Here is a 72,089-nt window from a genome sequence, read left to right as displayed (position 1 = left end):
AGGTAAAAAATGAGACAATATGTTATAATGCAAAATGCTCCTGAATAGAGCTGAGTACCTGGGTTCAAATCCCAGCTTTTTACATGCTACCTTTCTTACATTAGCCAAGTTACTTAATCTCTCTAGGCTTCATCTGTCCTCTATTCTACCCTCATCTGCGAAGAGCATTGAACAAGAGGACTTCTAAGGTTCCTGCCAACTCTAAAGCCATGAGTCCTCTGAGTGTGGGTGGATAGATTTGAACCTTCATCACAAATACTCTTTCTATGATACTACATGACCCATGACAGAATTTAATAAGGCAGAGAAAATAATGGGTATATACCTGGTAAGAGTAACAGCTTTACCAAAGGCAGATGAATGTGCCCCAGGGTTGGAAGTATCATGATGGATTCTTAAGAAATATTTAGGTTGGGATTTTTTAACCTTTATTTTTTAACAGTATGATTTCTTTCCATCCAAGGACAATTACTTCCAAGTTCTTCCTCCTTTGAGTTTTTTTTCTTTTTTCTTTTCCTTTTTTTTACTAAACCCTCACCTTCCATCTTGGAATTAATATTGGGTATTGGTTCTAAGGCAGAAGAGTGGTAAGGGCTAGGCAATGGGAGTTAAGTGACTTGTCCAGGGTCACACAGCTGGGAAGTGGCTGAAGCCAGATTTGAACCTAGGACCTCCCATCTCTAGGCTTGGCTCTCAATCCACTGAGCTAACAGTTAGGAAGTATCTGAGACCAAATTTGAACCCAGGATCTCCCATCTCTGAGCCAAACTCTCAATCCACTGAGCCACCCAGCTGCCCCCATTTCAGGTTTTTCTGAAAGCATCCCAATTGTCATTTGTTACATGTAGCACAATAACATGACATTGTGACAATCTATTCCACAACTTGTTCAACCATTCCACAAGTAAATGAGTTCAATTGTTGGATTGGTTCACACCACCACCAATACATTAGTGTCCCAATTTTCCCACATCACCTACAACATATCTTATTTTATTTTCCTGTCACATTAGACAATATGAAAGGTGTGAGGGGGTAAGTCAGAGATGTTTAAATTAATATTCTTCATAAGAATTTAGTGAAATTTTATGTGGCTATAGACAGTTTTGATTTATTTTTCTGAAAACTAGTTATTCTTGAAAACTAGTAACTTGAGAATGACATACTTATAAGTATACTTATAAGACTTAATCTTATACTGTTGATTAAGTTTTCTTTATTTTTGAGAAATGAGGCCTTTATCAGAGAAAGTTATAAAAATTTTTTCCCAGTTTTTTGCTTTCCTTCTAATCTTGGCTATCTCCATCTTGTTTGTGTGAAAACTTTTAAATGTAATCAAAAGGATCCATTTTATTTCCTATAATGTCTGGTCTTTTCTTTACAAATTCTTGGAATTCTTCTATTTTGTTGAATGACCATACTTCCCCTGTAAGAACATAGTCAGTTTTGCTGGGAAGTTGATTCTTGGTTGTAGACCTAGTTCCCTTGCTTTCCGGAATATCATATTCCATGCCTTTCGGTTCTTAAGTGTAGATGCAGTAAGAACTTGTGCTATCCTCATTGTGCTTCTATGGTATCTGAATGACTTTTTCTTGGCAGCTTGTAATATTTTTTCTTTGGGCTGGTAGTTCTTGAATTTCGCTATAACATTCCTGGGTGTTGTCAGTTGAGGATTAAGTACAGGAGGTGATCTATGGATTCTTTTCAATCTCCACTTTTCCCTCTTGTTCTAGAATATTGGGGCAGTTTTCTTGAATAATTTCCTGTAGCATTATGTCTAGGCTTTTTCTTTTGTCATGGTCTTCTGGTAGACCAATGATTTTTAAATTGGGTCTCCTCAACCGATTTTCTAAATCTTCTGTTTTGTGAATGAGATATTTCATATTTTCCTCAATTTTTTCATTCTTTTGGTTTTGTTTTATAGTGTCCTGCTGCCTTGTTAGGTCATTTAATTCTAATTGTTGTATTCTGGTTCTTAAAGACTGGATATCATCCCTGGCTTTTTGGTCATCCTTCTCCTTCTGGTCTGATTTTCTTTGGGGATCATCTTTCATCCTCTTTGTTTCATCTTTCATGTCCTTTGCCTCATTTTCAAGCTGGTTGATTTTGTCTTTCAATACACTATTTTCTGTTTCCAAATGACTTATCTTAGTTATTAAGTTCTTTTCTCAATTGTTGTCAGCCTCTATTAATTGTGTTTTGAATTGCATTTTTACTTCTTCCAAGTCCTGTATCCAATTCTCTGGGATTTCTGATTTTTCCTTTGCTGATCCCTCTCTGCACTGTTTCATTCGCTCTTTGTTCATTACCTGTACAGAAGCTGTCTATTGTAATTCCATTCTTCTTTTTCTGTTGTTTGCTCATATTTACCCCTTCTTTGCTCTCCATATATGCCTGTGCTCTTGCTCCTCTCATTTTTTGACTTTCGGAGTTTCTGTCAGTCTCCCCTCTTGAACTCTGACAGAAGGTCTCTCCATGCATTCTGTGGGGGAGAGGTGTTGTAGTTTGAGCTTCCCTGTCCTCTGAAGGCTTTTGATTAGATTAAAGTCCAGAAGTCTGTGAGGAAGGGATCTTGGAGTTTGGACTTCCCTGACCTCTGAAGGCTTTTGATGGGATTAAGTTCAGCTGGGTTGGGCTTGATGTGTCCTGAGGCCAAAACCTCCTAGAAGGCTAGAGGAATATGTAGAGTCTTCGTAGCTCTGTCCAAGCTGCTAGCTCGGTGCTGTGAACCTTAGAAACTCTAAGACCCTACTTCATAAGGTTAGGATTGTAAACCTTAAAAAATTCCCAGACCTTACTTCATTTAAATGTTATATTGTCCGAGTTTATTTGAGCAAATTTTGAGCCAAGACACAGACAATATAACATTTAAAAATAGTAAATTAATCAAATATGTAGATAATCTACTCTTGGCTTCAACAGACACAGAAACATGTCAAGAAGATAGTAAACACCTTCTTTTGGAATTGCACAAAAGAGGACATAAAATCTCTAAGGATAAAGTTCAGTGGTGTCTCCCTAAAGTAGAATATTTGGGATTCATCCTGACTGTGGGTGCTCATTATATTTCTCCAAAACAAATTGAGAATATTCAAAATTTAAGGGCTCCTACTACTAAGAAACAGTTGAGAGCAATTTTAGGAGCAACAGGATTTTGCAGACAATGGATTCCTTGCTATGGGAAAATTACTAAACCCCTTATAGCATTAACAAAAGATTTGGTCCCTGAACCCCTCAAATTAGAACCTGAACTCTTGTCACCTCTATCAGATCTAAAAAAGCTATCATGTTTGCCCCTGCTCTAGGCATCCCAGATTACAACAAGCCATTTACTTTGTATGTGCATGAGTGAAGAGGAGTAGCTTCTGGCGTTTTAACTCAGACTTTAGGACCTTCTCAGCACCCAATTGCTTATTATTCTGCTCAACTGGACCCAGTAGCAGCAGGAACACCACCATGTCTTAGAGGAGTAGCTGCTACAGCCTTACTAGTGACAAAAACTGTTGATCTAGTATTGGGATGTCCATTAACAATTATGTGCCTACATGAGGTAGAAGCATTGTTGATAATACATAGAACACAGACTTTCTCGGATCAGAGAATTACAAGGTATGAAATAACTTATTAAATAGCAAAAACATTACCTTAAAATATTGTTCTACTCTTAACCCTGCCACCTACCTTCCAGATTTACAAACTTCAGGAGAACCATTACACAATTATGAAACATTAGTGTCCATGGCAGAAAAGCCTCGAGATAATCTATTGGACACTCCCTTAGACAATGCAGATCTGATTTCATTTACCAATGGTTCCTCTTTTATGAGGGATGGCATACGCTACACTGGAGCTGCCGTAGTCTCAGAATTTGCCACTGAATGGTCAGCTTCACTACCTTCTAACATTAGCACTCAAGGAGCAGAATTCATAGCTCTGAAGCATGCTTGTATAATTGCCAAGGATAAAAAGACAACAATTTATATGGATTCTCGATATGCTTTTGGCATTTGTCATTCAATCAGAATGTTATGGCTCCAGAGAGGATTTTTAACCTCAGCTGGAAAATCCAAAGCTAATGCAGAAATTATTAATGATGTTCTTTCTGCTCTACAGCTTCCTGAAGCCCTAGCTATAGTTCATTTTTCTGCCCATACAGGTGTCACTTACCCTGTCTCTAGAGGAAATGATTGAGCAGATGCCACTACAAAGCTAACAGCCATAGAAGGACCTGAATTAATTTTAACATTAACAACCACTGATGATTTAAATTTATCACTTTTGTATAATGAAAAGGAAGTGGAAAAGTGGAAACAGAAATTTAAAGCATAACATATTAATGGAGTATGGGTGTCATCTGAAGGAAAACCCCTGCTCCCTAGAAGTTTCTATCACCAAATTTGCCAATCTATTCATAAAAAATGGTTCCTTTAGCACCCAGGGCATCATGGACTCTGTCAAGAGAGTATGTATAGCCCCTGGTATAACTACTATAGCCTCTAAAGTATGTTCAGCCTGCTTTACCTAACAGGCATATAACCAACATGCATATAATGTAAAAGCCTTTGGTGGACGTCCTCTGACTTACACACCTTTTGAATATCTATAGATAGATTTCATAACAATGCCAAAGGCTGGACATTATAAATTTCATCTAGTAATTGTAGATCAACTAACCAGATGGCCGGAAACATTTCCTGCGACCAGAGCCACAGGGTATTTTGTTGCTAAGATACTTTTAAAAGAAATTATTCCTCACTTTGGACTACCAGCACATATTGATTCAGATAGAGGAAGCCATTTTACTGATCCTGTCTTAAATCAAATATATTCTTGCTTGGGGATAACTCCCAAATTCCATGTTCCATATCATCCCCAGAGCTCAAAACAAGTTGAGAGGATGAACAAAGAACTTAAAACTATGATTGGAAAACTATGTACTGAGACACATTTAAAATGGCCTGAAATTATCCCCCTGGCCCTATTTTATCTCAGAAGCAGGCCTAGAGGAGACCTACACATCTCACCATTTGAGATGCTTTTTGGACATCCGCGTATACAGGCTGAACCTTCTTCCCCTGCATATACCTCACTATTAGGGGGAGATACTACTATTGCTTCCTATATACAGGAGTTACAGCACAAACTATGTGAACTTCATGAATCTGAAGCTGCAGTACAAGCTGGACCACTAGATTTTTCTCTTCATGACCTGAACCCAAGAGACAAAGTGTATATTAAAAATTGTAAGCATACTGGAGCAACTCAGCCTTCATGGGAAGGACCATTCCAAATATTGTTAACTACTCCAACGAACCTTAGAAATTCTCAGACCCTACTTCATAAGGTTAGGATTGTAAACCTTAAAAAATTCCCAGACCCTACTTCATAAAGCTGGGTTTAAGACCATTCCCCATTTAAACAATGAAGGAACTTAGATTAGGAATGTGAGAACTCTAGTTAGATCAGGAATGTGAAGACCTCTACTCCACCCATACTTAAGCCTGCTTTAGGGGGAGAAACTCCTTGCTGAACAATGAAAGAAACATAAACCCATACTTATAGTAGGACAGAAATTCTTAAGCTATGCGTATTTTTGGATATAATACAAAGGGTGTGAACTTACAAGGAGCAAAGAGGTGAGAAACTTACTTAGAGGCTTTCTGGTGTGAACTTAATCAAAAATTTAAAGCCTTCTTAGGTGTGAACTAAGAATGGTCTGTCCTTTGAAAAATGTCTACTGTGATTGGTAGATATACAGACTTAGGAGAGGTGACATAGGAGAAAATACCCTTTAAATAGGAGCTCAGATTCATTCAGATGGTCATTTTCAGATTGAGGATTAAGCTGGTGGAGGCAGCTGAGATGATGCTAGCCTGGTGTCACTAGAATCCTTGCTTGGACAGATCTTGTGGTGAGTGATTAAGGACTGACTGACCTTTCTCTTAAGGCCTTAGGCCTGGGTTGGCCAGGGCTGCCCTGGGCTGGCCTATTCTTTTTCTCATTATTCCCCTTTTTCTCTCTTTCTCTCCTTTTCTTTAATTCCTCATTTGTATTAATTAAAATATCTATAAAACCCAGCTAACTTGGGTATATTTGAAAAATTGGGAATATTTCCCTGGTGACCACCTTATATTTGATTTAAAAACATAACAATGTAGTGAAAACATATTTCCTGAGGTCACAATTTACTCATCCACTCATATCTACTACAATTTATATCTTCCACTATTTTAACTTCTTACAGTTTATAGCATCCAACCATTTTAATTATAACAGTGCTGCCTCTCCAGCTCCTTCCCTGCCTCCTGTGTTCGATGCTCTGAGCCTGGCACAGCCCTGCCGTCAAGGTACACCCTCCAGACCAGTGCCTTTGCCTGCCCAGAGGTTCCCACTGCCACTGGAGGCTTAGCACTCAAGGTGTGTGTGTGGGAGGAGTCCTGGGACCTTCCTTCTGCCTTCCCCTTAAACCCAAGTGTTCTTGGATTCTGTCTTTCTTTTCTGTGGGTGTATCTTTTGGATTGAGCCCAATGGAAGGGTTCCTTGGCTCTGTCTTGTTGTTAGGTTTGATTTTCAGTCTCCTAGAGCAGTCAGTTTGTGATGGGTAAGGAAGGGTTTTCTAGAGGTCTGAACTTCTGCTGCTTCTAAGCTGCAATCTTCTCTTATATCTGTTCTTAACCATTTTTGTATGATAGATTTCTTTAAACTAACTTATGTGCTATTTTTCTGAATTTTTAAAAATTGTTATTGAAATGTTAAATTTCATTTAAAGGTTATTGTTATTGAAAATGAACATGCACTTTTTTTTTTCCTCCCAAGGTTAAAGAACTCCTAAAGTTGCTCCATAGATAATTTCTGTGTTCATGTATGCCTAGTTAAAGACAACTTGTACAAAAACTCATCTCCATCCATTCTCTATTTTCCATCATTTAAATAAATAGTAATTCCTGATTTTGGTATTCTTAGGACTTTGAATTTTTATCAAACAGTAGCATACAAGATCCATTTGATTCTGCATGTTGTACACCTAAACTGTTCCATAGTTAATCATTGATCTTTATTTTTATTTTTTGTTGATTAGTTGTATCTGACTCTATGATCTGATTTCAAATTTTCTTAGCAAAAAAAAAAAAATAATAGTAGTTTTCCATTTCCTTCTCTATCTTATTTTACAGAAGAAACAGAGACAAACAGGGTTATGTGATGTTGCCAGAATCACACAACTATTAAGAGATAGAGATCTATTTCTTAAACTACATAAAAAAATTTAGACAATGTCTGCTTTGTAGAGGACTTTGAGATGTGGAATACATACTACCTTTACTTCATTTTATTAATTTTTTTTCATTATGTCTCATGACATACTTAACCTTTTTATTACTGTATTGTTTTCTTACTTTCTTAACCTCTATTGTAAGGCAATCTTTTCATAGTTTATTAAGTATGGCAGCAAAGTCTATTAACTTAGATACTCTTTGTATTTCATGATATTGATTTAGACTTCAGAGGATTTATTTAACATTTATTTCTAATTATTTAGGTCTTTATGTAAAGAGAATTTTGAGAATGATTATGTATAGTCCCAATGTGTATGCATTTTTCTCCAATTACATTTAAAATATTTACAACATTTAAAAAATAATTTTGAATCTTGAATTCTCTCCTTCCCTCACCCCATCCCTCAGCCAATAAAATAGTAAATAAGCTCCTTTACATTTTACATATGTAATCATTTAAAAGGTTTCCCCATGTCAATACTTTTTTGAAGGATATTTGAACAAAAAAAAATTTTTAAAACTCTTTTCTTTCTTCTAGATTTAGACTCAATCTTTTTTTCTTCTAAGCAGATGGCTTTTTTTTTAAATCAGTAGCCATTTGGGATTGTTTTGGATCATTGTATTGTTTAGAATAGCTATGTTATTCACAGTTTTTTACATTGTGCCTGTCACTTTATACAATGTTGTTCTGCTAATTTCATTGTTTCAATTTTTTCTGATTTCCTTTTGTCACTCTGTCAACAAAATAGTATTCCATTATGATCATATACCACAGCTTACTCACTCATTCCTAATTTGATGGATATCACTTTACTTTCAAATTCTTTGTCCCTCCCCAAAAAGCTGCTTCAAATATTTTTAATGTGTATTCCTTACCCATTTGGGTTTTTATCTCTTTGGAATACATAGTCTAGTACTGATATTGTTACATCAAAGGGTAGGTATAGCTTTATACCTCTTTGGGCATAGGATTCAAATTGCATTCCAGAATGATTCAATCACTTCACAACTCCAACAATAATGCTTTAGCGTCTCAATCTTTCCACATCCTCTAGAGTTTTGTTATTTTCCTTTTCAGTAATAACTGCTAATCTGATAGATGTGGGGTGGTATCTCAGATAATTTAATTTGCATTTTGTGCATTTTGTGCATAAATTGGATGCACAATAATGCATAAAATGCATTAATTTGCATTAAATTGCAGTGATTTAGAGCAGTTTTTGCAAAACCATAGCTTTAATTAGTCTTGACTGAGAATTTCCTGTTCATATCCTTTGATCATTTATTAATTTCAGAATCACTTATATTCTTATATAGTTATCTCATTTCTCTGTATATTTTAGAAATATGGCCTTTATGAGAGAATTGCAAAAAATTTTGCACCATTATGATTACTATATTACTCTTCATCTTATTTCCAGCTAGTTTCAGACCACTTCTTCCTCTGATTTGCCCTCTTTTCTGGAATTTGGCTATAATTTTCCTGGGAGTTATTATTTTAGAATCTCTTTTAAACAATTGATGGATTCTTATTATGAATTATCAGAGTCCCATGGAGTTATTGGTTTCCATTTGCTTATCTTTAAGGCATGATTTTCTTGAGTAAGCTTTTGTAATTGCTTTTCAATTTCTCTAATTCTGTTTTTGTATAAAGTTCTTTTCCTCAGTGAATTTTTATATATTTCCAAAGGCCAATTCTACCTTTTGAGAAGTTCTTTTCTTCAATGCATTTTTCCATATCTTTTTTCCATTTGGTCAATTCTGCTTTTTAAATAGTTTTTCTCTACATTGGATTTCTGTGCCCCTTTTCCAATTGGCCTATAAGATATTAATTTCTTCAATGCTTTTGGTGCCTCCTTTACACCAAGGCATTTATTTTTTTTTCATGATTTTCCTGTATCATTCTCATTTTCCCCCTCAATTTGTCTTCTACCTCTCTACCTGCCTGGATCTATGTACTGGCAATGCATCAAAAATCTTGCCCTCAAATTTGGAACTATGCCCAAAGGGCACTAAAAGTCTGTCTGCCCTTTTATCCAGCTGTAGCACCTTTTGGGTTTATACCCCAAAGAAAAAAAATACTAATAAAAAAATATTTATAGCCCACTCTTTGAGGTGGCAAAAACCTGGAAAATAAGGGGATGCCCTTCAATTGGTGAATGGCTGAACACATTGTGGTATCTTTTGGTGATGGAATACTATTTGCTCAAAGAAACAATGAACTGGAGGAATTCCATGTGAACTGGAAGGACCTCCAGGAATTGATGCAGAGTGAGAGGAGCAGAACCAGGAGAACACTGTACACAGAGACTGATACACTGTGGTACAACTGAATGTAATAGACTTCTCTACTAGCAGAAATGCAATGATCCGGGGCAATTAAGATGGATCCATGAGAAAGAACACTATCCACATCCAAAGGAAAAACTCTGGGAGCAGAAACACAAAAGAAAAACAATTACTTGGTTATATGGGTTGATGGGGAAGTGATTGGGGATGTAGACTCTAACTAATCACCCTCGTGCAAACATCAACAATTTGGAAATTGGATTTGATCAAGGACACATGTAAAACCCAGTAGAATTGCGTGTGGGCTACTGGGGGCAGGGGGAGGGATGGAACATGATTCTTGTAACCAAGGAAAAATATTCTAAATTTACTAATTAAATAAAATTTTCAAATTAAAATCTTGCCCTCAAGTCAGCAAAGGGACCCAGGTAACCTCCTTATGATCAATTTTCTGACTCTTTTTACAATTTGTATTTGAGAGCTCTGGAAGCCCTTGCTGTGGATTCAGGTGTCTCCAAGGTCTCTTTCCTCATTGGGGCCTGCCTTGTTCTACTCTTTTTGCACTACTTCCACTACATTGTTGCAGATCTTTCCTCTTGGCCTAAGTATTTTTAGGATGAAAATGTTTTCACCCCATCTTTGTATTATGCTCCTCCTATAATATTTGTTTTAAGGCATTATGTCATAATTTAATTTGGTAGAAATCAAATTGGTCTCTGTAGCAACTTCACCACTGTCTTGGCTCAACCCCCACTCCCACCCCCATTATTGCTTTACCTTGATAGATAGTCTTACAACTATTTTACAGTCTCTGTCATATTAAATTTTAATTTCTCCATTTGTTTCTGCTATGCGGTTTGTGGATAATATATACAAATGCCAATACTTTTATGGATTTATTTATTATCCTGAATGTTTTTGGAGTTGTTATTTTAATTCCTTATATTTGGCTCTCTAGGGAATTTTATTCTCACTGTGCTTTTATAATTCTCTCAATTTTTTTCTTTCCTTATTGCTATAACTCACATATTTCTGACACCATTCGCAAATAGTTGTGATGATAACAAAATCTTTACTAGTTATAATTGTATACCTTTATCTTCATTTGTGTTATTCCTAATATTTTATTTTTAAAAATATTCTCCATATTCAACCTTTATTGTTATAATAAAAGATTCTTTACAAAAATAGAAAAATGCTTAAAGAATACTATACATATGAAATAAGCAATCATAAAGTTAATGCTTACCTTTGTCTATTTGACAAGAAAATAAATCTAATTGTTGGACTCTTCTTTGCATCATTTTTTTCAGAGAAGTTTAAAAGATATCAAGCTCCTTGCACAAGAATAATTTTCTCTTCTTCAAGTATCACATGTGTTCATATTTGCTTCTTCCTTTTAAATTTGTGATAAAAAAATCAGTAGTGTGTCTAATGTAAGGGGGAGGAATTCTAAAGGAATATTCTATGTAGATATACCCCAAGTAATGTTTATGCTAGGAGGTATGAGGCACAATGGATGGAGTTTTTCCAGCGTTAAGTCTATCCTTTGTATTGTCCAAAAATAAAATAATTTTCAGACCTGGATATCATCTGACAGTCTTCCTCAACCTAGCTATGTTCTTTTATCATCCTCAACATCTTATTTCCTTTTCCAATTTCTGCAAGGCAAGAGAATTCCAGTGTGGTAGAATCTTATTGTCCTTTATCCTTCTCTGTTATATTAGAGATCAAAACCAACTAAAAATATTGACTATATTCTAATTATTCACACACAACCTACCAAAAAACAAAAAACCTTGTTGCCTTTGTATCATTTTGCTTCAACTGCCCTATGGGAGCCAGAGGAAATTGCTGTAGCAATGCCACATGTCCTATGTACTTCTCACAGGAATACCAGGGTCCTTACTCTACTGAAAGTATTCATACTCTAGGCACTTAGACATGTTAAGCCATAAGTTTTATTCATTTCAAAAAATTTCTTACTTCTTAGTTTATCACCAGAAAATGCAGTACTTCTTTATTGCTTTGCTTCTTCTGATTTTGAAATTGCTCCATTTGTTCTTTCATTTGATGAACATACAGTCAATTCACAATAGATCTATCACATGCTTTCATCTTGTATTCCTTGTTCTCTACTTTATCACTATAGAAAGAGTAAAGGCTGAAGTTGGCCAACTTTTCAGATATAATAATGTAGTATAAAGTATTTATTATAATATGTAATATTATAGAGTAACAATAGTAAGTATGTAATATGTAAAGAAAAAGGTAGACATGGAAAATATATTCCGTTAATGTGCCTATGAAATCAGAAAAAAATTATAGCAGCATAGATCAAGAAATTTATAGTTTGGAAGAACCTTAGTGATCTTTTATTCCAGAAACTCTTAACCTATTTTGTGTCATCAACTCCTTTAGTAATATGGTGAAGACCTTTTCCAAGAAAAAAAATTTAGATGCATAAAACAAAATAGAAAGAATTACAAAGGAATTAATTATATTGAAATACAGGCATAGAAATTTAAAAAGAAAGCAAACTCACTGACCACAGGTATTAATAAACCCTTTTCTGGTCTGACTTATTCATTAGACTTAGGAACAAATTAAGGAACAGAATAGTTAAGTGAAAGAATTAATGATCCAGAAATTTAGTAAATAAAAAGGCACTTGCTTGGTGACATTAAAATCATCTCTAACAAAATTCCCTGGGAACAGTTTCTGTGTGTGCGCACGTTATGTGTGTATAGACATAGACATCAGCATAGATAGGGACATAGAAAGAAATATGAATGTATGCATAAATGTAGGATGGCTAGATGATATAATGGATAGAGCTTCAGACATTAGCTATGTGACCTGCATTTATATGTAGTATATTAATTACATAAATATATAGATGCATTTATGTTTATAACTATTTATACAGAAAAAAGAGAAATTTCCATTATGTATCCAAACCCTTCATTCCCCAATGACATTATTATATTTGTTCATTAGATAAATTACTAACGTAGTGAAAATCGTATGAAACTGAAAACACATTAGAAGATATTGGTCATGACATATTTTCTTTCCCTAGAACCTACTATAGCATCTAATAATATTTTTAAATTCCTCAATAAAGTTAAATCTCTTGAAACTGGACAAAACCTCAGTGATCCCCTTTAGAATTTTATAATCTTGAGCCAACATTGCAAATTATCATGAGTTTTTTTAAGAGTTTTAAGAAAAATTTCTATAGCAATTTCATAGTAAACCATTCCAACACAAAAAAAAAAATCCATGGCAAACTTCTATATAATACAAAATTCCACAATTTATCAACTGTCATCCTCTAAATCATAACACATCCTACCTCATCTTTTTCTTTTCAGAAATGATCTCCCCAGGCTCCGCCCTTTGTTTATCTCCATCCCTCCAGTTACCTTGGTGATGTGACATATCATAAGTGCTCTGTGATGTAATCATCTTTTATTGGCTGAGTGTTTGGCCCTATGAGGAAACAACAGATTCTTTATCCTGAATAAACTTTTCATTTGCTTTAAAACTTATAATCGTTAGCCAGCACTCAAAAAGCAGCAGCAAAAATTGACAGATACCTCAGCCCAGATCTACCTAGTCTTTCCATTTTACTACCTTTGTTACATTTGATATGCAGACTTCTTTTTCTTTCATTTGAGACTTATGTAATTTCATTCCCTACGTTTCATAACAAGCTTCCCTAGCAATAACAAGGATGTACCCAATTGTACCTATCAATCCAGTCAACCAACAAGTATTTATTAGTGCAAACAGTTCCTGCCCTCAAGGGGAATAATATGGTTTAGTCCAGAGGTGTGAAACAGTGTCACACACCAAAGAGCGGCATGGTAGACAGGATTAAAATGTAATTGGTAACTAGTTAACAGAATATAAAAAATGAAATATAGGTAATATGACTAGAGGATTCTCTAAGTCAACATGATGTCTACAGATTCTAATGTACTGTTTCATGGTTTCCATTTCCATTTGCATTTCAAACCACTAAACAAAAAATAACGTATATATGCTAAGATGAACTAAAAAATAAATACAGGGTAATTCTAGGAAAGAAGTTACTAGGGAAGAAGTTGAGGAATGAAGAAACATTTGGTAGTGTGCTCTTGGTGCCTAAGATGAGCCATTAAAGAACCAAGGAATCTAAGTGAGAATTACCAGGCACTCTTAGCTATTATTTTCTTTTATTTGACGGCAACACTTTGCCTGATGGAACAATATGCTCATTCCCATACTAAGTGGGATCATGGCTCACAGTAGAAAGACAGTTAGCCTAGAAAGAATCTGGATTCCTGATGAATCCTGAAAGGACAATAAAATAAGTGATGAGGAATAAGAGGCTTGAACCCTTTCCCAAGGTTATGGAATATTTGCATTCAATATCACTTTCTGTCTACATATTGCCCATTTGCCAGATGTTAGCAAATGAGGAGGAGTCAAAGACCAATAAAAATCTTTGCAATTGAAAAGGAAGTTACCTAGGTTGAGCAGGGATGTGCAGGTGTACCCTGGATTTCTTTGACTTGGAAAATTGTAATAGGAGCTCCTGTTGAAGTCATAAGAACCCAACACCTTCCTTGTTGCCCCAGAAATTTCTACTATTAACAACCCTTTGATTCAACTCCTGACCTTATCCTGGGGACATTAAAAAAATAGATTCACAACCATGGATGACAGAAGTGACAAAAGTATGGGGAAAATATGCCCAAAGTAAGCCTTGTTTTAGATTCAGAAATCCAATTTGGATGAGAAAAACCACTATCCACATCCAGAGGAAATACTGTGGGAGTAAAAACCCAGGAGAAAATCAACTGCTTGAATCCATGGGTCAAAGGGATATGGTTGGGGATGTAGACTCTAAATGAACATCCTAGTGCAAACAACAGTATTGAAATAGGTTCTGATCAAGGACACAAGTAATACCCAATGAAATTGCGCCTTGGCTGTGGGAAGTGTGGGTGGAGAGGAGGGAGGGAAATGAAGTGAGTATTGTAACCAAAAAAATAAAATAAAATTTAATTTAATTGAAAAAAAAAAAAGAAATCCAAATTGGACAGGAACGAAAAGAGAGAAAATGCATTTGAGTATAGATCTGAAGTCAGGCTTCACTCTCCAAACCACCAATAAGAAAACAAGCAGATAATGGAATTCTTACTGAGCCTGAGAGCCACAGAGCTCAGGATCTGAAATAGTTGAAATGGTCCACATGGCAATGGAACTGGAATCTGTCCCCACACTCTGACTTATTCTCAGTCTCTGTCTGCTGACTCCTTCCCTACTGCCTGCAAAGAAACATATTTCAGGCTTATCCTCAAAACCCCCTGACTTATTTCTTCCATCCCCTGTCATCCTACATCTTTTCTGTGTTTGTGGCTACCTATCTAAAATGCTGTCTGAATCATTGTATCACTGAGAGCAGCTAAGTCTATCAAATTTGATCATTCCACACTATTGCTGTTACTGTTTATAATGTTTTCCTGGTTCTGTTCATTTCAGTGCATCAATTAATATAGGTCTTTCCAACTCTTTCTGAGATCATCCTGTTAATGTCAGAGCACAATAGTATTCTGTCACCATCATCTGCCACAATTTGTTCAGCCATTCCCAAATTGAGGGATGTCCCTTTAGTTTCCATTTCTTTGCCACCACAAAAAGGGCAGCTTTAACTATTTTTGTACAACCATGTCCTTTCCCATTTTTTTAAGTCTCTTTGGATTTCAGACCTAGTAGTGGTATTACTGGGCATAATTCCAAATTGCCCTGCAGAATGGTTGGATCAGTTCGCAACCCCCCCAGCAATACATTAGTGTCCCAATTATGCCAGTCTGTACATTATTTATTATTTTCCTTTACTTCATATTTGCTAATCTAACAGATGTGTAGTGGGTACCTCAGAGTTGTTTTAATTCGCATTTTGTGGTGAAAAATTATCACACCAATACAGTCTCCAAGAAAATAATAGGTTTACTGGAAGCAGGGTGACTGTGGTCAAGATCAAGACTAAAGACCCCAAGTCTTAGGAAAATCTGATGACATAGTACCATATTAAAGAGAGAAAATACAATAAAAATTAAAGTAGGGTGAAAATAAATCTTTCGCATGGGCAGTTCTTAATTAATGCTGCAAGTGCAGAATAAGCTAGAAAGTACAGAAATCATCACTATGTGAGGTAACTAATATCAGTTATATGACTGACCTTTCTAAGTTATCTCAATAAAAGGTCAGAGGTTAATTGTTTTTGCTGACAATTTCCTATTAATGTTAGGAGTCAGCAGCCCCAAGACTGATATAGTCATTGCACCTTGCCAGTCACCCCAAGAGCAGACCTCCGCCTTCTGTCTTATAAGATACCCCAAAGGCAGACCTCCACCTCGTGATTGTCGTATGCTTACATGCAGCAGGGTGTGGTGGGCTTGGTAGAAACTTTTGGGTTACAGGCTTAAAGTCAAAGTGGCCTGTCAGCAGATTTAATACCCTCCAAGTTGTATTTTTCTTAGCAAACTGTATTATTTGACTATTAACTCAAAAACTGGTGATTGTGCCCAACTCTAATCTAAGGTACAGTCAAGAAATATGCTAAAAAATGAGCAAACCAAAAGAATCTAATCATAAATATAACTACTAAGGTGACAGAGAAGTTCAAGATACAAATTCAGAAAAAGACAATGACTACAAAAAGCCTCCAAGAAAAGTGGAGATTGGACAGAAATCCAACAATAACTCCTAAAAGAGCTAAAGAAACATTTTAAAAAGAAACAAAAATTGTATTTCAAAAATAAAATAAGACTAGAAAACAAAAAACTGAGAAAATTAATGAGAAAAATCCAAGAACATAATGAAAAGAAATTCAACAACGTGGTAATAGAGGCACAAAATATTTGAGAAAGAAGTCAATTCTTTTAAAAAATCAGAATTGGCAAAAAGAAAAAAGTAGTGAACAATATTTCTGAAGAAAATAATTCCTGGAAAATGAGAATTGACCCAGGGAAAGGATAATAAGCTACCCATCAAAGCAGACTATTTCAGGGGAAAGAAAGGCTAATTAATAAAATAGAAGGTTTCCACACATTCCTGAAAAAAATACCTAACAGAAAATTTGATGTTTAGACTCAAAATTCAAGAACATAAAAAAGTAAATAAGAGAAAACATTTAAGGGCTTCAATATGGTCAAATTTTTCATATTCCTATATGGAAAGATATCTGTAACTCTTTAAAATTATCATCATAATAGAAATATATATATAGACAGAGATTGTTGTAAGCTATTTAGAATATTTTTAAAAACTAGGAGTGATAAAGAAGATTGTACTGAGTAATGGGACAAGAGAAGTGGAAATGGGGTAAATTATATCATCTAACATGGCACAGGAGGTAAGTAATACTATTACTATGGAGGGAAGGATGAGGGTGGTGACAAGTATTACTTGAACCTTACTCTAATTGGAATTGGATCAGAGAGGGAAGAACAGCCTGATTCATTGGGGTATAGAATCTATCTTGCTTTAATGTGAAGTAGTAGAAGGAGAATAAGAAAGGTGTGGTGGGGATGGGAGTAATTTAAGGGTAGAAGTATCTGTTTTCAATGAAGAGAGTCCTCTTTGTCTCCTGCTACTGAAAAGGGATAGAAAAATGTGACTTAAGAAAATTTCCTTATCTGGGTTTTAGATAATGTTCTAGTTCTATTTGGATGAATTTCATGGGGAAACTCCCTGCTGTGTTTCCTCCATCTTGGCTGCACTTGCCCAATTTACTTTCAAAGTGGAATGAGCAGCCTCAGGAATAGTGGGTTCCCATTCACTGGTTTTTCTTTTTTCTTTTTTTTCTTTTCTTTTTTATTTTTTTTAAATATATTTTATTTGATCATTTCCAAGCATTATTCGTTAAAGACATAGATCATTTTCTTTTCCTCCCCCCAGCCCCCATAGCCGACGCATAAATCCACTGGGCATTACATGTTTTCTTGATTTGAACCCAATGCTTTGTTGATAATATTTGCATTAGAGTGTTCATTTAGAGGCTCTCCTCTGTCATGTCCCCTCAACCACTGTATTCTGGCAGTTGCTTTTCCTCGGTGTTTCCACTCCCATAGTTTATCCTTTGCTTATGAATAGTGTTTTTTTCTCCTGGATCCCTACAAATTGTTCAGGGACATTACATCACCATTAATGGAGAAGTCCATTACCTTCGATTATACCACAGTGTATTAGTCTCTGTGTACAATGTTCTCCTGGTTCTGCTCCTCTCTCTCTGCATCACTTCCTGGAGGTTGTTCCAGTCTCCATGGAACTCCTCCACTTTATTATTCCTTTGAGCACAATAGTATTCCATCACCAACATATACCACAATTTGCTCAGCCATTCCCCAATTGATGGGCATCCCCTCGATTTCCAGTTTTTGGCCACCACAAAGAGCGCAGCTAAGAATATTTTTGTACAAGTCTTTGTGTCCATTATCTCTTTGGGGTACAGACCCAGCAGTGCTATGGCTGGATCAAAGGGTAGATATTCTTTTGTCGCCCTTTGGACATAGTTCCAAATTGCCCTCCAGAATGGTTGGATCAGTTCACAACTCCACCAGCAATGAATTAATGTCCCTACTTTGCCACATCCCCTCCAGCATTCATTACTTTCCTTTGCTGTTATGTTAGCCAATCTGCTAGGTGTGAGGTGATACCTCAGAGTTGTTTTTATTTGCATCTCTCTGATTATAAGAGATTTAGAACACTTCTTCATGTGCTTGTTAATAGTTTTGATTTCTTTATCTGAGAACTGCCTATCCATGTCCCTTGCCCATTTATCAATTGGAGAATGGCTTGATTTTTTGTACAATTAATTTAGCTCTTTATAAATATGAGTAATTAAACCTTTGTCAGAGGTTTCTATAAAGATTTTTTCCCAATTTGTTGTTTCCCTTCTGATTTCAGTTACATTGGTTTTGTTTGTACAAAAGCTTTTTAGTTTGATGTAGTCAAAAATATTTATTTTACATTTTGTGACTCTTTCTATGTCTTGCTTGGTTTTAAAGCCTTTCCCCTCCCAAAGGTCTGACATGTATACTATTCTGTGTTTACCCAATTTACTTATGGTTTCCTTCTTTATGTTTAAGTCACTCACCCATTTTGAATTTATCTTGGTGTAGGGTGTGAGGTGTTGATCTATTCCTAGTCTCTCCCACACTGTCTTCCAATTTTCCCAGCAGTTTTTGTCGAATAATGGATTTTTGTCCCAAAAGCTGGGATCTTTGGGTTTATCGTATTCTGTCTTGCTGAGGTCGCTTTCCCCCAGTCTATTCCACTGATCTTCCTTTCTGTTTCTTAGCCAGTACCAAATTGTTTTGATGACTCCTGCTTTGTAATATAGTTTAAGGTCAGGGACTGCAAGGCCCCCATCATATGTGTTTTTTTTTTCATTATTTCCCTGGATATCCTTGATCTTTTGTTCTTCCAAATGAACTTTGTTATGGTTTTTCTAAATCAGTGAAGAAGTATTTTGTAGTTCAATGGGTATGGCACTAAATAGATAAATAAGTTTGGGTAGGATGGTCATTTTTATTATATTGGCTCGTCCTATCCATGAGCAGTTAATGTTTTTCCATTTGCTCAAGTCTAGTTTTAGTTGTGTGGCGAATGTTTTGTAGTTGTGTTCATATAGTTCCTGTGTTTGTCTTGGGAGGTAGATTCCTAGGTATTTTATTTTGTCTAAGGTGATTTTGAATGGGATTTCTCTTTCTCATTCTTGCTGCTGAGCTGTGTTGGAGATATATAGAAAAGCTGATGATTTATGTGGGTTTATTTTGTATCCTGCAAGTTTGCTAAAGTTGTTGATGATTTCAATTAGCTTTTTGATTGAATCTCTAGGATTCTCTAGTCTCTAGTAGACCATCATGTCATCTGCAAAGAGTGATAACTTGGTCTCCTCCTTGCCTATTTTAATGCCTTCGATTCCTTTATCTTCTCTAATTGCTATTGCTAGTGTTTCTAGTACAATGTCAAATAGTAGAGGTGATAATGGGCATCCTTGTTTCACTCCTGATCTTATTGGGAATGCATCTAGTTTATCCCCATTGCAGATGATATTAGCTGATGGTTTTAGATATATACTGTTTATTATTTTTAGGAATGACCCTTCTATTCCTATGCTTTCTAGTGTTTTTAATAGGAATGGGTGCTGTATTTTATCAAATGCTTTTTCTGCATCTCTTGAGATAATCATGTGGTTCTTGCTAGTTTGCTTCTTGATGTGGTCATTTATGTGGATGGTTTTCCTAATGTTGAACCAGCCCTGCATACCTGGTATGAATCCTACTTGATCATGGTGAATGATCCTTCTGATCACTTGCTGGAGTCTTTTTGCTAGTATCCTATTTAAGATTTTTGCATCTATATTCATTAGGGAGATTGGCCTATAGTTTTCTTTCTCTGTTTTTGACCTGCCTGGTTTTGGAATCAGTACCATGTTTGTGTCGTAAAAGGAGTTTGGTAGAACTCCCTCTTTGCTTATTATGTCAAATAGTTTGTATAGTATTGGGATTAACTGTTCTCTGAATGTTTGATAGAATTCACTGGTGAATCCATCAGGCCCTGGGGATTTTTTCTTAGGAAGTTCTTTGATGGCTTGTTGGATTTCCATTTCTGATATGGGATTATTTAAGAATTCTATTTCCTCTTCTGTTAGTCTAGGCAGTTTGTATTTTTGTATATATTCATCCATTTCTCCTAAATTGGTGTATTTATTGCCATATAATTGGGCAAAGTAATTTCTAATGATTGCCTTAATTTCCTCTTCATCGGAGGTGCTGTCCCCCTTTTCATCTTTAATGCTGTTAATTTGCTTTTCTTCCTTCCTTTTTTTAATTAGATTGACCAGTACTTTGACTATTTTGTTTGTTTTTTCAAAGTACCAGCTTCTTGTCTTATTTATTAAATCAATAGTTCTATCACTTTCGATTTTATTAATTTCTCCCTTAATTTTTAGGATTTCTAGTTTGGTTTTCTGCTGGGGGGTTTTAATTTGATCGCTTTCAAGTTTTTTCATTTACATTTCCAATTGATTGATCTCTGCTCTCCCTTGTTTGTTAATATAAGCATTCAGGGATATAAATTTACCTCTGATTACCACTTTGGATGCATCCCAAAAGGTTTGAAAGGATGTTTCGCCATTGTCATTTTCCTCGAGGAAATTATTAATTGTTTCTATGATTTCTTCTTTAAGTAAACGGTTTTGGAGTATCATATTGTTTAATTTCCAATTGGTTTTAGATTTGGTTTTCCATGTACCATTACTAATCATTATTTTTATTGCCTTGTGATCTGAGAAGGCTGCATTCATTATTTCTGCTTTTCTGCATTTGTGTGCCATGTTTCTGTGACCTAATGTATGGTCAATCTTTGTGAATGTGCCATGTGGTGCTGAGAAGAAGGTGTATTCCTTTTTATCCCTATTTATTTTTCTCCATATGTCTACTAATTCTAATTTTTCTAAGATTTCATTCACTTCTTTTACCTCTTTATTTTTTGATTTATCTAAATTTGATAATGGTTGGTTTACGTCTCCCACTAATATGGTTTTACTGTCTATTTCTTCCTTCAATTCTCCTAGTTTCTCCATTAGAAATTTGGGTGCTATATTATTTGGTGCATACATGTTGATTAATGATATTTCCTCATTGTCTAGAGTCCCTTTTAACAAAATATAATTACCTTCCCTATCCCTTTTGATCAGGTCTATTTTTGCATTGGCTTTATCAGATATCATGATTACCACTCCTGCCTTCTTTCTATCAGTTGAGGCCCAGAAGGTCTTACTCCATCCTTTAATTCTGACCTTGTGGGTGTCAATCCACCTCATGTGTGTTTCTTGAAGAAAACATATGGTAGGGTTTTGGATTCTAATCCATTCTGCTATTCGTCTACGTTTTATGGGTGAGTTCATCCCATTCACGTTCAAAGTTATGATTGTCATTTGTGGACTCCCTGGCATTTTGATATCCTTCCCTAATTCTAACCTTTTCTTCTTCGGCTCTACCTTTTAGTCCAGTGATTTACTTTGAATCAGTCCCCCTTGTCCCCTCCCTTGATGTTTCCCTTTTTATTCCCTCCCTTTTGGTTCCCTCCCCCTCCCCCGTCTCTTTCCCTCCCTTTTTGTTCTCCCTCTCCCCCTCCCCCCCTTGGTTTTCCCTTCTCCCTACCCTTGTTGGGTAAGATAGAATTCATGATCCCAATTGATCTGGATGTTTTTCCCTCTCAGAGTTGATTTCCCTGAGATTAAGGTTTAAGTAAAAAAAAAAAAAACCCTCTCTTCTTCTTCTTATAGGAGTTTTCTTCCCCTCCCCTTCCCATGTGAATCTTTGTGTGAGAAAGATTATTCTATTTGGTCTTTCTTTACCCCCATTTATACATTACATTTCCCCCACATATTAGTATACATGGGGAAACATTTCCCCCACATATTAGTATACTATGGGAAAATGGGGTAATTAGAGGGAGGCCAGAGGAAGGGAGTGATAGTCATATACATAAATATATTTATATATCACATATATGTATTTGCATACATATTTTAAAATATATTATATACCTTTTTAATGTGGCTAGGGATAGAAATTTGAAGGCAAGCCCACAAATTGAGGAATGGCTGAAAGTTATGTGATGTAAATATGATATATGATAGAATGTTATTGTATTTCAATAAATAATGGAAGAAGGTTTGAGAAAATAATGGGAAGACTTGTAAAGTGTGAAGGAGAGACAAGTAAACAGAGCCAAGGAGAACAATATGGTAATGACAAAAACATTGAACAAATTAGGAATTCTAATCAGTGTAATGACCAACCATGATTCAAGACGCTTAATGAAAAAGCATACTATTTGCCTCCTGATAAATCAAAGACTCAAGAGTACAGAATAAGACATTCGTATTTTTTCAACATGGCCGATATAGAAATTTGATTGACAATATAAATTCATAAAAGAGTTTATTATTCATTTCCCACATTTTGTAGGAAAAAGAAAAGACAATTTAAAAAATTTGAAATAACATAAAACAATTTTAAGAGACATAACTTGGAAAACCAACATGACTTTTTAATTGATAAACTTTTAGGTAAAACAGGAAATGCAATTGGAAATTATAAGGATGAAATAACATACTAAAATATCTGAAATGCAGCTAATAAATAGAAAATATAGAAAAATGAACTATGAAAAATTAGAGAAAACTAAATGAAAAATCCACTTTGCAAATGATGAAAATAATGAATAAAACTACAAGTTGATTTTTTTAAAAAGATGAACAAATTTGACAAATCATCAACATGATTAGAAAGATGGAAGAAAATCCAATTAAGAATCTAGAAAATATAATAAAACACAAAACTGGAATCAAATAATTTCCAACTTTATATGATTTTATGATGATAAAACTGAAAATACAAAATAGAGAAAAATCTTCGAGCATATTAAATATCCAAACTAACAGAATCCCATATAAAGTTCTTTAATAATCCAATTGAGAGAAAGAAATCAAAGTATAAATGAAATGCCATGCCAAAGTGGGAATTCAGGGGATATTGGTGAAAAATTCCTAGTCCTGAATTGAGTCAAACTTTCAAAGAATAATTATAGTATTACTATACACATAAAATATTTTCAAAACATTGAGAAAGCACTATTAAATTTCACTGAATAATTATAATCCTAACACCTAAACAAGGGAAGGAAAAATTACAGAAGTCCAGACTTTTAATGAAACTTAATTTAACAATTTTTAGTAAAATTCTGTCAACAAAATACAGTGATTGAGCCAAAAACCAATCTGTGGTTAAAAAAATTAGATTTATTCGAGGAATACAAAAGATAGTTTAACATAAGGAAAAGAGTAAAGACAATCATATAGAAAAGAAAAACGGCCTAAACCACATAATTTTTTGATTTAGAAAAAAGCCTTTGTCACAATACAACAAACATTTATGCTAAACCACCCTTCACTGACTATATATACAAAATTTAATTTTCAATTTTTTAATCATTAGAGTATGGCTTTGGTGATTGCTTCCTTATAACAGTATGAAGTCTGGACTCAGTATTTAATTTACAGACTTTATATTTCCCAGTCTTCATTCATTATTTCCCTTTATATATATATTTTTAAATTGAGTTGTTAGAATTCTATTGAATTTCATAATGTAACCTTTAAAAATCTGATTGCCATAGCACTAGAAATTGGTTAAGTAGAGTAGCACTGACACTTGCCCTAAATTATGATCACCAGTCATGAATAATGAATATTCCCTCCAGCTATTTATAGTTTTCTTTTCTTCCTCAAGGATCACTTTATAATGTTGTTTATACAATTAGTTTGTATATTTCAGTAGTTTGAGCCTAACATGTTATTTGAAGCTATTTATAGTTATTTACAATGTGAATTTTATCTCTATTACTACCCATTGAATCTTTGTGGCTATTATATAGAAATAGTATTGATTTTTGAGGGTTTACTTTGTAGAATGTAAATTTGCTATAAATTCTCATCTCAGTTACAATATCTCCTGATTTTTTAGGATTTTCTAAGACATCTGTCAGTTATAAGCAAATAAGAATAACTAGATATACTCCTGTTTTCATCCCTTTAGGTCCTGGATTTGTCTTTCTTATTACTATTGTATTTCCAGAAAAATTTCAAATAGTATTGGGGAGAGTTGGTATTTTTTCGTTACTCTTATATTTATTGGGATAGCTGCTAGTGTTTCTCAGTTTCATATGATGCTTATTTTTTAGTATAGATTATTGTATATATGTGTATACACACTTAAATGGAAATACATATGTGTGTGCAAGTATCCATATTAAAATATTCCCTATCAGGAGGAAGGGTCCTGTCCAGTCAGTTTTATGATTACATCTAGGCTGCTCACTTAACATCAATGGATGCCTTACATGTTACAATGTCCTTAATGAGGATAGTTTTGGGATATCTCTTAGCTCTAATTTCATTGCCCTCCAACGTGTTCTGTTCACCCATGTCCCAAAGCATAAGTGCTGCCTGTGCCTATGTATGAATCCTAAAGAGGTATCCTTATTCCACTGAGCTTTTATACCTTTATGAGAGAATGAACTGAAATTTTAAGGGGGAAAGTTTTATGAAGTTATTTTCATTGTTATTTAAAATACTTTGATAGAAATTTAAACTAAATTCTATAAGAGAGTGATGAATATAAAACTATACTTTGTAGCTCTTAAAATATGATTTGGAGAGGAATATGACCAAAAAAGTAAGGTAATAAGGAGATTCTCATGAACAATATGTATCCTTACAGGAAATCTATAATATGTACAGATTTTTATATGCATTTCTTTTGTTTATATATAGATTCTGAAACAAAAGTAACAGAGCATCATGAGGGCTTGACTAAAGCCTATTGAGTTCTCTGGAATTATGAACTAATAAATAGTACTTGAGACAGATTCTTTAAAGCTGGTGGCAGTGGCAATGAAAAGTTGAAAAGGAAAAATAACTAAAAATTTTGTTAGATTAGAATGATTGCTTTTTACAGTATGGTCATATGGAGGAAATTCCATATTGGTTTTTATAAAAAAGTATACATGCATATGATAACCATTTTTTCATATGTTATATGTATGATACTAACAATTATTAACCTGTGCAATAATTATCCTCTATCAAAATAATACTTACTTAAAAATGAAATAATTAAAAGTTAATAATGAAACAAAAGAAACATAGAAGTGAAATGATTAAAAGTTAATAATAACAAAAGTAACAGTAATAAAATATTTAAAAGTTCATATAACAAAAGTAACATGGAAGTAAAATCCGTTAAAAGTTTATATAACAAAAGTTACATGGAAGTAAAATCCATTAAAAGTTCATATAACAAAAGTAACATAGAAGTAAATCCCTTAAAAGTTCATATAACAAAAGTAACCTGGAAGTGAAATGATTAAAAGTTAATAATAACAAAAGTAACATGCATATAACAAAAGTAACATGGAAGTAAAATCCCTAAATGTTCATATAACAAAAGTAACATGAAAGTGAAATGATTAAAAGTAAATAATAGCAAAAGTAACACTAATAAAATGATTAAAAGTTCATATAACAAAAGTAACATGGATATAAAATCCCTTAAAAGTTCATATAACAAGAGTAACATGGAAGTAAATCCCTTAAAAGTTCATATAACAAAAGTAACATGGAAAGAAATGACTAAAAGTTAATAATAACAAAAGTAATAGTAATAAAATGATTAAAAGTTGATATAACAAAATTAACATGGAAGTAAAATCCCTTAAAAGTTAATATAACAAAAGTAACATGGAAGTAAAATCCCTTAAAGGTTCATATAACAAATGTAACATGAAAGTGAAATGATTAAAAGTTAATAATAACAAAATAACAGTAATAAAATGATTAAAGGTTCATATAACAAAAGTATTATGGAAGTAAAATCCCTTAAAAGTTCATATAACAAAAGTAACAAGGAAGTAAAATCCCTTAAAATTAAATATAACAAAAGTAACATAGAAGTGAAATGATTAAAAGTTAATAATAACAAAAGTAACACTAATAAAATGATTAAAAGTTCATATAACAAAAGTAACATGGATATAAAATCCCTTAAAAGTTCATATAACAAGAGTAACATGGAAGTAAATCCCTTAAAAGTTCATATAACAAAAGAAACATGGAAGTAAAATCCCTTAAAAGTTCATATACCTAAAGTAACATGGAAGTGAAATGATTAAAAGTTAATAACAAAAGTAACAGTAATAAAATGATTAAAAGTTCATATAACAAATGTAACATGGAAGTAAAATCCATTAAAAGTTCATATAACAAAAGTACCATAGAAGTGAAATGATTAAAAGTTAATAATAACAAAAATAACATGGAAGTAAATCCCTTAAAAGTTCATATAACAAAAGTAACATGGATGTAAAATCCATTAAAAGTTCATATAACAAAAGTAACATGGAAGTGAAATGATTAAAAGTTAATAATAACAAAAGTAACAATAAAATGAATAAAAGTTCCTATAACAAAAGTAACATGGAAGTAAAATCCCTTAAAAGTTCATATAGCAAAAGTAACATACAAGTAAAATGATGAAAAGTAAATATAACAAAAGTAACATGGAAGTAAAATCCCTTAAAAGTTCATATAACAAAAGTAACATAGAAGTAAAATGATGAAAAGTAAAAAGAACAAAAGTAATTGCATTTTCCATTTTTGCCATATCTTTCAGGTTCTGTGTCTTCTTTCCATCAATTTCTATAGTAAGACGAAAATATGATTTTTTTCCCAAAAATCTCTAACTTTCTTAATAGCCTTAAGTATTTTCCGGCGGTCTTTCTTTCTGTTGACTTCGATTTCCTTTGGAAAGAAAAATTAAAAGTGTAATTTTGCATCTACTTATTCAGATGAATAGATTTTCTAATTCTTTACATAATGAACCTGAAAATGAAGCTGCTATAGGATCATTTCTAAAGAACACAGATTTTCCAACAATAGAAAAATATTCCCTAGGTCTGGATGAAGAAAAAATTACATCGTACAATCCTAAAATACATTAAGGAACTACCATAATAGTTTGCCTTTGCGAAACGTTTTGGGACTTCATGCATTAATTGTTATTTATCTAGATGGGAGTCCAATGATGCTTGTGCTATTGAAACAATCCCGAATTGAAAAAAAATTAAATGGAAAATTAAATTAATTAAAACATTCCTGTTTACTTAAGTAAAAGAATGAATAATAAAATCAATCAATACTTAAATGTATTAATAATTTATTTTTAAAATTAAAAATTAAATTAAAATTGAAGGCTCAGAATATCAGACATTTACAGCTTAAAGGAACTTAAATCAAATACTATATTTTAGGAAAATCCTAGAAACATGTTATGAGAGAAAGTATACTTTAAAACCCTCAAAATTCTATTCTCTTAGGAAATAAATGAATCCAAGTAGAATTTTTTTTTTGTCTAGTAAGTTATCATATTTCATGGATCAAGTATCTCTAGTCAAAGACAAAGGTATCATACTAACCAGGATTTGCAATTTAGGCCTTATAAAATATGAGATTCTATTTACTATAAATGAAATGAAATTTTGCCATTTTCCATGATTAATGTTTTTTAATCTGTTTCAGTGAAATTAATCTGACTGTTCAAAAACTACAAAACTGCTTTCCTGGTTACCAGTGGGTTGTTTTTTTTTTTTTTTTAATGCACAGAGTTCTAAAAAAGAATGACGGGTGGCTTAGCAAATTGAGAGCTAGGCCTAGAAACAAGAAGTCCTTAACTCAGATATGGCTGGGGAGGTAGACTCTAAATGATCATCATAATGCAAACACCAACAACATAGAAATTGGTTCTGATCAAGGATACATGTAATACCCAATGAAATTGAGCAACAGATTCAGGAAGGGTGGGGAGAGGGCAGGGAGGGGAAGAATATAATTCTTGTAACCAAGGAATAATGTTCTAAAAATTGACTAAATAAATTAAATTTTTTAAAAAGTCATTAATTCAAATGTGGCCTCGTATACTCTTTTTTTTCATTTCATTTCATTTTATTAATTTTTTAATTTGGTCAATTTCAAACATTAATCCTTGGTTACAAAAATCATATACTATTCCTCCCTCCCCTCCCCCTTCCCACCCTTCCCATTGCTGATGCGCAATTCCACTGGGTATTACATGTGTCCTTGATCATAACCTGTTTCCATGCTGTTGATGTTTGCACTAGGATGTTCCTTTATGGTCTACATCCCCAAACATATCCCCCTAGACCCATGTAATCAAGCAGTTGTTTTTCTTCAGTGTTTCTACTCCCACAGTTTTTCTTCTGAATGTGAATAGTGTTCTTTCTCATAGATCCCTCTGGGTTCTTCAGGATCACTGAATTGCCACTAATGGAAAAATCCATTACATTCGATTGTACCACAGTGTATCAGTCTCTGTGTACAATGTTCTCCTGGTTCTGCTCCTTTCACTCTGCATTACTTCTTGGAGGCTGTTCCAGTTCCCATGGAATTCCTCTATTTTATTATTCCTTTGAGCAGAATAGTAATTCCATCACCAACATATACCATAATTTGTTCAGCCATTCCCCAACTGAAGGGGAATTTTCCAATTTTTTGCCACCAAAAAGAGTGCAGCTACGAATATTCGTGTACATGTCTTTTTCCTTATTATCTCTTTGAGGTACAAACCCAGCAGTGTTATGGCTGGATCAATGGGCAGACAGTCTTTTAGCCCCTTTTGGGCATAGTTCCAAATGGCCCTCCAGAATGGTTGGATCAATTCACAAGTCTACCAGCAATGCAAATATCCCAACTTTTCCACACCCCTTCTCCCCATCATTCATTACTTTCTTTTGCTGTCATGTTAGCCAATCTTCTAGGTATGAGGTGAGTTGTTTTGATTTGCATTTCTCTGATTATTAGAGATTTAGAACACTGTTTCATGTGCTTATTAATAGTTTTGATTCCTTTGACTGAAAATTGCCTATTCATGTCCCTTGCTCATTTATTAATTATAGAATGGCTTGATTTTTTTTGGACAATTGATGTAGTTCTTTGTCAATTTGAGTAATTAGACCTTTGTCAGAGATTTTGTTATGAAGATTGTTTCCCAAATTGTTACTTCCCTTCTAATTTTGGTTGCATTGGTTTTGTTTGTACAAAACTTTTTTAATTTGATGTAATCAAAATTATTTATTTTACATTTTGTCCCCAAAGCTATGATGTTTCAGCTTGTCATAGACTGTCTTGCTGAGGTCACTTATTCCAAGTCTATTCCACTGATCCTCCTTTCTGCCTCTTAGCCATTACCAAATTGTTTTGATGACTACTGCTTTATAGTATAGTTTTAGATCTGGTACTACAAAGGCCACCTTCCTTTGCGTTTTTTTTTCCATTATTTCCCTGGATATCTTTGATCTTTTGTTCTTCTCCAAATGAACTTTGAGCTTTTCTTTGATGTTTGATAGAATTCCCTTGTTAATTCATCAGGCCCTGGGGATGTTTTTCTTAAGGAGATTCTTGATGGCTTGTTCAATTTCTTTTTCTGATATGGTGGGATTATTTAAGAATTCTATTTCTTCATATGTTAATCTAGGCAATTTATATTTTTGTAAACATTCATCTATATCACCTAGATTAGCATATTTTTTGCCATATAATTGGGCAATAGAGTTTTGAATGATTGCCTTCATTTCATCTTCACTGGAGGTGTGGTCTCTCTTTTCATCTCCACTATTACCTTGTTTTTCTTCTTTCCTTTTTTTTATTAGATTGACCATTAGTTTGTCTATTTTGTTTGTTTTTTTTTCAAAATACCAGCTTCTAGTTTTACATTAGTACAATAGTTCTTTCACTTTCACTTTTATTTATTTCTCCCTTAATTTTTAGGATCTCTAATTTAGTTTTCTTCTAGGGATTTTTAATTTGTTCACTTTCAAGTTTTTTGATTTGAATGTCCAATTCATTGACCTCTATCCTCCTTAAATTGTTAATATATGAACTCAAAGATATAAATTTCCCCCTGAATCCTGCTTTGGCTGCATCCCATAGATTTTGAAAGGATACCTCATCATTGTCATTTTCTTCAATGAAATTATTGTTTTGATGATTTGTTTTCTAGCCAATTTTGGAGAACCTATTATGTAATTTCCAAATAATTTTTGATTTGGCTCTCCACATACCTTTACTGATCATTATTTTTATTGCATTATGATCTGAAAAGGTTGCATTTATTATTTCTGCTTTTCTGCTTTTGTTTGCCATGTTTTTATAATCTAGTATATGGTCAATCTTTGTGAATGTACCATGTGCTTCTGAAAAGATGTATTCCTTTTTGTACCTATTTATTTTTTTCCATAGACATATTAACCCTAATTTTTCTAAGATTTCATCCACATCTTTTATCTCTTTCTTATTTATTTTTTGATTTGGTTTATCTAAATTTGATAGTGGTAGATTCAGGTCTCCCACTAGTATAGTTTTACTATCTATTACCTCCTTCAATTCCATTAGTTTCTCCTTTGGAAATTTGGATGCTATACCATTTGGTACATACTTGTTGATTAGTGATATTTCCTCATTGTCTATACTCCCTTTTATCAGGATATATTTACCTTCCTTATCCCTTTTAATCAGATCTATTTTTACTTTGGCTTTGTCAGATATCATGATTGCAACTCCTGCCTTCTTTCTATCACTTGAGGCCCAACAGGTTTTGCTCCAATCTTTGATTCTAACCTTGTGAGTATCTACTCACCTCAGGTGTGTTTCTTGTAGACAACATATGGTAGGATTTTGGATTCTAATCCACTCTCCTATTTGCTTTCATTTTATGGGTAATTTCATCCCATTCACATTCAATGTTAGGATTGTCACTTTTGTATTCTCCAGCATTTTGATATCCTCTCCTAGTTCTGTCCTTTCTTCTTTTGCTACATCCTTTTAAACTGGTGGTTTACTTTTAATCAATTCCCCTATTCCCCTCCCTTAATATGCTTCCCTTTCTGGCCCCTCCCTTTTTGTTCCCTTCTTTTTTTTAGGGTCTGTTACGTTCCCTCCCCCCTCTCTTTACCTACCTTTTTGTACTTTTCTCCAACCTACCCACCTTAGTTTTCCCTTCTCACTTTCCCTGTCAGATAAGATAGAATTCAAGACCCCGGTGGTCTAGATTTTCTTCCCTCTCAGAATTGATTTCACTGAGAGTAAGGTTCAGAGTATTACCTATTAGCATTCTCTTTCTCTCCTTCTAATAAGAGTATTCTTCCCCTCCCCTGCCCATTTGTATCTTTGTGTGATAAAGATTATACTATTTATTTTATTTCTTGAAGTATCTCTTGGTGCCATCTTTGATTCCCCCCCTTTTTTGCATATCATCTCATAGCCCCTTAATGCCCCAGTCTCTTCCTGTGACTGATTCTTCTAATTACCATGATATTGAATATAATTTTTGAGTTACAAATAACATTTCCCCCATATATTAATACATATAATTTGATCTAATTTAAGCCCTTAAAAAAGAAAGTTTGAATAAAAATTTTTTTCCACTTTTCCCTCTCTTATTTACCATTTCATGTTTCTCTTGATCTTGTGTTTGGATATCAAACTTTCCACTTATAGTTCTGTTTTTTTCTTTACAAATACTGGGAAATCTTCTATTTTGTTGAATGCCCATACTTTCCCCTGCAAGTATATAGTCAATTTTGATGGATAGGTGATCCTTGGTTGAAGACCCAATTCTCTTGCCTAGCATGTTCTAGGTTTTGTGGTCCTTTAGTGTGGAAGCTGCCACTTGTATTTCCTTTGTAGCTTGAGTTTTTCCTCTAATAATTTTCCAGGGTCAATAACTTCTTTTTGTTTTCCTTGGAGGGAGGTTGTTGCTCCTGGTCACAATTTACCATCACTGTAGAGGTTTTTCCTTCCCATTTTAGTCAGAAATCTGAGTGAGATGGGAAGGAACTCTGTGTATGGAGCTAAGGAGCAATGATTTTGCCCGAGGCAAGCTCCTGAATCTCCGCAGCTTCTGCTGTTTGCTGCCCTTCTCTGTGATATCTTCCCAGGAGCACCCATGATCTGTGCTTTTCAGGCTGCTGGGGTTTCACATGTAGCTGCTCTCAGGGATAGGTCTTTTCTGGTCTTAGTTAGTTCCCAAGGACCTAGAGGTGCTTCTTACTCATTCGCTGATTCAGGAGCAAGCTGGCTCTGACTCTGGTTCCGTAGGTGGAGTGGGGGGAGGTTAGATCAGCTCACATTTTGAAGGGAGCTTTTTCACCCCCTTATACTGTGGAAATACCCAAATTCCACATAGCTTTAATGCTGGGCCCTACTGTAGAGTCTCTTCATTCTTACGAATTTGGATTTTTGGTCTTTTGAGGTAGTCTATTATGAGTGGGTACTGAGAAGAGGAAGTCGTGCGTCTAGACTACCACCATGTTTACCCGGAATACCAACCACTCTTTTTTTAAAAAACCCTCATCTTCCACTTTAGAATCAATACTATGTATTGGTTATAAGGCAGAAGAGCAGTAAAGGCTAGGCAATGGGCATTAAGTGACTTACCCATAGTCACACATGTAAACCTTAAAATTTCTTAGACTTATAAATGTTGGAAATTTCACCATTGGGAAATTTCATACTTGGAAAATTTCTTACTGATAGTCTATTGGAATGTGAACCCCATTGGCATGGGAGGTTCCTCCTCCTCCCTTCTTAAGATTACTTTAGGACAGAAACCTTTTGCTGAACAAGGGAAAGGGCTTTGACCTATGCTTAAGCATAGAACAGGAAGTTCTTTGAGTCATGATTGATTTTAGAATTGATACAATAGAGATACTTGGAATGACAAAACCAGGTCTTAGAAATTACAATCTCCACCCTACTCAGTCCTAACAGGATTTAGGAAGGGCTGCAGCATATATCAAAATTTAATTATTCCAATCTCCACCCTATTCAGGGTAACAGGATTTAGGAAGGGCTGCAGCAAAGGATCAAGATTTAATTATTTGAGAATATTCAACAGACAGACATGTGCAAAGCCACAGACCTCTGGGTGGTCCTGGGTTAAGCTAGAGCCACCATTGGCACAGGGAAGACATGGACAGTGATTGGTAGATGTGAGAACTGAGGGGAGGGAACTTGGATGGTTTCCTTAAAGATAGCGGGGTCTGAGGACTAGGGGGGGTTGGTTGGAGAGGTTTTGCTCTGAGAGGTTGTGCTCTGAGAAGCTTGCTCTGAAGGAAGCTGGAGGTGGAGGCTCCTGAGACTGTTTCTCCATTTTGGTCACGTGAGTGATAGGGACTGATCTCTTTTCTTTGCCTCAGCTATCTAAGGGCTTGGGCCTTTTGCCTAACCAGCCTAAACAGAAGAGGTATTTAAGCCCTATTCCCTTCTCTCCCCTTTTTCTCTCCCTCTCTCTCTCTATCTCTAATTCCTTTCTTCCTCCTGTTTGTAATTAAACTCCATAAAAGGTTGACTGATGACTTGATTTTTCATTTAGGAATTACATAGCTGAATTCCTTGGCTACCTTAAATTAATATATATCAGTTTTTAAAGTGATTTCCTTGTCACACACAGCTGGGAAATGTCTGATGTCAAATTTGAACCCAGGATCTCCCATCTACAGGCCTGGCTTTCAAACCACTGAGCTACCCAGATGCCCCCTCACATACTCTTGATACTCTTGCTAGCAGTGTGACCCTCGGCAAGTCACTCACTACCCACTCCTTGCCCAGATCCTACTCCTCTTCTTCCTTGGAATTAATACATGGGGATTGATTCCAAGATGGAATGGTAGGTTTTTAAAAATAAATAAATAAATAAATATAAATAAAAAGAAATGACCACATGTTAGGAATACTAAAAAGGGGAGGGGGGAATTTAACAAATCACAATCAAAAAGAAATCTCCCTTGATACTACATTCAAAAGGAAGTTAACATGATTTCCTTAAAACCATAAGATTGGCAAATAGATCATCCATAGGATTTCCCATTTTTGTATTATGTTTTATATACTCTCTCAATAAAATTAGTGATTATATATATATATATATATATATATATATATGTTGTCTAATGGATTGTAAAAAAAAAGTCAATCTTGAACTTACTTTTAGCGAGCGATTGTCCAGTGTAAGGAGTTTTTCACCAGTTATTCCTTTACAATAAAATTTTACAACATACTCCTCCATTCCAATGCTCCATAACCAATTACCAACTTCAATATTTGTCCACTCTGTTGGCAATGTTTTAGGGGCTTCAGTAGAATAAGGACAGTAATCTTCCAATACCTAGAGGTCAAGAGACACAATATTTAAAAAGCTTCCATGGCTATATGTTAATATAACCATAGACAGCAAAAACTCAAAGGAGCCTTAGAGACCATTTGTTCCAAAATCATCCCTCATTTCACAGTTCATTTTTTTATAAATTTTGCTTTTCAAGGCTGCTGTATTTCTTATCCCCACCACCCTTTTCTTTCATCTGTATGTCAAAAATTCACAGAACAACAAGAGATCTGAAGTGAGTTTTGTAAACCAGGAAAAAACTTTATTTTTTGCAATGAAAATACTTTGGAGCCTTTTTAAAAATAGCATTATTCTAAAACAGGCAAAATACTCGATATATTTTCCCTTAAGGAGTGATGACTTTGTAAGGGAATGTATTAATACTAAAATGTTTCCACCTACTCCAAGTTAAGACAATATGAGAGGAAAATTATCTACATCCAAAGTGTATTCAGTTATTCTCCATGGCCAAAATAAATTGAACTAAAATCTACCTTTATCCAGGTAGTTTTGTCTCTTCTTTGGCCAGGAACACAGGCCTCTTTACCCAATATCCACCCAGGAAGGAAGTTGAGGCAACTTGGCCTGGTAGGAGCTGCTGGGGTTTCTGGGTCATGGGAGGCAGAGGAAGAGTCATCACCAGGTTCTAAGACTAGAAGTTAGATTAGCTAGGTGTTAGCTAACTTTAGAATCTAGTGATGGTTCTTATAAAGGCAAAGAACCCTCAAGTCCCCAATTCCATCTTCCAGTGTCTGATATCCATAACTTTCCAATTGAGGTTACCATATCAGTTGAGAAACTGGTCAGGAACTATTAAAGTGCATCCTAGTTTTTTGTCTATTTCTACTGATGGGTAATATTTCTAGAAAGTAAATGGAAACAAATCTTACTTTTTTTTTACAAGATTTTGGCAAGTTGACCATCATGATTACAAATGCTAAATATATTCGATGTTGTCACCTTTAGGTTTGGAGGAAAGCTTGTATTTTATTGCCATTTATTATTTTATAAGTAATAGAAAATTGAAAAAAATATGCCCATCTCCATTAGACAGTGTTGTGGGGGTCCTTTTTCAGTATCTATTAAGAGATGGGACCATCCTTGGAGGATTCAAAAGAATTCCAAATGTGAGGCAATTCAGAATTTTATTCTTGCTAGCTAGAGCACAAACAAAATTGGGCAGGTCAGAAATACCTCCTAATGCCTGGTGGGTGATGAAATCTTTAGTTGGACTTACTCATATGTACATGTGTATCTATTTATTTATGTATGTGTAAAAATATGTGTGTGAAGATCAATAGATATTTTCTCAATTGACCTCATACCTCATATTCTTTTTTTATTTTTAATATTTTTTCAAGTTTATATGATTCATTTTCTTTCCCTTTTCCCCTCCCAGAAGCAATAAGCAATTCTACTGGATTGTACAAATGTTATCCCTTGATATCTAATTTTATATTATTCATTTTTACCATAGAGCTCAAACACCAAATCATATATTCATATAAACAAGTTCCCAGTGTTAAGTCTTAAGTTTCTTTTTCATTTCTATTCCCATAGTTCTCTCTCTCAATATAGATAGCATTCTTTCTCATAAGTCCTTCAGGAATGTCCTGGACTATTGTATGCTGCTAGTAGTAAAGTTCATTATGTTGGATAGTTCTACAATGTTTCACTTTCAGTGTATATCATTCGATTGGTTCTGCTCATTTCACTCTGCTTCAGTTCATGGAGGTCTTTCCAGTTTATATAGAAATAAAGTAGGTCATCATTCCTTATAACACAATAGTATTCCATCACCAACATATACCACAATTTGTTTAGTCATTCCCTAATTGAGGAACATGCCCTCATTTTCCAATTTTTGCCACCACAAAGAGCTCAGGTATGAATATTTTGTATACGCATTTTTCCTTATTATCTCTTTGGAGTACAAACCCAGCAGTGGTATTGCTGGATCAAAGGATATGTGCTCTTTTAAAGCCCTTTGCTCATAATTCCAAATTTCCCTCCAGAATGCTTGTATTAATTCACAACTCCACTAGCAATGCATTAGTGTCCCAATTCTGCCATATCCCCTTCAACATTTATTATTTTCCTTCATTGTCATATTGGCCCATCTGTGGCTCTCATGTTCTTTTTTTTGCTCAGTAACACAGGCACAGTCAATCAAGACATACACATGCAATCTCTCCTCTTATTTTGCCAACAACTGACAGTGGTATTTCTTGGTAAACTTTTACCATTTTACCTACCTGTTATTTTTTAAAAATTGTACAGCCCCTTCAGAGACCCCTTCTGTCTCATGGAGGGAAAATTATCCTAATATGTTATCACTTCCTACCTGCATCAGCCCATAACAATTCAACTTGCACTTTTCTCTAGGTTAAGTGTATTTCAATACTCTCTGCCATCATTTTAGAAAATTTTCAGCCAACAATATTCTGAGGCCAAAAGTTGAATCAATTATCCTTTGTCCTTAGAACATCCAAATACAGAGAATTCAAATGTTTTAAGAGTTCTTAATCATTCCCTTTTCTTGAGAGAGGTTCTTGAATGATCTCTGGGAACAAAAAAGAGACTTCAAGGCCAAACAGTTGCCGCTATGGTACTTTTGCTCCTTACTCAGTTAATTTTATTCCTATGCATACTGATTAATAATTATGACAGAATGTTAACTCCTCAATCCAAGGTAAATTATAGTTTTCTAATTCAAGAGAAAGCTCACTCTCTAGTAATTTAAATGGGGAAACAAACTTAAATCTTTGATAAATTTAACATAATGAAAATTTACCTCTTGATCAATTTCTTCCCACTTGTGCACATTCTTTACTTGTTTGTCATGTTTTTTAAAATGAAAGAAGTTCCACAGCTTGCGTTCTTTGATATTGCTAGAATCATAAAACATTTGAGAGGGAAATAATTATTAAAATACAAAATACATTCTACTATGACACAAAAAAGGATCTTAATTAGATGCACACTATAAAAATTTCATGAATTCAATTCTGAAAAAAAGACAAAGCTACATGTTAAAAGAGTTTGGAGTTACACTTTTTGTAGGATACGTGCTATGTCAGCACATGTATTAGAGAAGGGGCAAGATCAAATTTGGCGCTATAGGTAAAAATATAAAACTAGATATGGAAGCCAGTTAAGTTAAATATGTGTGCATATGGCACAATATCATTTCTCTACTTCTTCCTCCTCCACATTAAACACAACTAATACATGATTTGTCTTGTAAGGAGTGATGGGGTCACTGATTTAGATCTGAAGTAACGCTAGATGTCAACTTGTAATATTTTATAGATGGGAAGTCTGTAACCTATTGATCAGAAAATACTTGAATTTGAACACATGACTAGGTGATAAAACTCCAGTCTGAATGCAGATAACTCAGATTCCATGTCCTATACTTTTCCCACTAAGTTGTTATTATCAGACTCAAAAAGAAATGGATCTCTCTGGGTCACATCCATAAACTGTGAATTTGACACCTTTACTCTATTCCATTTGAGGAAGATGTGAACAACTGAGAAAATTCATATAAATAATGTTCTTTTGTAGAAAGGGGCAAAAAACATAGCAAACAGTAGCCAAAGAGGTAAATTCCAGGAGAAATAAAATGTTTTGTTTATTAAGAATATTGTTATCCATATATAAAAAGTACATCTCTTACCGGAACCAGGAAAATCTCTTTTTAGCCTTTCCCTCTGTAGGTTTTCCAGTGCTAATAATCTCTTCCTCCACTACTATTTCTTCTTCTTCTTTTTCTTTTTTTATTGGGGTCGCTAAGAAAAATAAATAATTCAATGAGTACAACAGTACACCAATATTTTACTAGGATTAGCAAGGGACAACAGCAATCTTTCATTGGTTACTATTGCTGACCAAGGCTTAGACATCTTATAAAGTGAAGAACCTACCTATGGTATTGCTTTTAGAGCCAGAAGCCATGAAGTCACCGCTGGGAAGGTAACTATCTGAATATCTTCTCTGTGCCTCATTTTTCACACCTACAAAATGAAGGGATTAAAGTGGGTGGTCTTTGAGATTCCTTCTAAGACTGATGATCTAGGATATCTACCAAGAAAATACTAGTCCTGCTGCAAGGGCAGTTAAAAACAAATAAAGCTAGATTTAAGAAGACTTAAAAGGATGAGACAGTCAAAAATGTTGATTAATCAGTTGGCAGCGGTGGTGGTGATCCTTATGTTTGAAAAGTACCAGTGACATCACAGGGTAACATTTTAACTTGTGTATGAATTGGATTTAAGTGAGTTGCACAAAATTGTCAGCCTCACTCTTTCTTCCAGAGTCATCTAAATCCTGTGGCAAGACTAAAGTCTGGATGACTGACACTGAACCTAGATGATTGACACTGAACCTAAATGACTTTAGTGTCTTAGATGTCCAACCAAACTCTACGCACTCCACAGTGCTTACTTCAGCTACATTCATGGCTACTGAAGCAAATTTTCTCATCCACCTATTCCAGGAGGAGGTATTCACAAGCCTGGAGTAGATATCAACCTAACTTAACCCATCTGTTCAGTTTTAACAGGCTGCTCCACATGCTACAGCTTCATGGAACCACAGATGAGAGCTGAGTGACAAGTAGACACCAAAGGTAGATAAGCAGCCCTGAAAAGTGTTCAGCAAGCCCTCACACCAGAGGTTCTAATATTCTCTGAACAACAATCATATTAATTGTTGGTACTTGGCAGCCAAAAAAAAGTCAGCCCCTGAAGTACAGCATTCATTTTCCAACTGTTGCTCAATTCACCAGTATTCATTCTTCCAGATCTCAGATTCATAAGGATGAACCAGATTTCCTTCTGTTAGCAATGACAGTGATACTCCAAATGTTCACAGTTTCACAATGCAAAAGGAATGAAAGTAATTGATGGTACCCAGGAAAAAGGTATTTTCTAATGAACCATTTATACAAGTGATATTTATAGCTAAAATAGGAAACCTTCTCTATTTGCCAATAAATAAATTTATGTATATGGCATATACATAGATGATAGATATAAACAAATTTTTGCCTAAAGAATGAATCATAGAAACAATCAATAATTTCATTAAAGAGAATGATTATAAGGAGACAACATATCAAAATTCATAGGATGTAGCCAAAGCAGTACTTAGAGGAAAATTCACATCTCTAATTGCTCATATCAGGTAAAGTAGAGAAAGAGCAGGTCATAAGCAAATTGGTTATACAACTAAAAATCCTAGAAAAGGACAAATTTAAAAATCCTCAATTAAACACCAAATTGGAAATCATGAAAATCAAGCAAGGGACGAATAGATTGAAAGTAAGAAAACCATAGAACTAATAAAATAAGACAAATTGTTTTATGAGAAAATAAAATAAACCATTGGCATACATGATTAAAAAAGAATTTTAATTTCATTAAATTAAAAAGGTTTTGCACAAATAAAACAAATGTACTTAAGATTAGAAATGAAAAAACAAATTCTGAGGAAACAATTATAGCAAGTATTTGACAAAAGTCTCATTTCTTAAATATATAGAGTACTGAGTCAAATTTATAATACACAACATTCCTCAATTGAGAAAATAGTCAAAGGATTTGAATAGGCATTTCTCAGAAGAGATTAAAACTTTACATAGCCATATTTTAAAAAATTCCAAATCACTATTGATGAGAGAAATGAAAATTAAGACAAGTCTGAAAAATGATCTCATACCCTTCAGATTAGCTAACATGACCAAAATGGAAAATGATAAATGTAGAAGGGGAGGTGGGAAAATTGTAACACTAATAAAATTCATTGGTGATAGTGTGAATCGATACAACCATTCTGGAGACTTATATGAAACAATACCCAAAGGTCTATACAACAATCTCACTAAAGGTTCAGGATCCCAAATGGATCAAACATGGAATAAAAGGAAATAACTATGCCAAAATATTATTATCAGCTCTTTTTATAGTGGCAAAGAATTGGAAACTGAGGGGTTGTCCATTATTTAGTGGTTGAATGAACAAGCTGTAGAATATAGTTGTAATGGATTACTATTATACCATAAGGAACAATGAACAGGATGAATTCAGAAAAAGTGAGCAGAGCCACTATAACTAGAGACTATAACAGAAATATTATACAATGATCAACTGTGGAGGACTAAACCATTATCATAAAGCTTCCAAGGTAACACATGAAGAACATACTATCAATGGTCAAGGAAGCTACAAAAAAAATCTGAGTGTAGATCAAAACTTGACATCTTCTACTATAATAGTTATATTATAAATTATAAGTTATATTATAAATCTTCATGAGATTGAATATGTATGTTATATGTCTTTATCATGATGGGAACAATATGGAAATATGTATTACATGATAGTATTAGTGTAACCTATATCAGATTCTTCACCCCCTCAGGGAAAGGGAGATGGGGGCATCTGAATTTTAAAATGTCAAAAGAAATGGCCAAAATTATTCCTATAAGTAATTGAATTAAAAAAAGATTTTGTTGCAATGAGACCAACAGAATGTTGATAAACAAAAATGGATGTCATTAAAGTAGGATGGATAATAGACTCTAACCAAAACCATGTCCCAAGGATGTAATAAGAAATCATATAAAGATTGTTTTCAGTCTAAACATCATCATAGATATTAAAAAAAACTTAGGTGGATAATAAGTTGATTTTATATGTCAGATAGATAGTAATAGGGAAAGAGGAACAAGATCTTTTTCTGTATTATTTCAAAAGAAGGGAAAACAACTAAATTATTAAAAAAAGCATGAGCAAAATAAAATTGTACTGAAATCTTGTCTAAAAGCTTAAGTAATTTAGCAATAGTGTGGCCTGGATGTTGAGAAAATGAGTTTCCTATCACGGCATATTTTGAGGCAGAAGCTAAATGACATTCTGACATACATATAGGATAGATTTCTATATCAATTAAAAAGGTATGGTAGAATATTTCCAAGGTCCCTTATAGTTCAATCAACAAGAGAGGGATCACCAATAGGTGAGAAAGCCTTATAAAGCAGCTAGCATTCTCATTATTAGAGATATGAAGAGAAAAGAAATAGGGACCAGAGATTCAGTGAGTGATGGAAACATTTGTTCCAAATTTCTCTTATCTATCAGAAAACTTTAGGGTCAAATGTTTTGAGTAAGGATATATGTCTTACCTGAATTGAAATCCCCTTGGGCTAATAATTGCCCTGGTGATAAATCTTCATTTTTTATCTCTTTAGGCTTTATTTTAAATTGTCCTAGTAATAATTCTTCTTCTGGGGCCAATGGTAAAAATGTGCCTTCTTTATCTGATTCATCAGGTTTCTGTTCCATATTCACTTTGTATGTGTTCATGTCTTTATATTTTTCTTGAAAAATGTTAGCCTGAAATTTACCAAATTTAACCAAAATAAATCTATTAATATTAAGTACACGTTATTCAATCCTTTTCCTCTCCAAGAGTCACAACCATCTCATATATAAGTCATTTATTCCTGCTAGCCACTTATCTGACTCTTTATTCTCAAATGACCCCTTAAGATCTATTACATTCAAAAACATATGCACAAATTCCATGACTAGTAGCTATTGTGTAAAACCAATCAGGATAGGACGAGAGATTTACATGAGATTAGAGACAGGGATAGGTTTGGGAACTGAGATGGGGACATGGATGGGAATGGGAAGAGGGAAAGAGATAGGCATACAGATAGGAATGAGGTTAGGGATAGAATCCAAAGCTTAAAAGCTCTCCCAGCTAAGAATTGTGTTTTTCAAGGCAAGGTGACACCTGCACTGCCATTTAGGTGCAGGAAGCTGCCAAAAGCAGTAAGATGTTACTGACCTGGTGAGCTTCAGACATCCAGGATGGACATCAGGGGGACCACTTCAATACATATCACTTCCTAACACTACAAAATGAAGCCTCTCTTCCTGCATAGTTCTGTATATACAGGGGGAAAGACAGTTTCTGCTTCTAGAAGGATTGTAATTTAGTAAAATGGACTCCAAGAGATGTTCAAAAACAGTCAGTGGAAATACCATAATAGCTGAGAAATTACAGTGACAAGCCCTTTTGCAAACTAGAAGAATGTTAGGGCAGGTCTGATGAGTAAGTAACCTGGCCTTAGATAGAGGTATAGATATCGACACATACACACATACACATATATAAATAAATGTGTGCATGCATTTATGTGCATATATATGTATATACAGACACACAGATTTACATGTGTATAGAAAAAAGGAAAAATGATATTCACTACTAAGAGCTTCTTCCATGTCTGGTCTTCTGGTCCTCAGCTAAGCTCTGGGTATATAAGATTTATATGACTACAATGATATAGATATAGATATATGCATATATATATATATATATATATATATATAATAAAAAATTTATGTCATGGTACTCTGGGAATTAAGTATGGAACCCTCTGGTGTCAGAGTATGGAAGGTACTGGGTTTAGACTTTATCCAATAACAACAGGAAAGCCTTGATAATATGTGACCGAGACACTGGGTTTAATCCTCAAATACAAAAAGAATTTACTGATGTGATAGATGGCAGAACCAGTCTAACTAATCTTTGTGAAATCATTGCCAAATGGCGCTTGCTATCCATTCCATCCATTCTACCACTGAGACCCCAGGACTTCTGAAGCATTCCATCTTGTGCTTCAGCTGAACCTTATTTTAAATGTTGTACTTTCCACTTAGAGTATCGAGTAAGAGTGTCTCAAGATCAGGAAATGTTTCATTTTTTCTCTTTATGTCTCCAGCGCTTAGCAGCATTTTGCACACATCCAGAGGTACTTCAATTAGTAGTTACAATGATAGCATAAAAGTAGGGGAAATCGATTGTAAGGCCTACATTCTAGCAGACTTCAGAGGCACATTCACAGAGAAAATAATAATAAAAAAAGCCTGGTGGGCCTTCTTCACTTCAGAACGAAGAAAGTTACTGATTCACATCTTAAGACCTAAGAGTAGTTAATAGCTGCAACGGAGTAAGGGAAGCAAGGAAGAAGGATACCCCAGCCGATGATCCTTTCTCTTGATCAAGTAGACACAATTCATGGATTAGTAGTAGTAGTAGGCTGGGGTTCCCAAATGATTTCCATACTGGATTTTCTAAAGAGTGATAAGTAGTACTAGGCAGAGAGTAGTGATATGGGAGTTTTGGTCAATTCACCTTTCATAAAGCAGTCCTCTTAGGCCAAGAAGAGTTTTAGTAAGATTGAAAAGTTTTGTTTGGACTGATCAAAAGAATGGATGAATGAAATAGGAAGCATTTATTTCATGCATTATTATGGGCACCATTCACACTGACTGCTTTGCTTTCCACCACTTTTATCACTGTTCACACAACTAACATTCAATAAAACTTGATTAATGGGGAGGAACTGTGCTGTCTTACCTGCTCAAAGATAGCTTGGAAGTCTTTTCTACATCCCTGATCTTCTTCTATTAATATTTTCAGTGCCCCAATAACAAATTTCAGGTTACTATGGAAGAAAAGATAGCAGTTTCATACAACTGGCAATCAAACTGTCTTGTTATTAAAGAGATTTGGACTCAAGTTCTAGTTCTAGAACCTACTTGTAAGTTTCTACTAATTAGTTGTATTAACTTGGGCAAGTCACTTAGCCTTTCTGACCTTCCATTTACTATACATACTGATCAAATGTAAACCTTGAACCATGCGGCATCTTCCAATTAAATGACAGTCAAAAAAAAGTCAAAGGCTATGGAAACTAATGCACCTTTTTCAAGGGGGGAAATCAATCCTAAATGGTCAAAAATCACTAGTAACTAGAGAAATGTAAATTTAAACAGTTCTAAGCTGTTACTTCATACCAGATTGACAAAGATGATTACAACTAAAATGACAATTATTGGGGTATGAGAAACAAGAGTATTCATGGTCGTGGAATTTTAGGTTGTTCTAGATATTCAAGAAAGTAATTTGGTCCTAGGCCTCATTAAACTGTCATTAAACTTTGACCAATATCCCAAAGAAATTAAAAAATGCAAATGAAAAGATAGGACCCAAAGATACCAAAACAATTATTGGATACTTCTTTTCTTATTCTGCAGAGGCAAGGAACTGGGGATTAATAGGATGTGTTGTTTTGTTTTGTTTTGGTTTGGTTTGGTTTTGGTTTGGTTTGGTTTGGTTTTACTGGGAAATGGCTGAACAAATTATGCACAAAAAGAAATAATTTCCAGAATGGAACTAGAGTAACCTGGCCAGACTTCTATGAACTGATACAAAGAGAACAGAGCCAAACTATTATGAACCAGGAAAAAAATTATCATATTAGCATGAAGAAATTTGACACTATCATGAGGGTTTTTTCATATTCACACCATGAAGAAAAACAAATCTGAAAGATTTAAGAACTCTGATAATCAGACACAATTCCAGAGTAAACTCTAATTATTTAATGATCAATCACAATTTTAGAGGGTATAAAATGAGCAATGCTACAAATTACAATACAAATACAGATGAACATCACCAAGAAATCTCTATTGTTCTGGTAGAATTAGATTAAACTGCAGAGTATAATTTATTATGCATGCACAGAAGCTCTTTTTGGCTTCCTGCTTTATACTTTAAGTAGGAACATATATTTGGTTCTTTACCTTTTAGTTCAACATTTTTAAAAATATATATGTATGTGTGACAAGGAAATCACTTTAAAAGACCGATATATATTAATTTAAGGTCGCCAAGGAATTCAGCTATGTAATTCCTAAATGAAAACTCAAGTCAGCAGTCAACCTTTTATGGAGTTTAATTACAAACAGGAGGAAGAAAGGTAGAGAGAGAGAGAGAGAGAGAGAGAGAGAGAGAGAGAGAGAGAGAGAGAGAGAGAGAGAGAGAGAGAGAGAAAGGGGAGAGAAGGGAATAGGGCTTAAATACCCCCTCTGTTTAGGCTGAGCCAAAAGGCCCAAGCCCTTAGATAGCTAAGGCAAAGAAAAGAGATCAGTCCCTATCACTCACATGACCAAATGGAGAAACAGTCTCAGGGGCCTCCACCTCCAGCCTCTTTCAGAGCAAGCCCTCCTCTCAGAGCATCCTCTCAGAGCAAAACTTCTCAAACCTCTCCCAGTCCTCAGACCCTGCTATCTTTAAGGAAACCATTCAACTTCCCTCCCCTCAGTTCTCACATCTACCAATCACTGTCCATGTCTTCCCTGTGCCAATGGTGGCTCTAGCTTAACCCAGGACCTCCCAGAGGTATGCCACTTTGCACATATCTGTTGAAGGTCATATTCTCAAATAATTAAATTTTGATCTATGCTGCAGCCCTTCCTAAATCCTGTTAGGACTGAGTAGGGTGGAGATTGTAAGTTCCAAGACCTGGTTCTGTCATTCCAAGTATCTCTATTGTATCAATTTTAAAATCAAACATGACTCAAAGAACTTTGTGTTCTATGCTTAAGCATAGGTCAAAGCCCTTTCCATTGTTCAGCAAAAGGTTTCTATCCTAAAGTAATCTTAAGTAGGTAGGAGAAGGACCCTCCCATGCCAAGGGGGATTAACATTCCAATAGACTATCAGTGGGAAATTTTTCAAGTATGAAATTTCCCAATGGTGAAATTTCCAACATTTATAAGTCTAAGAAATGTTAAGGTTTATAGTATGTATACATATATACTTTAAATATCATTACAGAAATCTACTATATATCTAAAGTAATTTCTGAAGACCTCTTAAAATTGCAATTGAAATTCTTAGCTCATTAAATTCTCTAAAGGTTGTATACAAGTTGTAACCAGTTTTGATGAAGTCCATCCATCATTATCTATGTGACAAATGTGCACACCCCTAATGAGTTATGATTTTGCCACTGAAAAAGGTGTTTATGGGCTTTCATAATGATGTTCTTCAGTACAGTCAGAGAGGAAAGGTACAGATACAAAAATCAATATAATAGCATATATCTAAAAGACAAAAAACATTAGCTTAAAATGATTCAGTATATCAGAAAGATATTGATTAGATTAACATATGAACTGTAAAAAAATTAACTCTTAACACAAGCAATCAGCAAATAAAATAAGCGTAACAAAGACAGAGGCAGGGATGTCAAAAATCCTTTTCTCCAATTCCAATAGACTTCTTTTACTCTTATGGAGGGGAATAAATTAAAAGTAGTTAGGAAACAATAAACTTCCAGATCTCTTTTAAAGTTCATTCCCCTCCGCACTATTTATTAACTATTTGCACTTCATTTGTCCGAACTCGGAAATTTCTGATAGAAGCAATGGGCAGGATTCTCTACTCTGTGTGTTGAGAATATTTAAGAATATCAAAACTTTTGACATGGGCACTGTATCCTCAGAAACTCAGGCAAACTATTATGGACAGAGAGACGCAGCTCCAGGATACACCTAGATCCTATCAGGCTACATCTCAAGATATCTGTTTGTTAAGGAATCTTCATGCCTCCAGGCAGACCCAAGTCAGATGACCACCTCAACCCCACCAAATGCCTGAGTGATTAACACTCTAGGTCATGTCCACACCATGACATAGCATCTGTTGTAAAGAGTACAAAATCCCCAGAACTGATGTCGTCTGGGGGGACAGCTTTTCCATCCATGCTGTCCTCACAGGGAGCAGCCTTTCCATTCATGCTGTTCTCCCAAGGAACTGCTCCCCATCTTGCTGCTCCACCTTGCTATCCTCCTGGCCATTCTCAACATTACCTCCTAAACTAATAAATTTCTTTTTTTGTTTTTAAGTTAAGTTTTGGAGTCTTGCATTCTTGCAAAAGGTATCCTATCTGAACCCCATAACACTTTGTCAGAATATTTCAGTTTGGTCTCTAATTTAAGCAGTCTAGCCTGTTGCATATTCTTGAGAAGAAAACAAAATGGGAAATATACAGTGCAAATACAAACTGCTAGTAAAATAACCAAGAACTAATATGCACTAGTTAGAGATCAAGCAATTCAAACTGTTCTGTGAGAGTTCCTAGCATGCTTTGTAAAAGCATTTTTCCTCCAAAAAAAAAAAAAGAAGGGAAGACTGAATGGATTTTATTTAAAGAGTAAACTCAAAGAAGGGCAAAACTTCAAGGGAGAACAATAGCATATTTTCATATGAAAGAAAGAGTAGTCCTTGATGTTTTGGGTAGGAGGGAGAAAAATAAAATCTCAAATTCATTGATTTGGGTTAATGTGCCCTCAAAAAAAAAAACAAAACAGCAGAGTGGTCCCCCTTCCAGTGAAAAAAATCCTGAGTTGCAAGCTGGGTGCCAAGGGTCAGTTTAAGAAATTCAGCTTATAAACTAGAAGGGGTGGGGCTGAATAGCATGGTGTCACTTTTCCACACTGAAAAATAGCTAGCACAAGCTCAAAAACCCACCTGGAGTGGGGAAAAGAATGGGCAAAAGGATTGGGGAATCTCACCCTCTGTACAGTCACTTGAATCAGAAATAGCAGTGGGAGACTGCAGCTGAGCACTCTTCCCAAGAGCATGCAGGGGGAGGAGAAACCACTCCGAAGATCTGGTGGTGGGTGGCAGCAGGAGTAGTGGGTGGAGAGCTGGTTCAAGCAGATGGTGGGGAAAGCAGATGGGCAGGCAGAAAAGAATGCTTGAAAAAATTTATCTATTCTATATTTAAAAGTATTTGAGAATTCTGTTTGTGGTAAACCAAAATGTAAATATTAAAATTAATATTCCATAACTTTTATTTTAAAGGTTTTATTAATTAATAACTAAAGTAAAAGAAATACCGATACCCAGGACCAGTCATGAAAGAAGAGAGCAATAGGGAGGAGCTACAGAACTTATAAACAATTATGTGAATTGACTCAAATGTGCACAAAGGGAAAAGTATTCTGAGTAATGTAGTTTTAGGATTTTAAGATTTTCTAACTATACACATGAATATTCCCTATTTCAATGAAATCATAAATCTAGCCTATATCTCTACTTACTCAAATATTATTTAATGAGCTCTAAAGATAAAATAAACACACACATCTCCAAAATTATGCCACATGATTCTCCCAATCATTGTAACACAAGTAATCACAGCTCTCTTGAATTGTGATTTTTCTCATATTAGAGGTTCAAGAAAGGCCTAAACTTGCATTTAGAACAAATGTGAATAATGAATTTTGCACTATGTCTGCCTGTCTATCTGACTGTCTTCTCATGTAAATGTCATGATAATAGAGATGGAACATGCTCAGAGCTGACAGGAGGAGGTATGTGTGTGGGGGGTGTTATCGCATCTCCTCCTTTGATTCTCCAGGGCAGTGATGGCAAAACTTTTAGAGAGCAAGTGACCAAACTGAAACCCTCACGATGCATGTAAGAACAACTGACTTTACTCCAGACAGGGGAAGGAGGAAATGTTCCCATTTGACTGCTAGGCTGAAGGGCAGGTGATATAAGAATTGTCCTTGTGCACATGGAGAGGGGAAGGGAGCAGTCCCTCCAGCACACCTGCTATAGGTTCACCAAAAAGGCTCTAGGATAGTGATGGCAAACCTTTTAGAACCTTTTAGAGACCATGCCCCCCAGCAACCAAGTGTCCTCTGCCCTTACTCAGACAGGGGAGGGAGAAAGAGAGGAGAGTAGCCTGAGCACTCCACTCAGGAATGGGAGTGAGTACTGTAAGGATGCACAGTGGAGAGAGGGGAAGGGAGCAGTCCCCCTACCACAAGTTCTTCTACCTTTCTAGTTATTAACTCTGCCATGGAAGGCATATGTGTGTCCACAGAGAGGTCTCTCTGTGCCATCTTTGGCACATGTGCCATAGGTTTACCATCATGACTCTAGGGCATGTGGCAAATAATTCTCTCCTGAACAGAAGGAGGATGGGCTGTCCTCCCCACTCTAAGAGTCTGGCAGCTTTTTCCATGTGGACACAAGATCTTTAGGGCTCAATTCAGCAAACTTGAACCTCTAACTGCCTGTCCTACATAAATGATCCAACATCAGTCTTGAGGTTATTGTGTTCTGCATAAAATCAACATTATGAATTTCAGAGGTCCAGAGAGCCTGAATTGAATTCAGACCCTGTGTTTATTAAGCCCATGTTTTATGAAGAGGAAATACATAGCTGTCTCACAGAGTAGATCAAGTACTTTTGCACTTCCTTATTTGACCAAATTTTTCTGTTCAATTTTCCCTACTGGGAAAATTGGAGCTACTGGGTAGAGGGAAAAAGAAGCAAAGACTGTGAGATAAATGCCTGATCTTTCCTTCAAATGGTCTGGTCTCCCCAAGACTAAAGTAGTTATTACATGCTTAGGTTGAAAACAGGAAAGTCCTTAATGGAAAGAGTGAGGACACAGCATCATCCCAATCCTCTGGACCCCAGCATCCTGTGAAAAGGGAATTATTTCCTCTAATGTCTATCCTGAGTTAACACTATTAAGTACCCCTATTTAGTACACTCACTAGACCAAAAAAGAGGATTAACTCTCCTTTGTCTCCTTTTAAATTGAACCAACAAAAGATTAAACACCATACTTAGTACTAGATGAGAATCTAGCAAGGTACTTAGAGAATTCACACCTCAGTCAGCCAGGAATCTGTGAATCTTTTTGATGAGAATTTAACCTTCAGAAGGTGAAAAGTTGATCCTACCCATACTGCCCCATGGGCAGTGCTAGACAATTTGGAAACTGTGACTGACCCCTGAGAAGAGGGGAGGGGACAAGAAGTCACCATAAAAAGCAAACCGTGAACTTCTTTAGGGCAGATTGATTGTCTTTGAGAAGATAAGTCTGAAGAGATTGTCTTCTGGAGATAGTCTTAGATAGTCTTCAAGGGAGCTTTGCTGGAGACTTGCTTGGAACATGGGTTTGGAACTACGCTTCTAATTGGACTCTGACTCTAGGGTTATTCCCTTGGGTGAGTAAAAGTCTGATCCCTCTCCTAGATTTTGGAGTGAAATCTCTTCCTGGATTAAGCAGACCCAGAGAAAAGCATTTAGATTGATAGGATAGATAACTTCTCCATCCCCCTTACATTTCTCTTCTTTATTGTTTCCTCTCTATTTGTAAATAAATTCTGACTCAAGTTGTAATAAGTACTGGCAATCACATAATTTCATATAATCATCGTCCAACCACTAATTTTAAACTTTACAACCCTTTGTCACTGTTATACTTCTTTGGGAAATTCCTATCCCTATTTGATATCACAGGCACACAGCTGAGTTATATTTTACTCTTTTCTCTAGGTAATCCAACTCAAAATGTGAATATTAATGGCAGCAAGGATAGGTAGGTGGCACACTGGATGTGTCAAGCCTAGAGTAAGGAAAGTCTCATCTTTTAAGTTAAAATTCAGTCACCAAATCAAACACTTATTAACTGTGTAACACTAGGCAAGTCACTTAATCATGTTTGCCTCAGTTTCCTCACCTGTTAAATGAGCTACAGAAGGAAATAGCTAACCACTCTAGTATTTTTGCCAAGAAAACTCTGAAGAGTGTCCTAGGAAGAATAATACAACTGAACTACAATATGACAATAAATTGTGATTCCAGGAAACTTCACTGTCTTAACTTTGCATCAGTGACCATAGTTATTTGAAAAAATTTATCCTTCCATATGTTCTATAATTCTAGAAAGCAGTGAGTGCAAAAAACTCTGAATTTTTCACTTAAATGGTGTCAATATTTAAGAAGTCCTGGAGAGATACAATCAGAACTGGACATTATCACTAGATGTATGAAGAGTCTAAAATATATTGTGCATTTGAAGAAACCTAGGGAGTTTCATGCTTGATTCCACACTTTTAGTAACCTAAGGAACAATCATCATGCTTAGGAGACTCTAGCCTTTTTTATGCTATTTATTTTGAACATGAATTTACATAATAGGGAGTCAGTTAAACACTCTAAAATAACATTTTTAAACCTATTCTTCTGCCTAACAGTTTTTGCTTATCCATTGCTCTCTCTAGACCTTTTTTGTCTTAATTCACAAAAAATATATTCTCATGAACAGCTAATTGGCTGAGTGTATAGAGAGATTCTGGAGATGGGAGGTCCTGCATTCAAATCTGGCCTCAGGTACTTCTTTGCTATGTGACCCTGGGCTGGTCTTTTGACCCCAATGCCTAGCTCTTACTACTCTTATGCTTTGGAACTGACACTTAGCTTCAATTAGAGGACAGAAGCTAAAGTTTAAAAAAAACATTCTTTTTGTTTTTGTTTTTAATCTGTTCTATTTGCTTTACATCAAAGTTCATCAAGATGTTTCCAGATTTCTTCTATTCCTGATATTTACTTATTTTAATGCATTATATTATTTCATTCTATATATTTATGAGCCAGAAATGATTAGGCCATTCCTCATCAGGAAAATATTATCCAAAAAACCCACTGAATATAAACATTTTTTCAAAATTGAGTCTCCACTTTGGAAATCTTCCCAGTAAATGGAATCTAGAGGCAAAAGCATATTGTTATTTTATTATTAATCTTTCACTAAGTTTGGTCTAAAAAACCAGTAGTTTACATACTCAATAAAAGCTTATATATATACATATATATATACAATATATATATATATACCTGGCCATCCAGTACCACGGTTCTCTTGAAGTTGTACAAATACTTGCTTGTCCTCTCACAATAGTGATATCTCCAATTTTTTCCTTTAAATGGAGAAAATGTTTAGAAAGTGTAATTACAATATAGGCCTAAAGCTAAGAAATCTCAAGAACATGCTTAAAATAAACAAACAAAATCCACTCTCCTAATGTGCTAATGTTTAAAGATTTCATAATTGGATAGGAAAGAGGTTTTAAGGAGGCAGTAGTAAATACTTTTATACTTTTTGCAAAATGAAATATATACCAATATACCCATATACACACTTTGAAAGATTAAATATATACTTTGATCTTTCTTCCAAAGACATTATCATTATTAGAGGAAGGATGGTCATTTCAAAATTATAGTAAAACATTTTAAAGAGTTCGCCAAAACATCTAGCTAAATAGCACAGAATAAAAAGCAAGAGCCTGCTTATGAATCAGCATAACAACATGAGCAACTAATTCAATCATAATTTCTTAAGCATCTAAAAAGTGCAAGCCCGTGTGTTGTCCTTGGGATATAAAGATAAGACATTCCTTCACCTCCAGGGGCTTACAAATTGGTAGACCAGCATTTTGGGGAAAACCTTAGAGATAGGATACAGAAAGACATAAAATAAAAGATTGTTGGTCAGAGATTGTTGTGAAAAGGAATCTTAATGGAAATGTTAAAAACAAGAATAATAAAAGAGGTCTAAAATTAACAGGTCCTCAAACTGAACCTTCAAAAATAATAAAATTATTCAAGATTTCTTGACAATAATTAAGAGTTCATAAAATATTCTACCATAAGGAAGTCCCAGAAGATAATTAACTCAGCAATCCAGGAGTTCAAAAACCCAAAAATAAAAATGAGAGAGGAAGGATTCTGTATTCTGGAAGGCCTGAGAAAAACTGGAAATCATGTGATACAAATGAAAGTTTGAATACGAAAGGGCTATATAATTTACCATAATGAATTCAAGTTGCATATACAACCTTAATATCAACCAATATCCATACAGCATTCAAAATTAGAAAAACAACAGGAATGAGACATCTTAGACCTCTATTTGTGAGGCATATTGATGGTAAAAAACTAGGGGGTTTGTGATCATAATAAAAGAAAAAATAGAAATTTTGCACTACTAAGAAAGATTTAACATGAACAAAATCAATGCAACTAGAATAGAAGAGAAACCCCCAAAGTCATCAAAGGCAGGAAATCAAGGGAATATGGATACACTCACATATTCTTTGTCTGAATACAAAGTGTCCTTTAATTTGGGAAGACCTGAACAAATTCTGTGATATATTATATAATGAGATATTATTAAGTTTTTGAAAATAACAATAAGAATTCTATGAGACATTAAAAAACCCCACATTAAATAATGTAAAGTAAGCAGAAACAGAAGGCTCTTTAAAACTAAGGTAAATTAAAGCAGCATTAAAATGTTGCCATCCTCTGACTAATTGTAATGGAAAATCTTAGTCTGGGACAAAAGCTAGAGATAATATAAAAATATACATACACATGCACACATATATATCTCCTTTGTTCAGAAAGGAGCAAAAACTATCAGATTCAGTTGCTGTATTTATTGTTCAGTTTTGCTTAATTCATTCTCTATACTACAAATGATAATTCAGTGGTGAAGGTTGGAGTGCATCAGAGAAGATTAGAATGTAAATCTCAGAGACATTGATAAAATTGCATAAAAGAGCAACAATAAAAAAGTATGTAATAAATTAAGATGAAGTTACTCAAGAGTAGGAAAGGAAACTTTTTAAAGAACAAAATTTTTATTTTAATATTGTTATGATAAAAAAGAAAGAATTTTGAGTTTCTGCATTTTTTTATTTGGTTCACATAATACCTGTACTATGAGCGAATTCATAAAATATTTCTTCCTTTCCTCTGACAACTTGAGGCGTACTATAAGTTCTGACTTGACTTCAGGTGGTTCGCGGCCAATTTCAATCCTAGGTACAAAACATCCACATTTAATTTATGTACTTTGGATAAAGACCTAGCCACGCAAAAAATGGAATGGGGAAATTCAGCTAAGCATTCATTCTTACAAAAACAAAACAAAACCAAAAAACCTCTTCAGGTTCAAGGAGCATTATTTGGCAAGAAAATAAAAATTCATTAACTAAAAATGAATGCAAATGAAAATCAAGGGTTTGCTTGAGATGTGATAGAGTATTCAGAAAGGAAGGTGCAAATGGATCCTAAAACATCTTGTGAACTGCTGAACAGAAAAAAAAGAGGGTCATTTCCTAGCAAAAGAAGACAAAAAGAGAAATTATTTAAAAATGTTAATTAGGCTTTCTTTCTCCCCAATTTTTCTGTTTGAACACATTGCTAAAGAAATTTCCAAGTCAAAAACAATGACATAGCAATCTCTGCATCTTAAAGAAATGTGGGAAAATTTACTTACTGGAAAGGAGAATCGTCCATTTTTTTAAAAGTAGAGATGATTTCTGCTTCATCCAATCCAATTAGATTGATGTCACCTATTTTAATAATCTGGTCAAATACACGGATACTGAAAAATAGAATTGCATAGTAATTAAAATTACATTGAAGATATTTATGACCTAAAAGCCCAATGCATGTGTATGATTAGAAGATATGGTACTAATTTAAGAGATAGACTTCAATGACTCATCATACCATTAGTATAATGGCTGCCACTTACAAATTTTTCAGTCACCACTTCTCTACAAATTAATCAGAAGACTTAGAGGGCTGGTATGTCTCAATAATTTCATTACCCTGCAGCCTGTCTGGGGATTCTTCCCTGGATTTTTTTTAAGTGGGCTTCAAGGATGATTAGTGTTCATAACTGGGTCTGTACTCCAAGCCTTTCCAGCTGGCTAAGTCTCAATAATGAAATGAGATTGAAAAAGGAAGGGACTTTGGCAGATCTTGGAAAACACAGTGAGAAGGATCCAAGAGAAATCATCCACAAACACAGATGCCCTCCTCCAAACAATTATCAGAGTATTATTTCAATTTTAATATTCTTCAGAAAGTCAATAGGATCTGCAGAAACTAAAACAAATGATTCTTCTGAGGTATCAGACAATGCCCCACTGACTGAAGACTGAGTAAGGAGACGATAATTCAGAAGGACCCTTCTAGTTGATACTTTTATTGTAGAGACCTTGGGTGATAATAAACAGATAAATGTCATCATAGAAACTGAGGAAAAGAAAACAACTTTGGGAGGTTAAGAGGAGAAAATTTCCACCATTTATTTGGGATATTCAGGATGGGCAGCTAAAGAAATCAATTCTGTTACAATCTAGGAAGCAGGAAAAAATTCTAAAACCATCTGGGCTAAGTGAGTTGGGGATGAAGAAGTAATGAGCCTCAGGCTTTGAAACAGAAAGCCTGATGGCGTTTTTTGCTTTCAGTTCTATGTAACAGAGTGTCATCTCAGGAAGAATTCTATTTTAAAGTCCAAAATTACATCATGAGCAAGGACATAGAGGGTACCATTTGACCCCAGTTGCATAGTAAATTCTTACAAGGTTAAAGTTATGATTTGGCAACCTATTTGCATTTCTTATTTTTTTCCTTTCTCAAGGATTCACTTTGGGCAGTTTATACTAATATTTTAAATGTATATTCCTACATTCCTATATCTAGGAAGCCCTCTCTCAATTCAGGAATTATTTTATTGTATAGTCAAATTTCAATAATCTCTGAAGATAGTTGCCAGTGTCTCATGGATACCATTTTTTCTAATACAACCAAAGTATCCCCCACACCCAGATTTTCTCACATTTATTTAGTATAGATCTTTTCTGCACACAATAGTAATTTGTTTGTTGCCTAGTCAATTCAGTTTTTCATTTCTCCAAATCAAGAACTATTTTCCCACTTTCTTTATATCCCTTCATGGAGAGCACAGGTTCTGGAATGGTATAGATTTATAAATACTTGTTAATTTGACCTGATTTGGAAATAGCTGGGCACATGTTTACAATGGGCTCATTATGGCAATTATTAAAGACCTTCTCAATGATCAAGAATAAAGTCATAGTTTACAGACCTAGTTGGAGTGGAATTATAGAATCTTTGTTTCCAAGCCAATTCCATTTCCTTACTAGCTTGGTCATGACAATATTTTTAAAGTTGATATTTCTGTATTTTTCAGAGATTTTATTTGTGTAGTCACTTTCCATGTTTACAATATTAACCCTTTTTAGAATGATGTTAAATCCTCCCTACAAAGTCAATTCTTATAAAATTACAAAACCAAACTCACCATCCAAGTTTGTGAACTGCACCTCCTTCAATAATTTCAGTTATAAAAACCCCTGGTTCCTTTCCATCCTCATCTGCTGGATCAAAGAAGATACAAGTACAAAGCCCCAGTTCGTTGTCACCTATAAATACAAAAATAATAATAGTAATAATAATGAAAGCCTAAAACATCTGAAGCAACAGTAAGAATAAAATTTCCTCCCAGTACAGTTGGCCTGGTCACTCTAGCTTTGCACTGGAATTATAAGCCATCCACTTATACTTTACCGGTATCTTTTCCTTAATAATTAGCAATATATATATATATATAAAATTATATATATATATGACTCTGTTACAGTCTCCCCTAGATCAATGATTTTGCTGAACTTTCTACCTTTCAGCATATAAGCACATTAAGACATTTTTAATAATTAAAATTTTTTCTAAGGACATATAAAATCTATTTTAAGTTCCAAATTCTTTCCTAGTCACCCTGGTCTCCAACCTCATTAAAAAGGTAAGCAATTTGATAAAGATTATACATATGCAGTCATGTAAAACATATTTCCTTCCTTATTCATCATGTTGAGAAATAAAACATACCAGAAAGAAAGGAAAATAAAGTAAAATAAATATGTTTTGCTCTGCATTTAGATTCCATCACCTTTTCCACTGCAAGTGGATAACATTTTTCAGTTTTTCAGAACTGTCTTTCAATCTTTGTATTTCTGGGCATAGCAAAGTCATTTACAGTTGATCATTGCATAGCATTGCTGTTCATGCACCCAGTGTTCTGCTTCTGCTCCCTTCATTATGTATCAGTTCATATAAGTCTTCCAGGTTTTTTGAAAGCATCTTAATCATCATTTCATGTAGCACAATAATATTATTACAATCATATACCATAAATTTTTCAGCCATTTCACAATTGAATGTTATCCCTGAAATTTTAAGTTCTTCAACACGAAAAATTACTGCCATAAATTATTTTGTACATATAGGGACATTTTCTTTTCATTTTTTAAAAATTTCTAATCTCTTTGGGATACTGTTTTAGTTGTGATATTGCCAAGTCAAAGAATATGCACAGTTGCATAGCTCTTTGAGCATATATCCATGTTCTCTAGAATAGATGAATCAGTTCACAATTCCACCATCTGTACCTTAGTGTCTCAAATATTCCCCCATCACCTCCAACGTTTTTCATTTTCCTTTCCTGTCTTGTTAAGAAAATTTGATAGGCATGAAAAGGTAAGTAAGAGTTGTTTAAATTTGTATTCTTCATAGTGATTTAGTGCTTTTTTATGTGGCTAGAGACAGTTTTTATTTCTTCATCTGAAAACTGATTATTCATATAATTTTAGTATCTGTGAATTGGGGAACAACCTGTATTCTTTATAAAGTTGATCCAGTGCTCTATATCTTTGAGAAATGAGGCCTTAATCAGATCTTTAAATTTTTTCCCATTTTTCTTCTTTCCCTCTGGTTTTGTGTGGAAAACTTTTAAAGGTAATGAAAATGATCCATTGCACCTCCTATAATGTTCTCTGTCCTTTATTTGATAATTCTTTTCCCCCTAATTTAAATCTGGCATTACCCTGAATGCATAAATCAAATGCCACTTTGACCTTATTTTGATACATGATGTGCGGCATTGGTCTACATCTAGTTTCTGCCAAAATGCTTTCTGGTTTTCTCAGCAGTTTTTGACCCAGTGAGTTCTTGACCCTAAAATATGGATTTTTGCATGTAAGAAACACAACATTACTAAAGTCATTTCTACTGTGCATATTGTGTGTACCTACTCTATTCCACGGATCCACTACTCTTTCTTCATCAATAATAGATTAGTTTGAAGATAAGTACTTTATAATAATACACACTTTGATATCTGGTATGGTTAGATCATCTTCCATCATATTATTTTTCACTAAACAAGGTCAAGAATATCAATGGAAATAGTGAAAAATATTATGATGGAAGATGATCTAACCATACCAGATATCAAAGTGTATTATAAAAATTGTTATTGGAATTTGTTAAATTTGAATGAAATGTTATTAAAAAAACATGCATTTTTTTCTCTCTTCCAAGATCATAGAACCCCAAAGTTTATTTATGGATCATTTGTGGGTTCATATATTCACAATAAAAGACAACTTATATAAAAAGTCGTCTCAAAGCATTTCCAATTTTCCCAACAGTTTAAAAAAAATAATTCCTAATTCTAGCACAGTCTAAGGACTTTGAGTTTATCAAAGGTACATTTTACAAGGCCCTTTTTTATTCAGCATTTTCTACACCTAATCTGTTCCTCTAATTGACCATTGATCCTTCTTTTTTTGTCAGTCAGTTGTATCTGACTCTTTATGACTTGATTTGGAATTTTCCTCGTGAAGCTAATGTTCCAGTTTCTTCTCCAGCTATCTCTTCGTTACAGAAGAGGAAACTGGGGCAAACAGGGTTAAGTGACTTGTCCAGCATTTCACAACTAGCAAGTGTCAGAGACACGTTTCTTTTTTTTTTTTCTGTAAAGTCTTTATTTTTATGTGTTGTGAATAGTAATTTTTCTAGTATTCTAAAGGAAATAAATTTCACAGTTAGTAAAATATGCTTGTCTGGATCAATGAAATAAGATTACAAATGTTTTCCCAGAAGGAAATCCTGGAAATGAAAAAAATGTCAGACATGCTAACATTCTATGATTCAAATGTCTCCAACTTGATATTTCCAGGTACAAGAATGTGTCATTAATAATAATAATAATAATAAATTTTAGTGTTTAGAAATTCTAATACAATTTCAGAATTTCTTTTATTAGCAGCCTGTGCCTCATTTCTCTATGGGAAAATAGCATCTCAAAATAGGTTTTCCAAAGTCTGCATCACACATTGTCAACATTTTGATTTTAAGTTCATGAGGACTACTACATTTTTTCACCCTTTAACAACCTTCTTCCATTGTTAAAAATGGAATATATAAATATGACCAGTTTCCTTGGTCTTCTAATTTCTTTTGCTCATTTAGCCCCATTGGACTATTTAAAGGCGTTAACTAGGTAGATGTGACCTGGCAAATAAAACTCCCCAATTTTTGAAATTGATAAGGAAGTAAAACAACCTTATTTAAGTACTTTATGGAACAATGCTTGTCAATGATTTTGAAGGAATTTTAACTGATTTTTAAGAAATGAAGGCATGGAAACTTAGCTTACATAGGGAACCAAGAGAAGATAATAGTTCTTTTTTGGCCACTGTCACATTTATTTGTGTGATATGACAATGGCTTAAAGACAGCTCTCACGATAATTATTTTGAAATTCTTTAAAAATGAAATTTATATTTAAACAAATACCATAACCTTGGTAACAGAACAAAGCTAATGGCATGTTTTTCATTTTAGCTGCTTAATTTTGGGGCTACAGAAATTTCCTTTAATCACATTCCATTCTGAAGTTAATTCCTCAAAAACCATTTACTTTAAAAAACCAATAGATTCTTTTGAAATACCTGTTAATGGTGCATATATGTATACATATATACATGTTAATTTCTTATTGCTTTTTTTGGGCAATTGACACATTTAATAAGCTGAAGTTGATGATTTTGAGGGGAACTGTTAAAAGCACATATAAAATTAATTTTCTTCTTCTGTAAAGTCCAATTCATCATCCTCTTCATCGTCATCTTGGTGATCTTTTCTTATCCGAGTGGTAGGAATCTGCTGTCCTGATCTGGATATACACTTGATAGAAATAGATTTCTGAAGAGGAGATTTTGAATTTGCTCGAACAATATCTAAACAAGTTGAATAGTCAGGTGGATAGAGAGAGCTCCAAAAAATCTCTAGATCTTCTTCTTCATCAATCTTCTGTATATTTTGGTAGGCAGCAGTGTAGACTTCTAAAGCTTTACCATGGAACAGCATTTCAATAGTTATAAATTCTGAAAATATATTCTTTATGTCCTTTATTTTTTGCTTTTCAAAATTGTCAATTGTTTCTTCCAGGTGCCGACTTGTTCTGGTGGCATCCATTGTAGCTCTCTGTAATTCTGTTTCTGCCTTTTTATCAACTAAATGACAAAATAATTTTTTCTTCAAAATTGAAAGGATACTATGACATGCCGATCTGATGGATTCCGTTGATGCGTCCTTTCTAGTTGAGTTAACTGCTTAGCTTCTCGACTCTTTGCTGTTAAAGTTGCTTTGAGATCATCCCGTTTCATTTTCACAATAGTTCCATAACTTTTCAAAGTTCAACTACTTTGGCTTCAAGTCTTTCAACCTCAGCTTGCCTATAATCCTGAAGTTTGGTAAACTCATCAGCAAAGTCCTTCAGGCCGTGCTTCAGGTTGGGCGTCTCGGTGGCAGCATAAGCATTGATTTCATTCACCAGGAGGTTGGCTTGTCTGGAAGCCGGGCCGTTTTACGCACGTACGCCGCGAAGATCTGGCACAGCTCCCCAAAGTGCTTCTCCACGTTGGAGACCGCATCCTGCAGCTGTTTGGTCTGGGCGTCCCGGTTTTCCAGAGTCCGCCTCAGCATGTCCCCTCGAGAGCGTCCCGGGACCCTGGGTTGGAGCCCGCAACTGGGCCTGCGGTGGAGCCGCCGCGGCAGGAGCCGGGAGGGAAGCCCCCAGAGACACGTTTCTTAAACTACTGTAAATAATTTAGACAATTTCTGCTTTGTAGACTATTTTGAGACGTGAAATAGCTAATATCTTTTCTTCCTTCTAAGCTTTGGATGCAGCAATATTTTCTTCTGATTTTAAGTCTTCCCGGGCAACAAAATATCTTTCTATGGTTAGGGTGTTTTGGTATTGTTGTTTGCTCATTTTCTGTAACTATGTAGAAAGAAGTATGTTCCAAGTTCTTTGTGCAGCTTCATTGAGCGTTCTTAGTGACCAATCTTTTTATTTTTTAATTCTTTCAACATTGTATAATGTAATGACAAGTGTGTTTAATACTCTTCTGGCCTGGGGTCAGGTCAGTGAGTAACCATGTGAATTCTTTTCCATCTGGTAACTGTGACCAGGATCCCCTTGTCCTCTGAGGTTGCAAGCATTGGGATGTGCTAAGTGCTCCCAATAAGGTCCGCCACAACTGCTGCCTGGATCTGTGTATGGGCACTCCGTCAAGGCAGCAAAGGGCTGCGGCTGGGAGCTCTGGCAGCCCCTGTTGATGATTCAGGTGTGTCAAAGGACTCTTTAATTATCGGAACCTGCCTCGTTCTGTTGTTTTTGCACTCCTCTTCCATCAGAGTGGAATAGAACTTTCCTAATGGCTTTCTAAGTAGTTTTAGAAGAAACATTATTTCACTCCATTTTTCTGTAGATTATGGTGCTCCAATATTTCTTTTTAGGCATTATATCATATTTTAATTTGGTACATAGAGAACAGATGAGTCTGTGTAGCTTCTCCACCATCTTAGTTCTGCCCTCCCTCCATCCCCCTTTTGTTTTGATGAATAGAATTCCAAGTATTTCACAGTCTCTATCATTTTTAAATAGAATGTCTTTATTTGTTCTTGCTAAGGCTTTAGGGAATAATATATAAAAATGCTAATGCTCTATGAAGATTTATTTATTATCCTGCATTTTCCTGGAGTTATTTTAATTCATTTTATTTGGCTTGATTGGGTTTTCTAAATAAACTATTATATTGTCTATAAAAGGTAACGATTTTATTCTTACTATGATTTTACAGATTATTCCTTAAATTTTTTGCCTTATTGCTATAACTCACCTTTCTGACACTATTTTAAAAGTTATGATATCAAAAATATTTATCAGTTAAAATTACACTCTTTAATCTTCATTTGGGAGTTATTCCTAATATTTTAATATTCTCTATATTTGATATTTATTGATATGAAAAACAAGCTTAATAAAAATAAAACTGATGAAGAATGGCATACATGTATGAAATAAGCAATTTTATAGTTAAAGCTTACCTTTGTCTATTTGACAAGAAAATAAATCGAGGTTCTGGACTCTTCTTTGCATCATTTTTTTCACAGAGAAGATTAAAAGCTATAAACAAGGTTCTTGAACGAGAAAATTCTGATCTTTACTTGAATAAAAATAAAAATAATTTTTAAAGTGCATGGTCAACAAAATATAAATAATTTCAAAGTACAGTGGTGTATTAATTTTATTTGGAAAAATTAGTTTTCTTGATCAGTCTCTTGACATTAAATGATACCCCCTTAAAAATTCCTTTTATCTAAGTGTTCAGCCCCAATATACACAAGAGTAATATTTCATTTCAAAATGTCTCTCATATGTTCAAATTTACTCCTGTATGTTCATTAAATTTGACGGGAAAAATTCAGCATTATATCTAATGGAAGGGGAGGAATTCTAAAGCTATATACAATTTTGCTAAGTGGTACAAGGCATATTGACTAACATTCTTTTCTTTATATTCTAAAACAATCCTTTAATATTAAATACATATTAATATTAATTAATGAAATTTAATTACTAATGAACATTAATTAATTAATATTTTCAATTAATCAGTATTTAAAATATAACAATTATTATATTGTATTATATTATATTATATATTGTATTATAATAATTTAATTATTATATAATCAATTATTAACTGATTATCATTAACAATTGCTATGTATTAATAATTGGCATTGATCGACTATTAATTCATGATCATTAATTTATCATTGATATTGATTACTTATAATCATTAATTATTATGAAGCAATTATTGATTAATTATCATTAATTAATAATCAGTTAATTGATACTTACTTAATAATCAATACCAAAATATCATTGATTAATTATCATCAATTAGTAATTTTCACTAATTAATAATTATTATCGATCAATATTTAATAACTAATGATTTAATATTTAAGAATTTAATGAAAATTATTTAAATTTATTTTAAAATTAAATTAAATTTATAAATACATAAAATTAAATTTAAAAATAAATAATTTAATAAATGAAATATATTTATATATCAACAAAATCCATTTAAAAATAAATAAATTAATTAAATATACATGAACAAAAACACAATAATTTTATAATCAATAATTAATATTAATCAATTATTAATTAAGGATAATTACCAATTGAGGTTCATTAAATAATGAATTATTAATTAGTGACAATAACTAATTGATCATCATTAATTATTATTTTAACCATCATTATTAATTAATATCAAACAAATTGAATTAAGGATTATTTGATGCTCATCAATTATCTGTTAATATTAATTATTAATTATCATCAAATAATAATCAGTTAATATTAATTCAAGATAATAAATCAATAATTGTTTGATATAATTAATAATAATGAGTATAAAATAATTAATGTCAATTATCATTAATCAATAATTACTTAATATTAATTAATAATTATTATAAATAATAACCATTATCAATTATTAATTAAGGATAATCCATTAAAATCATTTAATTTAATTATTAATAAATTATCATAACTTTATTCATTAATGATCAATAATTATTAATTGATTAATATTAATTATTAATCAATGCAGATTAATCAATAATTGTTTAATTGTAATTAATAATGATGGTTAAAATAATAATTATTGTCTATTATTAATGATCATCAATTAGTAATTGTCACTAATTAATAAGTGATCAATTACTGATCATCAATTAGTGATTTTCAATAATTAATAATAATCAATATTTTAATAATTTAATAAAATTTTAAATTCTATTAATTATGAATAAATTTATAAATAAATATAATTAATTAAATAAAATATATAAAATAAATAATTTTAAATGTAAATAAATTAAATTAAAATACATAATTTAATAAATAAAAATATATAAATATGAAATAAAATTGTTTAAAAATAAATAAATTAATTAATGTATATAAATAAAAATAAAATAATTTAATAATTTAATGATTGATAATCAATAACTAATATTAATCAATTATTAATTAATAATAATTACTCCTTGGTGATCATTAATCAATTATTCATTAGTGACAATTACTAATTGATGATCATTAATTACTAATTGATATTAATTGAATTTCATCTTTATATTCAGACATTTATATTTATTTAAATGTAGTACATACATATAGATTAGTTTATGTTTCAAAATATTTATATAAAGATGAATTTCCACGATTTATCCCACTCCTTCTTTCCCCAATATTAATAGATTTGTTCACTAGATGACTGACCAAAATTGTGAAAATCATATGAAACAGAAAACATGAAATGATGTTTAAAAGTTAAAAAGAAAAAGAATTAAAATTTAAAAAAAACACGTTAGAAGATATTGGTTAGGATATATTTTCCCCCTGGAACCTGCCATAGTATTTTAAAATATTTATAGATTCCTCAATAATCTTCAATTCCTTTGAAAATAGACAAAATCTCTGAGATCCCCTTTAGAATTCTGTTTATCAATATTTTTTTAAAAATTTATACATCAAAAATCACCAATTCCATATCAAACCATTCCACAACAAAAAGAAATCCCCAGCAACTACTCTAAAACAAATAATTCCACAATTTATCAAACTGCCACCCTTCCAACCCTTAACACATCCTACCTCCTTGGTTTCCTTTGCAGGAATGACCTCCCCAGTCTCCTCCCTTTATTTATAATCCTCCTGATTCCTTGGTAACCTGACAGTTGTTCTATGTTCTATGATCTCTTATTGGCTGTTGAGTGTTTGGCCCTCTTAAGGGAACCACCAGTCATTTCTTTTGAATCAACTCTTCAGTTGCCTTGAAACTCAGAATGGTCAGCCAGCAGTCAAAAAGCAGCAGTAAAAGTTAACAGATACCTCAGCTTAGGCCTATAATCTTTCCATTTTACCACCTTTATACATTTAATATTTAGACTTCTTTTTCTTTCTTGAGACTTACATAATTTTACTTCCTAAGTTTCAAAACAAGCTCCCCTAGCAACGAGTGTGTAAACAATTCCATTTATCAATCCAGTTAGCCAACAAGTATTTATGGTGGGCACCGAGCTTGAGAGAAACAACCAGCCCTCAAGGAGGATAATATGGCTTAGCCCAGAGGTAGCAAGTACAGAACTGTCTCTGCTTCCTCAGATATATCATATATATAGAAATATGTGTTCTTACAATTTCATGGACTCCTTTTTCTGGCATTCTTTAGAATCTGCTGTTATTGTTTCCCCACAGGTGACTGGGTAAGTTTCTAGGGAACATTTTTCTCATGTTAGCTTCAGTTCCTCAGAAACCATCTAAAAGAATTTATGAGTTTCAGGGATACTTGGATGACTGGAATCATTCATGTAACTCATCAAAAGAAAAGTAACTTTTTTCAATTTTCTTTCAAGAATGAACCATTTTGGAGGCAGTTGGGTGACTCGGTGAATTGAGAGCCAAGTCCTGGGTTGAAATGTGTCCGCAGACACTTCCTAGCTTGGTGACCCTGGGCAAGTCGCTTAAACCCCATTGACTAGCCCTTACCACTCTTCTGCTGTGGAAACTATACACAGCATTGATTCTAAGTGAGAAGGTAAGGGTTTTTTGTTTGTTTTATTTTTTAAGTGAACCAGGGCTTTTAAACTAAGGCTCTTGTAACTATGTAAAATTAAAAAGAATAAAAACCTTTTATGTAAATGTGAAAAGTGTTGAGAAAAAATATTTTTTAAAGGAATTTTTTAATGTAATCAACTCAGGATCCCAAACCACTCTCACGTTTCCACATAGCTCCACTCCCAACAGCTAATGTGAATTATTGCTGACATCATAAAGCATGTTTTCTCTAGCTCTATGACAGCAGCAGTAGGCAGAGTGGTGAAGGAAGATCAGTCCTGATCAGAGGACAGTGAAAAAGAAGTATATTGGGGTGGGTTTTTTTTTTTGGTTCTCCAAATATTTGGACTTTAATCTTTGGGTGTTGAGATTGTGGTAAGCTTTCCAGATCCCAGTCTGGAATTTTTGGTAGGTGATGCCTCTCTAAATTATACCATTGTCCTATAAACATCTGATATTCAGTATTTCCAAAGCTGAAATTCTTATTTTCTAATCAGAAAATCTCCCCTCTTCCTCTTCTCTCTCTCATTATTTCTTCATCCTGCCTCACCAACTATTGTCTTCTTCACAGGCTCAGTCCATCATTCCTCCTCCATCCAGCCAGTTGCCAAAGCTTATCTGTGGAGACGTTTCCAACATTTCTCTCTAACATGGCCTGCCCTTCTGTCACACAAAACTTCTTAGCAGGTCTTTCTCCCCTGAAGCCTGCATTATTGCTGCAAAATCTGCCATATCCTTCCCTAATCCAGTGCTTCCAGCATTGAGCTTTCAAAGAAAGGTATAACTATGTCACCTTATGTCTGTCTTTCTACACAGTAGTCTGTAAAGATTTCCTATCTCCTCCTAGATTTAGTATTAAATATTGTTTGCAATTGAAAATGATTCAAAACACACACACACACACACACACACACACACACACACACACTCACACACACAAACACAGACACAAAGCTGCACCTTTCTAGGCTTCTGATATGATATTTTGATCCTTCTAACTCCACCCCGATGCTATCTGAAATCCTTCCCAAATAAGACAATCCATTTCTCAGAGAACATTCTGTTCTTGTTTCTAGTGATACACTCCTCTGGCTACTTCCAAGTCTAAGCTGAAAACCCTTTCTTGAATCCCTTCATTTCTGGTTTCTTTTCTCTCTTATTATTTCCGTTTTTATCCTATTGTAGATTGCTTTTTCATGCATCATTGTTAGCATGTTGACTCCTCTTCTAGACCGCCAGTTCCTTGAGAAGAGAGATTGTTTCTGACCATCCTTCCTGGCCTCAGCAGGTATAAAATTGGTTTGGACAGAGGCACTTAGTGATTCACTAAAAACATTTACTCAAACTCGCTGAATCCATTTAAAAATATTAAAGATTAAGTCACAGATGACAGAGTGAAGGTGATGCTCAATTCTCACTGTTTTGAGCATAAAACTCTGAAACATCAATTCATTTTTATTTCACTTAACAGTTTTGTTCACTTGATGAGGTCCATTTCTTATCATACTCTTTTTCTTAAAAAATTCATTATATTTTCATTTTCCAGAGTTCATGTAGATACAAATTTTAATAAGCATTTCTATATATTTTGGAACCCCTGTTCCGTCTTTCCCACCTCCCTTCTTCCTTCCCCCAAATGGCAAGTAATATAGATTATACATGAGCTATCATACAATATATATTTACATTTCAGATGGTATAATGTCACTTATACAAGAAAAAAATTCATGAAGGAAATAAAATTAAATGACTGCTTCAATCTACAATCAAACTATCATGTACTTAAAGAAATCTCCATTTGTTAAATCTTGTTCTTTTTCTCAGATTCTTAATTTCTTATTAAACTTATCGTTGTGACAGAATTTATTCACATACAAAAGGGAATCAGGCATTCTTGAATCTCCTATTGTTTTAGACCTGTTGAACTGAAATTTGATTCTTCTTCCTAGGCCACATCATGCCAACAGAAGTTGGTCCCTTTAGAAATACACAAGTCCCTATCTCTGGCTTTAGCCTTTAGAATAAAACTGTCATTGTGTTCTCAGGTTTGTCCTTACTTTCAGCAGCAGCAGTCAATGGAGATCTTCCCGTGGATTATTATTCTCATGGACATTCTCAGATCCCAAGAAATTATCTTGGATCATTTATATTTCCATATGCACTAGGGAAACTTAGATGATACATATGATCCTCTAAACCAAGTAACTTTTCCTATTTTCTTTCCTAGTGCACATGGCTCCTTCAGGCCACAGGTCTAAAAACAAAACTAAAACAAATGATCCTTGTGTCTATTAAAAGCTTATAGTAAGAATTAAAAAACAAAAAGATTCTAAAGCTAAATAGCTCAAGGGTGCTATAGCGTATAGTCCATGCATGTTTCTATAGTTCTTCACTCTTTACAACTATTGCTTCATGTTGTCGATGTCCTAAAGCACGTTTTTCTTTTATCACTTTGGGAGCAGAAGTGGGCAGAGTTGTTAAAGAGTATTGTCCTGGGAGAGGACAACAAAAGGACCTCGTTGGCCATTGGTTTTCAAAGTGGCTCCAGTGAAAGTGGGATAGTTTTTAACTTTTTTTCTTGTTTCCATTTGGGAATTTTTGGTTGGTCCCATATATATCAGAAACTCAATATTTATAAAAACAGAACATGTCTTCCTCTCCTTTCAGTCCTCCCTCTCAAAAAATAATCTAAATTATTCCCTCTTTCTAAATTCTCTCATTGTTGAGGGCACTGCCATGCTCCCAGTGCCCCAGAATCACAACCTAACCCAGCCTGCACTCCTCATATCCAATCAGTTGCCAAGAATGCCAGTTGATTTGTCCTTTGTAACATATCTCCTTCATGCCTTTTCCTTTTCTGACACACTGCCCAAACCCTAGAGCAAGTCTTCTACTGCTGCAATAAGCTGCTGGTTGTTCTACCTGCCACAAGCCTCTCTTCCTCTCCAGTGCATCCTAGTAATCCTGCAGAGTACCCTTCTCCTCATGTCTGCCTTTCTTCATAAGCCCCAGAGATCCCCTAATTCCTCCAAGGTTATCTATGAAATATTATTGGATGTAGAAAAGACTTGTAGCATCCCACCCATGTGTACCTTTACTGACTTACTCTTCTTAGATCCTAACTCTCCAGTCCTACCCAAAAGCTCTTGTCACTCAAATGTTTTTGTCTTCTAGTGATTCTGGTCCATTTCTTGTCCTTAAAAGAAGATGATTCATCAACTGACTAAGCATTTTTCTTGGCTGTCTCCCCATGCCTAGAATGATTTCCCCCTCATCTCTGCTGCAGATCTCCCCAACTTCAGCATGCAGCTTCACAAACCCACTTTGAAATGCACCTTCTGCAGGATCCCTTCTTTCTATCTGTTGATTGACTTCAAACTCATGCTCTCAGCAGCTTGTTTATGTGAAATTTTTACATATTGTGTCCCCCGATAATCTTTGAGCACTTCACCTCTAGGAACTGTCTTTGACCTTCCTTCCTGGCCCCAGTGTTTACCACTGTTCCTGTCAAGTTAGTAGTCACTTAATAACGGTTTATTAGCTGGCTGACTGATTGACAAATAGAACCATTAAATCTATTTCGTAGCTTGAAATCTTACTGGAAATACTGCTTCAGTTGCTTGGTTGATTTGCCTGTACTTTTTAAAGTAAGTATCATCAACAAATGGATCTAATATTTTCTCCTCTACAATTTATTTAATATCCTTAAATCTTTTTATCTCTCCTTAAGGCATTAATAACTAATATGGAATTATGTAAGATAAAATATACTAGATCAACTTCACCTTTGCATTCCACATACTGAACAACTAATTTTCTAGTATTTCCTTATGTCAAACCTGCCAACTCCTATGAAGCTACTGTTTAACCTTTCTTTTCCAAAAATTGTAAACTTTTGCTCCATAGTTTTTTTACTTTGCCAAAGACTTAAAATATTGGTTGAGATAAATGTGATTTGGGTGTCTCATTTTAAATATTTTAATCATATAAATTATTTTCCAAATGTCAATTTTTTTATATCTCAGGTACATATCCAAATCAAATCATGTTCAATGCTTTTGGGGGTTAAATTGCTATAGATTTTCCCCCCAGAATTTAATTGAAATTTTTAAAAATCAGTATTTATGAATAGTATTAATTAGTCTATTACTTACTTGCTTCATCATTCCTAAAGTTACCTGGAAAAACTATATTTTCTGAAAAAATTCATATGGAAAAAAATGATCATTTTGAAATAATAATTTTTTGTTACTTTCTCCAGAGATCAGTTCTCTTTTCTGAGTTAGTTTATTTCAGATTTGTAAAGAGTATTACATACATTTGGATCATTTATGTGGTTACTGGTAGGTAATGTGTCTCTTGGGTTCTCATTTGTTTTGGCAGGAAACAAAGGTAATCTGGGATACAACCAAGTAATATCAAGGAGATATAGGGATGATTTTTATGGCTTCTGACATTCCTGTTCTTGTTTCTTATTCAATTTCACATTTTATTCCACATCATTTTTGGTTTGTTAGGGCTCAAGATCTAACATTTTTTTCTGGCACTTTTGAAGAATCAGTTTTTCATTTTGTTTACCACTTTGTGGAACATTTTGTTTCTCTGTGTCTTTTCTAATTAAAAGTTTTTGTACATGTTAGGTTTAGCTAACATATGTATTGATTTTCTCTTTTTAATGTGCTGTCCACTTACTTAATCTAAACTCTCTGTCAAATTTAGGACATAATTTTTTCAGTGAGAATCATCCAAGCATCATCAATGCAGAAATTTTGCTATGCTATTTTATTATCATCATTATCCATCACCCTTTACTTAAATCATATACTTTGTTGTTTGAGGGGCCTCCCTTTATTGTGTACTTTGCTTATAGTCCTTTAATTATTATTTTGATTGTGTTATGGTGTCATAAAGGAAGTTATGTTAGAAATTGCTGAATCCCAACTACAAAAACAATGCTTTCAATTCACATAAGAAGAAACTAAAAACCAAGGAGATAGTTCATTGTAACAGATAGTAAACAAGCTTCAGATACAACATTTGGACCCAGGCATACAGTACATAGAACAATCATTGTTTTCAATATGTCCTGTTCCCTTGTTGTTTTCATTATTGAATTATTCTAAGAAACAGAGAAAGACAGAGGCAGAAATAGACACTGACAGAGGCATGGAGACATTCTTGATAAGATGAGAGCTAGAAACAATCAACTAGTGTAGTCACTTTCATTTTAGAGATGACTTTACTGACTCTCAGAGGTATTCACTAAAATGTTTAAATTGCATATACTTAAAACAAATTGCAGACCTGGTCTTCTTTTCATAGGTCAAAGAATTATTCTATAAGGTTACTGTCCTCTATGTATATTTAACAATTTAGTTGTAGTTCCTGAAAATTTCTTACAATTTGAACCATTTTTCTGAAAAAAACAATATATAATGTCAATGAGTCATGAAAGTTTTATGAGATTGCAGCTCTTTTTTTCTTTTTCTATGATTATAATTCTACTGATTGGTTTTTGTTATTTGGGCAACAAACGTTGATATTCTTTTTTCTGACCCAATTCTATGTGGATTGGGGTAAATCAACTTTCTCTCCTAATGGAAGGTAGGCATCAAAGAGCAGATAGAGTATTTATTTTCAAAATTGCATAGTGAATTAACTGGGGATATACATCATGGCAATTATTCTCTAAAGTATACACAACATAAGAATTGGTAGACAAAGGCTGAAAAGCCTAGGACCAAAGATAAAAAAGGAACCCAGAGTGCAACAAACAGGATGCTCTTTTTCAAGCTAAGGCAGAAATGAGTGAATGAATGATCATCTTTGGAACACCTTGATCAGTGGTCCACCAAAATCCCTTGACTTATATGGTCATTCCATCCATCACTGCACCTCAGTAAATGTGTGCTAGATTCATGGCAGAAGAATCAGAAGGTTTCAAGGGAGGGACAAGCATTTCTTCTGGTAGGTCTAATTAGTTTCATACCTCTCATATGACCAGGGAGGGCATCCTATGAGATTGATGGAAGGTAGTAGAGAGTAGTTTCTGCCCAAGGACTCCTGAGGAAATGGAAGGGCTTGTCAGATGGGGATAAAAAGATAGAATAGAATAAGAATAGGTCTAAAACAATATGTCTGGGGCGGGGGGGGGGGGATATAGAATTGGATGCTAAGTGAAGTTGAACTTATAAGAGGTCCACTCAGGTCAAGAAATCCCCCACAAAAGCAGTTTGGGCATTTTCTCACTA

The 72,089-nt window shown here is 34.1% G+C and overlaps 2 protein-coding genes and 1 pseudogene across 2 annotated transcripts in view; all 3 read right to left on the bottom strand.

Moving 5' to 3' along the window:
- LOC103097192 (neurabin-1-like) overlaps positions 1–13,043 on the bottom strand; it is a 16,908-nt gene extending 3,865 nt beyond the window's left edge. The window contains exons 1-3 of the mRNA XM_007493377.3: positions 12,922–13,043; positions 11,550–11,709; positions 10,813–10,959 (exon numbers count right to left, since the gene is read on the bottom strand). Of these exons, the coding sequence (XP_007493439.2) occupies positions 10,813–10,867 (55 nt within the window). The 5' untranslated portion in view covers positions 10,868–10,959; positions 11,550–11,709; positions 12,922–13,043. The remainder of the gene's footprint in view (positions 1–10,812; positions 10,960–11,549; positions 11,710–12,921) is intronic.
- Positions 13,044–26,495: 13,452 nt separating this feature from the next.
- On the bottom strand, positions 26,496–56,601 carry LOC130453604 (uncharacterized). The gene is made up of 11 exons (XM_056826333.1): positions 56,302–56,601; positions 54,463–54,570; positions 53,896–54,001; positions 52,011–52,093; positions 43,868–43,955; positions 41,619–41,829; positions 38,359–38,448; positions 38,112–38,223; positions 37,224–37,320; positions 34,253–34,432; positions 26,496–26,994 (listed from the first exon to the last, which is right to left on the bottom strand). The coding sequence occupies exons 2-11, from the start codon at positions 54,480–54,482 to the stop codon at positions 26,893–26,895; spliced, it is 1,089 nt and encodes a 362-aa protein (XP_056682311.1). The 5' UTR covers positions 54,483–54,570; positions 56,302–56,601; the 3' UTR covers positions 26,496–26,892.
- Positions 56,602–58,321: 1,720 nt separating this feature from the next.
- On the bottom strand, positions 58,322–60,904 carry LOC100029747 (CBY1-interacting BAR domain-containing protein 1-like; annotated as a pseudogene).
- Between the last annotated feature and the right edge of the window lie 11,185 nt (positions 60,905–72,089).

Source organism: Monodelphis domestica, chromosome 4, assembly GCF_027887165.1.
Source record: "Monodelphis domestica isolate mMonDom1 chromosome 4, mMonDom1.pri, whole genome shotgun sequence".
NCBI classification, from domain to species: domain Eukaryota; kingdom Metazoa; phylum Chordata; class Mammalia; order Didelphimorphia; family Didelphidae; genus Monodelphis; species Monodelphis domestica.
The sequence above is the reverse complement of the archived record's forward strand: the minus strand, read 5'-3'. Positions and strand labels throughout refer to the sequence as shown.

Coding starts and splice junctions, on each gene's coding strand:
- LOC130453604 (XM_056826333.1), bottom strand. CDS start 54,482: ATGGACGATTCTCCTTTCCA. Junction 52,094..53,895: donor TGAATTCGCTCATAGTACAG/GTATTATGTGAA, acceptor CTCCATTTAAAG/GAAAAAATTGGAGATATCAC. Junction 26,995..34,252: donor TGGACAATCGCTCGCTAAAA/GTAAGTTCAAGA, acceptor TTCTTTCCAAAG/GAAATCGAAGTCAACAGAAA.